Genomic DNA, 70292 nt, shown 5'->3' with positions numbered 1-70292 from the left:
TCAAAAATAGCAGCTGTAAAAAAGGGGGGGACTAGGATTTAAAAAATGGCCTTGGACTTTTGACTCAACCTATCCACAGATACTTCATCCCACTCCCTGCCCCTCACAAGTTGGACACATTAGAATAAAGTGTCACCAGAGATATAGCCCATTTTTTATAGAATCTGTGGAGTGGAAATTGGTATTTTACATCTATTGTGATACATTTTAATTATAAATTCAACAGTTGGAGCCTGGGGTAAAACAGAGATGGTATAATGCTGCCCTCAAGTGCTCCTAATAAGCTCCTACTTGCAAATTCAGAAGTGGTAAATATGGCTTGTTGCACTTTCTAATAATTTAAGTTGTGAATAATAATAAAATGGAGCCTGAAACAAAAGTAGCTCTTTGGTGGCTGTTGGTGTATTTTATCAAACAGTACAGAGATACTTTGTGCTGCAAAACATTGTTGAGCATACATGACAGCTAAAACTTAAACAAAGAGTCAAAACAGAAACCTATAAGATTAATTTACCCAAAATTCCACTCAATAACATATAATCGCTTTTACCATCAATTGTTGACACAGCTTCAATACTCAAAACCATTTTTCCCTCAAAACGTCACATCTTGGCAACTGGGGTTTCATGGAAAATCCCAGCTTTCCCAGTCCTTGTTGGGTCGCTCATGCACGCTGAACCCATAATTATATTTCCAACAGTGCTTACGGACAGCATAATAGCTAGAATACTGAATGGCGACGTTATACCACTGCATGTTAATGTTGCCGGAACTGACACGTTAGTTCTAATGCCAAATAAATCAATCTGACATTTTGCCAGATCTCTGTGTATCGGTCTCGCTCGGTCCACCACCGGCCCACAGAGCGACTGACTCACCAGGAAAACTCCCAGTACAGCGAAAGGCCAGCCTGCCTGTGCGTGTAAAGGCCATGGTTTCATGATCTGATTATAATATGAATGAGCTGAGAAACCATACATGATGAGGTACCCAGGTGGTTGATTGGTCTCGTATGCTTGTCAGGGAAAATGTCCATGTGCTGCGCTTGCATGGGTTTATATCTGGCACATGCTATGCTCTGATTCACATCGCTCCACATTTTCCAGTCCATTTTCACTGATAGCCAAAAATATTTAGCTTCAAGTAAATTAAACGCCATGAGAAGAAGTACTGTGACAGCTGCTGTGGCTACTTTCTCGCTCTGAGGGCTTGTGTGTATACAAAATACTTTTGCTGACTCATTTCAAATGCATGAAGTTCAGTCAGCTATGTCACCTTGTGGTTAGTGTATGCCCAGAGATTTCCGTATGAGTTGGGCTGTTCCTTGGCTCTCAGCTGTTGCTCTCCAAGGATAAACGATGGGAATCTATTACATTTGATATAAAAACAATTATTCCTCCTGTACTTCAGAGCAGTTGCCATTGATATCTGAAAAAGTTTCCTCTATATGTACAATATGAAGTGATTCACAGAGGGTCAGATTGAATGCAAGTACCTGTAGCTGTAGGTCTAAGAAATATTTTGGAGGATATGCACCTGGGAAGTAATGGTTTGGGCTGGGAGCAAGCTTTAAAGAGTGTCTTAACTGACCTGCTGTAATGCATTAAACAGATTTTTATTGGATATGCATTTACTGTATATAGGCTGTTTTACTAAAAGTAATATATTGTATGTCTCTATCTTTTTTTGCTCTTATTAAATATAGGTTGGTACATTTGTAAAAGAAAAAATAATAATGGAAGTCAAGGATACAGGATACATTCTTTATTCAGTGCAGATTTGGTAACACATTTGTCAAATCAGCACAGTTATGTGAAACTTAATGACAATAATGATACATCAGTAAGTTAGTCTGTCTAAAGTGCCGAAAAGCCGCAGACAATATTCCTCAATAACTACTGCAGAGCCTGAACTATGAACCAAAATATAATTTAAAAAAATACATCATAAAGTTGGATGTGCTTTAAATTAAAAAAGCAATTCCAGGAGTCATTAAAGTGAAATTCATTAGCTACAAGCTACAAGGTCCTAATACTGATATTGCTGTCATCTTAATTAGTACAATAATCAGGCTTTTGTATTTCAACTTGCAAGGATCAAACAAAATGTCCTGTGTCTTGTCTTGGTTCATCAATAGCTCATAGGTCACTTCCATGCCACTGGTTCCTTTCCACATGGGCCTGTGCAGTCTGCAAATGAAACTGGGAAGGGCAAATGGGCCTACCTAAGGTTTCTTACAATGCTATGCTCAGGGAATTAAACTACACTATCAAACAATGAATGGCATTTACATTTTGTACTGTTAGCCTAATGCATATAATTGCCATTTCATTTCATTGAACTTATGATCTAATCAGGGAGAATTTGCACTGAATGTAATTGTTACCAGGTAGTCTAAAGTTAGAATGATGCCATCGCAAGAAAATGCAAGCAGAACAATCCATTATCTATGCCCTTTTTAATGCAATGATGCCAACAATGCTTTTCAGCAACCTCATCTCCAGTAGTAATGCTGTAATGTGCTTCTAATGAAACCAGACTTGGCAGGACTTTGTCACAACATCTTAGATGAACATCTTTTTTTTCCTATAAAATTGGCCTGCTGAAGACTCTTTTTTGTACTGCATATCTTATATGTAGTAGAACTGTATATCTTCATACATGCATGGTAAAGCACACACATATCTAGACCAGTGGTATCCATAATAGCTATGAGTTCCAGCTACCATCTTTCTATGGCACTGTCAACACTAAAACTACTCTCTCTGTAGCCTTTTCTCTGTCCCCAGCAAAACAGCACATTTGTATTTTATATGGATTGATTAGGCTACCTCAGGAGCAAGGGACAGAGAGTAAAGAAGGTAATAAGAATAGATGACAGAAGAGAAGGGAAGCAGAGGAGAAAACAGGAGGTATGGATGCTTGTTGGGAGGATTAGGGATAATAGAGCCTTCGTTGCTGACGGTGTTTCCCGTGTTGCAGATCCACTACTGGGAGAGGGACAAACAGAACCAGAGTGAGAAGGTGAAGGTGATCTTTGTCCCGGACACGCGCGTGCACCTGGTCAACCTCACCAGCTACACACCTTATCTGGTCACACTGACTGCCTTCAACACAGCTGGAGACGGGCCGCCCAGCGAGCCCCGCGGGGCCAGGACCCTGCAGTCTGGTAGGTAGAGGGCCTGGTCTGATTCGGGCTATGTACGGTTCTGTAAAAGAAAAAAAAAACAAGCATCATATCATAGCCTGTTTTAATTCTTTCTTTGCTATATTCTCTCTTCTGCTTCTTGGATCATCCTCCATGTGTCCCCAGCTCCCAGCCAGCCCAGCTACCTGTCCTTCTCAGAGGTGACAGGGGGGAGCGTCAACGTGTCCTGGGGAGCTCCTCTCACTCCTAATGGACAGCTGGAGGGCTACAGGGTGGTCTACCAGCCCACTGCTCCTGTACAAGGTATGCACCCAAACACACACACACACGCACTCATACACACACACATTTCGAGGAGGACACTGACTTTTCCTTTTATTGTCTGTGTGAGAGCAGGAGTGAGTAAAGTGGTGACAGTGGATGTGAAGGGCAGCTGGCAGCGCTGGCTGAAGGCTCGAGACCTGACCAAAGGAGTGACCTACACTTTCAGCGTTCAGGCTCGCACAGTTAGCTATGGACCCCCCATACATGCCAACATGACTGCACAGCCCATGCAAGGTGAGCAAGGGGTGTGTGTGTGTGTGTGTGTGTGTGTGTGTGTGTGTGTGTGTGTGTGTGTGTGTCACTCATATGCAAGCATCCATGTGTATAGTTTGGGGTTGTGGGGGATCTCAACTATCTCTCTAACACTCCTGTTACATACTACAGGCACCCCTGGTTCACCTATGGAAATGTCCATTACCAAGTCGTCCTCTGCCCTCGCTATCCATTGGTCAGAGGGAGATACAGGGGCGGGACCTATAATTGGCTATGTTATTGAGGCGCGTCCCTCAGGTAAGCTGAAACACAAATGTCACATGTCAATCATAACTTTTATTTCACACCTTTTCCAACAATTCATCATTTGCACTAATTATTTTTCTCTCTTATTTACCAAGAGGCACGTTAACCTTAACAAGCACAGCTTTCTCCAGTTTAGCTTCTGATTTATTAAGACTATGTTATGCAAATCAAGTCAGTCTCAATTCTCCAATTAGAATACCTGAGGCGCAATATACGCACTAAATCCCAGGTGTCTACCACATTTCCAGGTGCAAAATGTTTGTGTATTTAGTAAATAACCCTCTTACTAACCCTCCCTTCTTCTCGCTCTCTCTCTCTCTCTCTCGCTCTCTCTCTCTCTCTCTCTCTCTCTCTCTCTCTCTCTCTCACTCTCTCTCTCTCTCTCTCTATCTCTACAGATGAAGGAGTGTGGGATTCTTTCATCAGACTCCTCCCTCCCAGCAGCAGGTCTGTTTCAGTGCCGCTGGAGCGACTGAGGTCAGGGATCAGTTATGAGTTCAGAGTCATTGCTGTGAATCGCCACGGTTACGGGCAGCCTAGTACACCCTCCGCTGCACTTGCTGGTAAATGGTAAACACACACACACACAAACATGCAAGCATGTGCACACCCAAACACATAAAAATGTGTGCACACACATATACATACACGCACATACAACACACACACCGGAGGAGATGATTCTCATTGAAAAAGGAGATGGCCAAACCTAGGACGATCCAACTTGTCTGATTGGGGTTTGACTGGATTTCTACTTCATTCCATACAATCTAGGAAGTTAATGCTATTGCTGCGATGTGTCTTAGTGTCTGCTGCCATCTAGAGGCAGAGTCAAGCTACTACAGCTGCACACACTGTAGAAGTACAAGGCATTACTTAAAACAAATCTATGCTATTGTTGCCATTCTATGGCATATCAGATAATAAAAACGATGGGGAAAACTACACATGTAGCACCCATGTGGGCTAAAGAAACCATATAAAGTATCTGAAACGCCTCCCTGATATATCTGCCCACCCCTCTCTTCCTCCCTTCCTCTGCCTGCAGCGCTGTCGGAGCGTCCTTTCTATGAGGAGTGGTGGTTCCTGCTGGTCATGGCTCTGGTGGGACTCATCCTCATCCTGGTCCTGGTCTTCACACTGCTGCTGCACGGACACAGCAACAAGTACAAGGCCTGTAGCACAGGTGTGTGGCTCTGCTGCTCTGTCTGATGTGATACTTTATTCATCATCATAGGGAAATTCTCTTGTCGCACTCGAACCCAGGTCCTCTGATTGAAGGGGCGGCCTCGCCATGCCAACCTACTGTGTGTTAGCTTGTCTGACATCTTGCCTGGTGCCTCGTCTAATCTTCTAAAGCTTTCATCCTTCATGTTGAGGGTTGCGGCTCTCACCCTGTTTACATCTAGGTTTCCTCTTCTTCTGGGCCCCCTGTGATGTTCACAGGTGCGGGTGCAGTGCAGTGTGTGTGTGTGTGTGTGTGTGTGTGTGTGTGTGTTTGCATCCATGCCAACATCTATAACACAAACCTAGCTCTGCCAAGCACAGGTTATATCAGGACACAGTTTTTAATCTGAGTTGCCACGGAAACCTTGGCACAACCTCTGGGCAGAAGAGCAATCAAACAGAGGGTTGGGGGGTGGGGTGAGGAGGAGGAGGGGGGGGGGGGGTAAAGGAGAGCAGTGGAGGGATTCAGACCACATAAACATCAGCAAAAACTAGCCACCACTAGTGATCAAAGAATGAATGGGAGTCATAGGGGCAACACCAAATGCTGTGTAGTTATTGGTCAAAATACCTTAAATCAACACCAGCACCTTGGTCTAAAAAAATAACATTTCTCCCAACTTGAAGCATGGCATGGTTTCCCCTACTGTTCCCATTTATGCAGGATCATTAGTGTATAAATTATGGAGACATCTGTTTGGGTGTTGCCAGAGAGCCAGATGATTCATTCTAGTAGATTCACTCTCGTTTCTTGGACTACTCTCAGGCCTAAGAAGCAGCTGAATATCCTATGAATAAAACAGGAGATTGAACCATAAACACAGTGTACCGCAAGAGAACCAATATCAAAAACGGTTATATGGAAAGAAAATCTCAGCCTCAGTCCCACATGAGTGACTGATATCTCTGCTTTATTTGATGTTACTTTCCCCAATTGATTTTACCTTCGCTGATTCCGTCTAATTCCATTTCCTTGTGCCTCTCTTCCCTCCAGGAAAGCATGTATCTACAGTGGAGGAGTCGGTAACCCTGGACAACGGAGGCTTCACTGCTCTGGAGCTCAACAGCAGGACACTCAACACCAAGAACTCCTTCCTGAAGAAGAACGGAACCAGGTACGCACACACACACACACACACACACACTTTCCTGACTTTCCTCAAAATTATCTCAGATTTACTGTCTGTGTGTGTGTGTGTCCAGGTCTCCTCCCAGGCCCAGTCCAGGCGGTCTCCACTACTCTGATGAAGACATCTGTAACAACTATAATGGTGCCGTTCTCACCGAGAGCACCACGCTCACAGAGAAACCTACTGAGGTCTCAGAGTCAGAGGTATGCTCTCTCTCTCTCTCTCTCTCTCTCTCTCTCTCTCTCTCTCTCTCTCTGAATCTCTCTCTCTCTCTTTCTGACTATCTTTCTCTCTCTCTCTCTCTCTCTCTGACTGTCTTTCTCTCTCTCTCTCTCTCTCTTTCTGACTGTCTTTCTCTCTCTCCCTTTCTCCATCTGTCTCTTTCTCCATCTGTCTCTCTCTCTCTCTCTCTCTCTCTCTTCAATTCAATTCAGTGAAGGTTTATTGGCATGATGTTTTGATAAAACATGTCGCCAAAGCAGAACGTTACTAATATAAACAATGAAATAATAGAACAATGAATAAAAACAACATTGAAAATGTAATGAATAATGTATATTGAGTAAAACTGACAAATACATAACACATAAAGGCAAATAAAAGGTAAGAAAATGCTCATTTCATATGTATATAGTTCTATAGATAGATACATAAGTCAAATAAATGGTGGTCATACATTGAAGCATATCTTGCTTTGTGACATGCAGTTACATATTTCCCTGTCTCTCTGTTTCTCTCTCATCAAATGTCAACGTCTAACCCCACTGGGTGTGTGTGTGTGTGTGTGTGTGTGTGTGTGTGTGTGTGTGTGAATGTCTGTGTTTGTGTCTGTGTGTGTGTGTGTGTGTGTGTGTGTGTGTGTGTGTGTGTGTCTAGTTAACGGACAGTGACTATGAGGACGAGCAGCCGAAGCACTCCTTCGTCAACCACTACATGAGCGACCCCACCTACTACAACTCCTGGAAGCGGCAGCCCAAAGGCCTGAAGGGGATCAGCGCTCCTTTCGGCTATGAGGAGTGCGCCACAGCGGACACGGAGCCCTACTACCAGACCGTGGTCACCCAGCACAGCACAGGCGGCGCGTACACACCCACGGGCCAGCCGGCGCACACGCACGTCAACCCTAACACTAACCCCCCGGGGTCGCGCACCCCCGTCACGGGATTCTCCTCCTTCGTGTGACTCTAGAGAGAGGAGCCCACGCAAATGATATACACACTTACACGACATGAAGGAGGGGGCCCGATGTGTGTTTGGACAAGAAGAAGGAGGGATGTAGGCGGAAGAGCGGGCGGCTTTTGGAGGAGAGGGGAGGATGGGATGAGGAGAGGCAGGATGGACTGGTGATGAAACACCCCTTCATGCCCCAAAGAACTGAACCTACACTCCTCACTCGCCTTCTCCCCTCGTTCACAAAGATCCTCACCGCGTCGACGAGTGTGTGTTCTGCTCCTAATCTTTTACGCCTCTATGTCACTGTGCTTACACACACAGTTACTTTTCTCTTTTGCGCACAAACATGCACACACACACACACACATTCACATCAACATATACTACTAGATATTCATGCCTATTCCAGAGACTCTCTAAAGAGAGCATGCTTTTGCGCTGTGAGATACTAGATGTGTCACTTTGTGTAACTGTAGGGGAGAGAATGGACCCAAAACAGTGGAACCTGGAACTATTGCACAATGCTATTTCATTTCTATTCTCCTTCTCCACACATACACACAAAAGTGCACAAATACACACACACACACACACTGTTACGCCTATTCTACATCTCCCTCTGGGAGAGAGAAACTTCTAGGAGGAGGAGAATTATTTAAAAAATGGCACACAAGGGAACGGCTTTTGTTGACGGACTGGTTCATGTACACAAACACCGAGCTGTCGGCTTTAAAAGACTACCACACAGCGGAAAAGAGAAAAAAAGAAAAAAAACAATCGATAATCACCGTTTTGAACTTGATGAGGGAGGGAGAGGGAGTGTGGGTGGGGGTTCTTCTGCAGCACTTAAGGCATTCTCAGTGTGAGTGTTGCGTGTTTTGTGGGAGCTACGTGTGATGGTTGGGTTTGGGTTGGAATATATGAAAAAATGTACCACCATGTTTTTTACTGTCTACTTCCTGTTGTCAACGCTCCCCGTCCCTCTGCCCCCCAAGCCATAATGCTTGCACTGAGCCGAGCCCCACACATTTTAATCTTATAGTTAATATTCTGCTGATCTTTGTTTTTATTTTAGTTGGGTTTTTTTTTTTACAAGTGTGTGTGTGTGTGTGCGAGTGCTTGTGTGTATGTGATGCGCACGCACACAAGCATGCGTGTATATGAATGGGTCTGTGCTTATTTCAGAAGCCTGTTCATCCGTCCCTGTTGTTCATCGCTAAGCAAAGTGTGCCATTGTATGTATGTCTGTCTGTGTATATTTTTAAGATGGATTTTGTACAGGGGAAACCTTTTTACTTGTGCTGTTGTGTGTAGTCTGGCCAAGTTTGTGTAGTTCAGAGTAAATAGTGAGCGCAGCACTGGAGCAAACTCACAGCTACCACTGACCTATTCACTGGAGAGAGGGAGCAGGAATAGGAGGACAGAGCGTCAAAAAGAGATTTTTACAAGAATCATAAAAACAAGGTGCAGTGAATGAGTGAGTGGAGGACAAAATTACAGCATATTTTGAATTAAGATGTATTTCTTGTTTAAACCGAGTGTGACTGAACTTTGAATCTCTCCATCTGCACCCTGGCCTCCCTCCGGAGGCCTTAACTCCGACAGCCAGGCGGACACGCACACACTTTGTACTTCTCTTCAAGTGCAAACAGACAGCGATTCAAATCATCTGTATGAGTTCTTGCTTATGTATTATTTAACCCCCCCCCCCCCTCCCCCCACTCCACCGCCCCAGCACCCCCCCCCCCCCCCCCCCTCTCTCACGCTTGTTTTAAGTCCCATACATTGTGTGAATAAATGGTCCTTGTTAAACAATATGGCTCCGTGTTCTGTGTTGAAGGAGAATTAACATCCCGGCATATGGTGTGTACATTATGTTAAATTAATTAAAGAGATGTCGTAACATTTGGGGATTTTAGTTGATTATTTTCCTACATTCCTACAAAGAAAGTCCTACATTTGACTTACAGTAACCCTAAACTGTTACTTAACATTACTAACTAGGCATGTGAGCATTTAGTGCCCTTCATTAAAATAGTAAAAGGAGGAAAGGACCAGGGTCTATCAGTTAATGTCTATCAATTATTATCTATCAGTGTTTCAGTACAGTGCTCTCCTCACGGTGTGAAGGGCCCATGCGCTGCATTTCCTTAAATGTCTAGGAAACTGAGTGCAGTCAATCAGTTGCATTCTCAATTTTCCCTAACAGGCTTATTGATGAAGATCATATTACTCCTGTTTCCATATACTGCTTGCCTGTTGGTTGTAGAACTGATTTTACAATTATTTTAATTCATTTTATTATGTGCCAGAGTGCAGCCTTTAATCTAAACAGCCTGCCCTGGGAGCTTATACAGGAAAATCTTTAAAATAGTTTTATTTTGAATTTTAAAATTAACTTTTATTGGCTTTGACTTATTAGTGTTTTATGTGTAAAGAACTTTGTAACACTAATTTCAAAGTGCTATATATGTGCGGAAATAAAAGTTTATATAGTTTGTATTCATCTTTTTAGGGGGAAATTGATAATAAAACTTTAATTGCACTATATTCCCAGAATGCATTATTGTATCCAAGGAAGTGCTTCGCACAGGAGGAAATCTTATTACTGAAATATTGGTGACCAATGTCACAAACTGGAGAGAGGAGTACACCATTACTCATCCATTTTACTTACTTGTTAAACAGTCTGCACCTTGCTAGATGTGCACATTTTCTAATATTCTCATTTATGAGCATTCTTCATTGAAAGCCATTGGTTTCAATGAAGAATGGGTTTGAGGTGATTTCTGATTAAAGTGCTAATAGAGACAAATTTCTTTCTATTGCGGCAAAGCCCTGATCAAGTAAAATAAAATTCTAAATGTAAAACCTCTTGTGCAGCAAAAACAGATTTCACTTTATTAAAAAGGATGACGTGCAGTTCCAGGTTTGTATTGTCTGTTTTGTTTTCATGTGATGCCTATTTGGCCTCACTCCCAAATCCAGGCGAATCACTCTTGACTTAGTGTTCTACATTTAGACTTGAGACTTGACGTTAATAACATGGACTGGACTTGAGACTTGTGCTTCAAGATTTGAGACTGACTTGGGACTCGAGCAAAGTTGACTTGGTCACAACTCTACTTAGTTACACCACAATAAATGTTAGTTGTGTCACTATAAAGGATCAGTGTGTGCCTCCCGGTCGGCAGGGGGCGGTGTGGGACTGCAGCGCCCCAGTCACCAGCAATGAAAGGTAACCACCACCACTGGGCTGCTGTTATGGTCTCCGGAAGAAGGAATGTCAGCATAGCGGTTGTATTTAGCCTGCTTTTATCTGTAAGCGTGTCCATGTACATCACTACACTAGTAAGTAAACATAAAAACATGGAAGTACCGCACTGCAGTCTGCCGTTAGTTTAAAAAATAGCGGTTGGAGTCTGGCTGCGGTGGCTTTGTGTTGATATCGTCGTTACAGCTTTCTGCAGTGTTTTTTCCTCAACACCATGACTTGTGACCCAGTTTGCTAGGTGAGTTTCCTCCCCCGAATCACTGCTTAATACTGCTTTTTTCGTAGGTATGTAGCTAGCCTACCCTTGACTAAAAATGTACTGAATCGACACGTTATCCAGTCGATCCCGATACGCCGCTGTCAGCAGGTTGACGGCTGATGGATGAATCACAACCGACTCTTTCCTTTTGAACGGCTCTTCAAACTGACCGATTTGATTAAATTGTCGAGAAACATCTTTTAAATATTCCCATAGGGGATTGTAGCGTGTCTGTGGTGCTCACTAGTGAATTTACTTGATCTTTAGTAGTAGTTTATGGTAGGCCTATTCTTTCCAAAATGTAGGCTATGGTATTTCTGTAGTTGTTTTTTCGTAAGAGAATCAACAGTAGGCTACTGCTGGACAGGCATGCATGCCTCTACAGGGTTAAACCGTAATCACCCACTAACTCACAAAGTCTGAGTTTTGGAGAATCAAAGTAGTGAATATCGTGGAAAAAAAGGTTTTATGCTTGTTTGAGGTGCAGATGTTTTTATTGATACAGAAATCATGTAATTAATGATTATTATAAAATATATAATGATATATAGTCCTAAAGACGCTTGCTTCAATCCAGTTGACGCAATCCCACCAAATGTACATGTTAGGCTAATTTTGTGACATTTCAGAAGTTTGCTTAAAATATGTTTTACATATATATGGAAACTGCTTGTCTTAAAGGAGAATGACACCCATTTTCAGTAGTAAAATATTTTTTTTCTATTCCTCAGAGAGTACTGTGAAAAAAAGTTTGACTCAGCCAGAGTTGCCCAGACCCAGTTGCCTCAGGTCACATGAGCAGCTCCTGAACCTCAGAGGCATATGCAGATACAGTGTAGCAGTGAAATACTTGCAAAAACAGAAAATAGTAGCGGATCTTTGTGAGATTTGTGTGTGCCTTTTTCTTAAAGACAACATACACAATGTGACATCACATCAAGATATTTCCAATGCAGCAACAACAGAGTTTGATAGGAGGTGATGTTTAAGATCTGCTGTCTTAAACATCATTGGTAAATGTCTGATTTTGGTGTCAGTCCCTCAGAATTGAAGATAAATGGCTTCTTTCTAGACTCACCTTTTCCCACCAACATTCAACAATGATACAGGGAGTAACCCATCATAGAAAGGCAGGTTTAGGGAAAGTGGATTGCAACACTTCATCACAAAGTAACTCTTGGAATGCACTGAACATCACAGATAGATGATATACAACAGTGTAGGAGTATCCGAGAGTGGATTTTTCCTTTTTAATATACTGTGTCTTTGTACAATGATGTCGTTAATATGATAATGACTAAATTTAACAAAGAGTTACCATCAAATAGCCTAAATCACTCTTTTGTAAAGACAGTACACTATGATGAAGTTGAGCATGCTCAAGGTGACTCATACTGAGGTCAAACAAAATTAGTCTTGCACCACTTGGGTGCTGGGTCATCACAGTAATTTCTTCCAGGGGTAAAGGTGATTACATTGGAGAGAAGAGGGGGCTGCAGGTGGTAAAGGGACTGTGGTCGACCTTTGGCTTTAATTATAATGAACCTTGGTTAGAGCTTTCTTTGATAACACAGGGCTAAAACAAAGAGTTTGGCTACACAAGACTAAGCTAATGTTAACAAAATTGGGGTTAGATGACAACACGGACATCATCTGTAGGCCTATAGCCTATATTTCAGTACAGCAGGAAGGCAGTTCATACACAGGAAATTTATTTTTGTTAGTCTGGTGATTGCAAACAGTTGACTGAGCCTGGAACTAAGCCATGTTTGTCTCTTCCACAGTTTTCCCATAGACTGTCCATGACTGACCAGAGAGTGGGACGAACCCTCGGGAGCCTAGGTGGTGCAGCTGGACAAATCCTGTTAATCAATATGATTCTAAGACAATGACAACTTCATTCAATGACTCTTACCTAAAATAAAATTAGCCCCTGTCTAATTGAGAGAAAACACACACAAAAAATTACAATGGATGAAGTGACTATAGAACTGGATGAAGAGGTGACGAAACACGACTCCTCCACAGAGCCACTACCAGAACCGCTATTGATAATATTATCCCCTCCCCCAACTTTCTTGCCTGTCCCCGGTGAACCGACTATGTCGTGGGATAGATGGCACAAGTCTTTTGAACACTATCTTGAAGCGCTTGGTGAAACCGAGTTGGTCGACTCTACTAAGTGTGTGCTCTTACAGAACTGTCTTGGCCAAGAAGGACAGCGTGTCTACACAACACTGATCCAGGGTGAAACCACATATGCGGCAGCTATCTCTGCACTCACAGTTCACTTCAGCTCTGGTCGCAACCCTCAAACTGGACGTAAATTCCAGCAGAGGGCGCAGAGGCTTGGGGAGACTGTAGAGCAGTTTGTCTGTGCATTAGAGGAACTGGTAAAGCCTTGCAACTTTGGAGACTTAGAAGAGAAACTGATTCTCGATCAGCTGATTGAGAAAACAAACTGTACACAACTCAGAGAGAGACTATTGGTAGAAAAGGAAACTTTGACACTGGCCGAGGCTTTGGTTATTGGTAAACAGGTGGAATCTGCCTCACTCAATGTAGACAGTGGAGACCATCCTGTTCGAAGAGTGGCCAAAAGGGGGAGGCCTGGACACTGGGAGAGACGAAAAAAACGAAAACCTCATGTGACTATAACCCCATCAAGCTCATCTGGGTGCAAAGATAATGATTATTATTACAGTAATGAGAAACAGTATTATAGTAGTAGTGATGAACATTATGGTGATAGTGGTGATGAGACTGATCCAGACTATGATGAAGCTGAAGATTATGATGGTGGTGGTAGTGATGCAGAAAAGGTTGTCATTTCTAAGACTAAAACAAAGGGGCAGTTCTGTCCCATCTGTACTGATAGGAGCTTCAGAAATGCAAACAAGCTAGCCAGACACATGAGGACGCACACAAAGGAGAAACCGTTCAGCTGCCCAGTCTGTGCTACGACCTTTAGCCAGTCGTACCACATGACCAGACACTTAAGGAACCAGCATAGTGCAGGCCAGCATGTCTGCTCTAAATGTGGGGAAAGTTTAGGAAGCTGGGCAGAGCTGAAAACTCACAAGAAGACCCATGCCCCAGAAGTACTGTCATGCCCTGATTGTGATAAAAAGTTCCTGAAGAGCAGTGTGTTATTAAATCACATCAAGTCACATAGCAAGGGCCACTGCAACCAGATAGAGACACGCAGATCCCCAAAGTGTGATGGACTTAAAAAGCAAGAGTCACACAACAAGGATAATTATAGTTATGAGAAATGTTGTTATGGTGGGGATGAAAATGAGACTGATAATTCCAATGATAATGAGTGTAATGGGGGTGAGCTGACTGATGCAGAGTTTGGTAATGATGATGCTAAGGATAAAGGGCCTGAAGTTGGTGGTGATAAGATGGAAGATGAGGACTGTGATGAAGCTAAATATTATGATGGAGGCGATGATAAAGAAAAGGTTATCTCTAAGACTAAAAGAAAGGGACATTTCTGTCCCATCTGTATTGACAGGTGCTTCAGAGGGGCAAACAAGCTAGCCAGACACATGAGGACGCACACAAAGGAGAAACCGTTCAGCTGCCCAGTCTGCGCTACGACCTTTAGCCAGTCGTACCACATGACCAGACACTTAAGAAACCAGCATGGCTTAGGCAAGCATATCTGCTCTAAATGTGGGGAAACTTTTGGTAGCTGGGTAGAGCTGAAAACTCACAAGAAGACCCATGGCCCAGAAGTACTGTCATGCCCCGTTTGTGAAAAAACATTCAAGGAGAAGAGTGCATTGGTAAATCATATCAAATCACATAGCAAGATCCAGTCCAACCCTCTGCACCTCATCTGCACTGAATGTGGTAAAATATTTGGTAGAATGTATCATTTGAAAAGGCACTTAGCAACCCATGGCAAATCAACAAAAAGCTTATGTTACAAGTGCCCCGATTGTCAGAGGAGCTATTCCCTCCTGAAAGACCTCAACAAACATCTGGAGATTCATCGGAAAGACAAGAATGGGACTTGTCTGAAGTGTGACCAAACCTTCAGCTGTCCAGAGGAACTGGAGACACACATGGAGATTCATGAAAAGTCTTATCTCTGCACCGTCTGTGGGAAAAAGTTTAAGGTTGAGTATGCATTGAAGAAACACGAACAAGGGCACAAAGAGGAACAATTTTATTGTACATTGTGTGACAAGCACTTCTCCAAACTTTCTCACTACAAGAGACACATAATGGTCCATGTCAGGCGGGAGTCCAAATGTCCACACTGTGAGAGTGTCTTTCTACAGTTAACGGCTTTAAAATACCACCTGAGGACTCACATTGAAGAAAGACCGTACCAGTGCCCTTGTTGTATTGAAACCTTTACAAGGAAGGAAGATCTAGAACAACACTGCCTGAAACATAGGAAATTCAAGAAAGAAAAACCCTACTCATGTACCCGGTGCGATTACGCTTTCTCTTCACTGCCGGAGTTGACCGAACACATGAGCTCACACAAGGGAGAGCAGCCACTGAACTGCCCCGATTGCGGTAAGACATTTTTGAACAAGAACAAGCTGGAGAAGCACTTGAGCATCCACACGGGGGAAAGACCTCACCTCTGTTCCGTCTGCGGCAACGGGTTCCCCTCCGCCGCCAGCCTGAAGTTACATGTGCACATCCACACCGGAGACAAACCGTTCAAGTGTTCCCAGTGCAGTAAGAGTTTCAGATCGTCTAGCGGGCTGCGGCTGCACAGCAGGCACCACATGGCAGTGCGGCCCAGCTACCCGTGCCCCGACTGTGGGAGGACTTACGGTCGCATGACAGAGTTGAAGATGCACCAGCGTTACCACACAGGAGATAAACCGTACTCATGCACCTGCTGCAACAAGCGTTTTGTCAGCAAGGACAAGCTGAACGTGCACATGAGGATACACACAGGGGAGAGGCCGTATTCCTGCTCCCACTGCGGACAGACGTTTACACAGACTGGGGACAGAAACAGACACATAAATAAATACCACTTGTGAAGAATTGTCTTAATAAAACAGGTTTTGTTTGTTGCTTTTGTAATTGTCTGCCATACAATTGGCAAAATCATTTCCCTTTGGATGATTCAAGCATTTATCACCAATGAAGCATTCACCGTTGCCATCCAAACAGTTCCTCTCTCCCATCGCTGTTCACCTCGCCCTACCCTCCCCACCAACTCCGTCCCCTGGCCTCCTCTTAGAGACCACCACGGCACCTCTTCATGTAAAAGTCCTGGATGAGGGTTTTGTCCGCTCAGCCCATTCCCTTTCACCCCATTTCCATCCGGTCCATGCACCAGAGCCCCGTTAACTACCAGTTTACCCAGCCTGTACCCCTCTGCTCCTCTCATCTTTCCCATACTGCACTTTCTCACAGACCCACTCCACAAGTCTCAACCACAAACTTGTGATTGACAATCGACATCCGCCATCTGGCCCTTCCAAGGTTCACTAAGTGTTCACTACCATCACACGTGGAGACCAAATGACACCAGAACATGCCAGTCAAGAGTTGGTGCAGTAGGAAATACACTACTTAACTGCTGTCCCCTAGTCATCATCAACCTAACACAGTTCTAATGAAGTTTAATTAGTTGGTCTTCACTTATATGTGTTGCTTTTATGTTCTTTTCATTTGTGTTTCTTTTTTTTGCTTACAGGATCACCCTTTATGTGGATAGTCCAATGCGTACTATTAAGTGACTATAACGTGTCACTAAAAAGTCCACTGACTTTCAGGTGATACTCACAGTAGTGTGAAAAGAAGTGTATAGATATTAAGTGTCCGGGTTAGAGTTAGAAATGGTGTCAGGGTTAGGTTTATATAGTCAGTAAAGATGCAGAAAATAGGCAAATGATTTCTTGTCGCTGTATAGTTAGTATATTAAGTATATCAGCATTGGACTATCCAGATAAGTGTTTGGCCTACTGCTTACGGTGCTCTTCACTTTGATTTTAACTTTTTGTTTTATTTACTCTGTAAACTAAGCGCTTTGTAACTGTGTTTGGAAAAGTGCCATACAAATAAAGATTAATATTATTATTCATTATTTTATTTTAGTCTGTACTTGTAAGAAGAAGAATTGTTTTGAACAATGTTGATAAAAGGTAAACATTTTTAGAAAGAAATGAATTATATCACATTTCTCCTCACAATTAGAAGCTATGATATACTCAATGCAAGCTGCCTCACAGGTTCTTTGTTCCCAGTTGATTTGACACAATACAAAGAGGAATCAGTCAAGTCACATATGAATCCATCATAACAGGTGTAAATGAAATCATCTACATGTAAAAGCCTCTGAAGCATTTTATCGTTAATTATACCCAAAACCATATCCTAAGTGCTTTGTCAGCACATCCTCAAAGCCAGGCATTTTGCTTGGCCGTTTTATGAAAAGGATCAAGTAACAAAGAAAGGCAAATAAATTAGGGCCTTTATGTTTTGCATTCTAGATTTATACAGAGGTTAATTGTGCAAAGAGCGAAAAAGCATGCATTTAGGGTGGGTTGCATCTATGAGGATATAATCTGGATTTAAATTGCTTATTACAATGGTATTAATCGGGTGGCATCAAAAATTCATGCCTGATATTATGATCGAGGATTAACCCTAAACTGTTACTAATCCAAACGGCCACACGATCTCACTGTTATTCATTATTTGCATTTACTTGCATCTTTAAAGTGGCAAAAATAGGCTCTGGTAGGCCTACATTGCCTTCATCTTGAGTTTATAAAAATTACAAAAATTAAAGAGGCTAATGTTTTTTGTTTTAAAATGTATTTATCCAAAATGTGGCTGGTGGATAGGTTTTGAGTTACAATCACAGGGGGCAGTGGAAAGAAAATACATTTCTCTATGGGGGTTAAAAGCTCAGAGATACAGTGAGGCACTAGTTCAAAATGTTAAAGGTGATCAATAAAATTGAATGGTAGCCAATGAAGTGAAGCTAATGGAGTAATATCCTCCTGCTTCAGGTCCTGTTGTCTATAAAAATCCAGGTTGGCAGAAAAACACCAAGTTCTAAGCCAACAATTGAGGGTGAACAGACAACATATGACTTTTATCCCTGATTGTAGAAGTGGGGGGTGGGTGGGGGAATAGATCAGATGAAGATCTTATGTTTGGATGAGGAATGCTTGTTTTGGAATGATATGAAGTTCTCTTTGTGAAGGCCAGATTGATGTAGTCTGATGTCATTTATATTAGCATGAATAATTACAATGTCAGGTTGACTTATGTCCATTGAGGGAAATGTCAGATAGTCTTAAACTAAAGATCTGTGAATGAATCATGAGTCCAGGTTGCACACAGTGGAGTTGTCCAGTTTATCCACGGAGACAGATGATGAAGGTGGTGAAGGGGATAGTGACAATGATGGTGAGCTCAGAGAATGAAACTGGTGTTGTGTAGAGATGGACTACGACTGGTGAATAGGGATTTAAAAAATTAAAGGTCTCTGCTTCTGCCCAGCTTCAGTGTCCATGAGCAGGACACTGACTCCCTGCCAGCTCCATGGGTGCTGTTCTCTAAATCACTGGCCTGTATATGTTTTACATTTATGGTGATGCTATATTTTTAATTCCCTGAAAATTAGACATGAGATCTTGAGATGGATAATCTGTAATAGTCTAAACTTTCATAGCAATATAGAAACGAAAGAGCAGTACATCTACCGGTACAGTAGGCGGCAGTACGCACTTTTCAGTCATGTAACGCTAGCTAGTGCTAGCTTTGTTTGTGACCAGAGGAAGAAAGAGATGTTGGACACAAGCTTAGAAAAATCAGGCAATAGACGCTGCTAGCTCGCTCGTCACTTGTGTAATTTTCTTAGTTCATGTTTATGTCCTAATCTCGAGTTTGGAAGCGAATTGGGTAATCACTGAAGTTATCGAATTAGCCTCAACTTTAAGGAACTAGCTAGCCTCTCAACTATCGATGAGCTAATGCTAACCTAGGTAACTAAACGATCGATAACGTTGTTAGCTGACAGATGCCTCCAATGCTGCAAAGCTAAATTATTAGCTGGTGTGATGTTATTTTAAATAGTTAAGTCGAGCCACGGTAACGTCATATTAGAGATAATAAAGGAAACGTCTGTTAGAGAATTATTTGAACGAAGCATAAGCCAGAAAGCCACCTAGCTAACGTTACACATAGCCTTACTACACTGAACAAGTGGCTTGCTAGCTACTCCACCAACCTTATAAGTCCTAAGGTTATAATATAAGCATAACATTTTCTGGCGTATAGAATATTTTCAGGGTGTAAATGCACATAGGAAACAATTCAATAGCTTTATCTACTCTAATCACTTATCACATGTTAAAATGAGCTGAGATGTCAGTTTTGTTTCTGCTTTAAACATTGTGATTTAACATTGTGATTATCTTGTGGGCAGGACGTTTGACCTCTCTTGTTATGACATGATCAGGTGTCTCAAAAACATTTTGAATCCTAGACTCCAGCAACAAGCATAGTTCATCAGCATTTTTAATCTAATAGAAAACTGCCTCTCTGTGGTCCAGGAGCAGTAACCACTCAGAAAGTGCTTCTAGTCTAGGGTACAAGAGCAGGGCAGTTGGCTCAGAAATACACCTGAATTTCAGCCTAAAGCAGTCCTGACAAAATGCTGTTAACAGCATTTCTGTTTTCATAATTCGTTAATCGGAGGTTGAGGTCTAGCAATCAGACCGATATTCCTTCCTACCATGTAGTGATTACATTTTTCACCTGCCAAACCTTTCTGGACCTGCAGAACTGAATGTTGTTGGTTATCAACCTGCTTCATATGCACACCCATTATGACGGCTCTAGGCTACTTCACTCCTGCCAGTGAGCAGGATATTTTCTGCAATAGTACAACACAAAAGTCCAGCCCTCAGCCAACCAGCATACTCAGTGGAGAAGAGGCTAGACAGTTCTATGAAAGTTTAACCAAAGACGGTGATGGACAGGGGGAATGGAGGAGTGCAGCAGGCGAGACACAAGACGGCAGAGTGTGTCAGAGTAGACCGAAGAGAAGAGAGGCCAATAGACGAACGAGGAGGAGAATTAGTGGTCGAGGGATACAGCAGGGGTCAGACAGATACTACAGTGGACAGAAGGGTTAGTAGTGAAGGTGAAGGCATCCAAAGCAGAATGGGAACAAGAGAGAGGAGTAACATCGAAAGGTCCATGGAGCTCCAGGGGCTCAAGCTGCTGCGCTGTGCCCAGGAGGGGGACCTCTCTGGCTGAGAGAGCTGATCTCAAGGGGGGTGGACATCAACTTCCAGGTAGAGCACTGCTTTGTGTGTTTGTGTGAGAGAGATGGGCACAGGGGTTAAACAATTCATTTTAAGTGACTTCCAGTGCCTTTGTTTTTTTAATTTGTATTTACATGTCTATGTGTGTTCTCCCCTCCAGGATAGTTACTTCTGGACAGCTGTGATGTGTGCGAGCTGGGCGGGCCAGAGGGCTTCAGTGAGGCTTCTGCTGCAGCGAGGGGCAGCCTGGGTTGGGGTGGTTGACACACAGGGCAGGGATGCCAGGGAATTGGCATTGGCAGGTACACCCACGCATTTGGACTCTTCATAACTTTGTGTGTGTGTACTGTGTAGTTGGAATCCTCTATTTATTTATTTATTTTTTCTCCAGCGGGCCACCAGGGGGTGTTGGAGGAGTTGGAAAGCTATGGAAGAAATGCACAGCAGACACACAACCTGACAGCAGGTTAGTACGCACACAGATGTAGGCTATACAGCCTAAGTCAAATATCAACCTCAAGTCAAATACAGACGACAATATTGTTCACTTTCACATACCCCGTCTCACCTATGTTGTCTCTTATGCTTTTTCTCCTCAGTGCCCCCCAGCCCCAGTGGTGCGATGTGTGTGGTAACCAGTACAGCAGCAGTCTGTCGTCGCATCTCTCCTCCACCCTGCACCAGTTCAGCCTGCGGCGTCCTCCACCCACCCCCCACTACTGTCTCCCCCTTCCAGCGCCAGCTACAAGATGATGGGTTCGCTGCGGCTGGGACCCGGAGAAAGGGCTGGGGCCAGAGGGGCTGGGCCTATGCAGCCTGTGCCAACTGTGCTGAAGAGAGACCAGAAAGGCCTGGGCTACGGACCGATGAAAAGAGCCAAAGTTACTCACTTCACTGCCAAGGATCATGAAGCGGTGAAACCATCCTCTAAAGAGAAAGAGGCGAGGGGAGGAAGGGGAAAGAGGAAGGAAGAAAGCAGGAGAAAGGAGGAAAAGGATAAGAACTGGGAAAGAGATTTTCGTGCCTCTTTTTATTTTTGACATCTGCTCCCAGAATGACTTTACCACACTTGTGTGTGTATCTGATTGAAAAACGGCCCATAGCTCTATTATGAGGATGAGTTGTAGCTGTGATCTAAGTATATTCTCTCCATGGTGGATATTTCTCACAGGGGTGGATCTTTCCTGTGCAGTAGACTGTTTTCTACTCCAATTTTTAGGTGTTTTTGAAGCAGCAGGGAGGTTTTTTGTTTTTTTTTAGCACAATTTGAATACTTGAATCTACCTGGTGGTGGATGAGTTGAGTCCCCCCCCCATTTTACATTTATATATATGATTATATGTAAATGTAATCAATTATTATTATTACCTCAAAGCAGATAATCGCTGTCCTTTTATGAGTGAATGAGTCACGCCATTGTGTACAGGTTATATAATGACCAAATAAAGTGGCATTGATTTATTTGATCTTAATCTTGGTTGTGTTTGCTGTGTTATAAAGCAACTAAGACTGCTATAAAAGGTTACAAAAATAGATTTTACACAAATTTCATCATCAGCCAAACATCTTTATTGTGATCATTGCCCCCTGTGTGTGATCCAGTCCCTCCATTTACAATCAGCATGGAAAGAAGCAGAGATTTATTTTTATGGCAAATTGCTTTGCGTACATACTTTGTGATTTATTACTACTGCATAGTAGTAATAAAACATATAATATGGAGACAATGCAGCCTTCATTTGTTACTGCAATTAGTTGATTACTAGGACTGAACAAAACAGTGTGGCTGAAGTAGTTAGTGGCCAAAGGTATCTTGTCTTTATTGACTGCAGTAATGGTATTAAAGGTTGACTTTTATAAGGCAGATTTTCTGAGAAGTGTTATGCAACCTGACAGCTCTACAGTGAAGGACTCTGAGAACCATGACAGCTTGACAAAGAGTAACCTCTCACCTAATGTTGCCCCAGCACAAACATGTGACAAGTTGAATGAATGAATGCTTGCTTTTATTTGATTAAAGGACTGCATAACCTCGGTTTCAAAGCGTGTTACACAAATTAAGTATATTATTACAGGTGTGACACAAACATCTACAGATCTGGCTATAAAGTTTTGAGAAGCAAAATGTATCAAAGACGTCTATTGGGTTTGAAAACGTATTAGCCTATTACTGCTGTTTGCAAATTAGGCAATGCTTATTTTATAGTTTAGACTAGAAATTGTTGTCAAATACAACAAAATGAAACATTTACAACCACCAATTTACAATATTTTTTGTCAGCATTTACTGATTATTACACATAATATTACCATAACATAAGCATTTAAACAATTTGGATGCAGCACAGGCATGACATGTGCATTGTGTCTTTGTATCTTTATCACTGGACATCTTGGCTGTGATTCTTGTCCACATTTGCTTAGGTGGTGGAACGTGTCACCAGCTTCAGTTTGATTGGCTCCAGCGGACCTACCAGGCCTGCAGGGTTCATCCGCAAAGGAATCTGTTTAGTAAAAAAAAAAAAAAAGTAGGTGTAGAATCTCTCTCTTTTACAAATATGTAACAGAAGTCCAGCAAATGTATCGCCCCTCTACTATTTACATTGCATATTCTTTGTAATATTATAGACATGAATACATAATTTGAGTGTGTCACCTCTGTCTCCTTGCAGACGGAGAAGCTGTAGTTCTGTAGAATTTCCACCAAGGCCAGTTTAACCATCACCAGAGCAAATCGCATCCCGATACAGTTCCTCGGCCCCACCCCAAATGGCAGGTAAGTGTATGGGTCGATGCTCTGCTTGTTCTCCTTACTAAATCTAGAAAAACATACAGTACATACAGCAAGAAAAGAGAGGATGAACACCATATTGTTTTCTTTATTTGTATAAATCAGAAAAATAGATAAAGCATACTTTTTTTTTTTGATCAATATGTTTATTGATTTTTCTTTTTTAACAGGAAATGTATAAGTAAATAGATTATATGAAAAACAACATCAGCATAAGACAAACGGCAATAACCACATAAAAAAAAAAAATTAACAGGAAAAAAATAATAATAGTCAACTAAAATAAATAGAATAAAAAAAATAAATAAATAAATAATAATAATAAAATAAAAATAATAAAAAAAATAAAAAACAAAAACAAAAATGAAACATCTCAAGTAAAACAGAAGTGGTACAGAAGCAAAAAACGAACAAAATGACCTTCTACAGTGGTCTCATCCAATAGTATAGAACATAATTGGGACATATTTCCAATGAAATACAGTGCCACAAGCCAGTTAGATAACTCTCTCCACCACCCCACATAAACACAAAGCATAACAAGTTACCCAGAATTCCCCTCATTAGCCAGTATTACACCCACATCACTTCGCCTAACAAAATCAAAAAATGGTCCCCAAACCTTTTTGAAAGTATTGTGTTTACCCTTCAGCATATGTTATCTTTTCCATTCCAGATAAAGCATACTTAGTTGCTGATCCACCTGTGTTCCCCCAAAACTTCATAATAAAATGTATTCATTATCTCTCATTATTATATGCTGCATATATTAATGGTATTTTCATAATGGTTTGACTATTTCATACAGTATACATTGTGACATTTTTATTAGATTAAGTTGGTGCCATATTTACTGTATATGTAACATGCCATCAACTTTTATTACTCTGTAAAGCACTTTGAATTGCCCCAGTGTATGTGTGTGTGCTATACAAATAAAGCTGCCTTGCCTTGCCTTGCCTATATACAGTATATAGCACTTATTTCAAAATCCATATTTAAGTAAGCAGTCCGTACTGCTAGATAAGCTAAGTTAAGACTTTATTGATCCCCTTGGGGAAATTCAGGCAACATCTGTATCCAAGCAAATGCAGTAACAATTGTAACTTTAATCCATACATACAAGTAATCAATTTTTCCTGCTAATAGTAATGTGTTTGAATTGACACCAGCATATATTTTCTATTTCTATTTTATAGCTTTGTTGGTTTTTAATTAAATGTCTTTTTTAGGGGTCCAAGCATGTAGTGCTGGGAACCCTATTGTAATTGTTTCCGATTATTATTATTCTTCTCGTGCCTTAAAAGTATCTGGATCTCAGAAACCATAAGCCCCACAGCAGCCAAACTTTCCACATAGGTTGGAAAACTCACCCACTACTCAGGGAAAAACAATGACACCAATCTACCTGATGGTGGCGCTATAACAGCCCACTTCCCCTGGATTCCTTGGATCATTATGCATCTATCCAAATAGACCACGCCCATTTCCGTCTGACTAGATTTTCCGCCATTTTGAATTTTCTCAAAAACCTATTTTTATGAACTCCTCCTAGACCGTTGATGCAATCATCTCCAAATTTGGTGTGCATCACCTCTGGAACCCCATGATTAAAAGTTATGAAAAGATTTTTGATATTCTGTACCGTTCTGAATTAATTAGCTTCCAAAGTTTAGTCAAAGGTTGTGGGCGGGGTCTATTTTACAAAAATTGCCGTAACTCATGAGTGCATTGTGCTACCTTCACCAAATTTGGTAGACATGTACAGATGTCTACTCTGAGATACAAGCCCGAATTTGCTGTCATTTCACCCATAGGAGGCGCTACAGCAATGTTTCAAATTTTAAATGGCCGTAACTCAGTAACTATACATCATAGAAACAAAATTTCCTGTATTCCTTGGGTAAAGCCGCATCATTTTGATAGGCCCCGCCCATTGGCGCCTTATTAGATTTTCCGCCATTTTGAATTTTCTCAAAAACCTATTTTTGCGAACTCCTCCTAGACCGTTGACGCAATCATCTCCAAATTTGGTATGCATGATCTCTGGCCTACCCTGATTAAAAGTTATGAAAAGATTTCTTGTACTCCATATCGTTTGGCCGCTATAGGCCAATCAATTGTAGGGCGTGGCACATATGTGACAAAATGAGCCATAACTCATGAACGCCTTGTGCTATCTTAACCAAAGTTGGTGCACTTGTGCAGGTATCAACTCTGAGGCCATGTGCAACATTTGGTGTCTACAGCACACATTTACCCTAGAGGTCACCAGATGCTTGGACCCCGTCATTGCCGCCTGCGGCTATATATATATATATTTTTTATTGATTATTTGTTTCTTGCTTATTATATATTTGTGCACTGATTGTCCACATGGGATGAAATGTGTGTGTGTGTGTGTGTGTGTGTGTGCGTGTGTGTGTTTTCACCTGACTGACCCGATATAGATATATCTATAATTAAATGTAACTTTGAAAGGCTACAAGGCAACTACTACATCACCAGTTCGATTCTGATGATGCATCTTGCCACTGACTGGGCCAAGGGGGGAGTGCATCATTTGTGGGGGACGACATGTTTCACTTGTATTCTGTGAAAAAAATGGTTTGAAAATGTTCTGTCAAAGCCAAAATTAAGGACATATGTGCATATCAAACAGAATTTTGTCCCTGAATTATATGTTACACCTCGTTTATCTAGAAGCCAAAGATCTTTGGTTGCACAGTTGAGAGCTGGTATTCTTCCTCTGGCCATTGAGGTTGGTCGATTCAAAAATACCCCGGAGGAAAACAGACTGTGTGAGCTGTGTGATTTGGGTGAAGTGGAAAGTGAGTCCCATTTTCTTTTGTACTGTACAAATTATGATGACTTAAGAGAGTTACTGTTCCATGAAATCGTTCGACAAAACCCTGAAATATTCTGGTGTTCAGATGAGCAAAAACTGGAATGGCTGTTTAATTTTGATGTGTTTAAGTTTGCTAACTTTATCTCAAAAGCCTGGAAAAGAAGGCAAGATAGATTGTTTAATTGATATTTATTTTGATTTTTCAGTAACACATGGCTGATTCTAGAATTGCGGGTACATTTCAAGTACAGAAAGAAAACAAAAAATAGGAATGTTTTTTCCATTCAACATGTTGTATTATCGTAGAGCACACTTTAAATTTAACATTGTCAGTATTTGCTGATCTTAAACCTGTAAGATTTTAAATATTGTTTCAGAAAATCAATGTACTAACAGAAAAATCGGTCAACTCTGTTATAGACAAATTGGGTTAAATATATATAGTCAACAAATGTTATACAATTTAAAACCATGCCTTCCTAAAAGAACTTATGTCTCTACATCCATTAATTCAACTTTAAATCTAATAAGATAAAGACTTTTTGTTTTGGAGTAAAAAAATAAAAAAAATTAACTGACAAGTTGCCAAGATAGTGTGCATTTTCTCTAAATATAGTTTTAATAATGAATGAAATGCTTTGAAATTTCATGTGGTAAGAATGTTAGTTATGAGACAGCTTCTGATCATTTTGTTAACAATAAAACATATCTAATGATCATTTTAAAGACAAAATCTTACAAAAACAGAGTTGACATTGATGATAACAGAGTTGATCTGAATAACAGAGTTGACCACCTGTAGTTAAAAGACCAAAAACAACAACATTTAGTACCTGACTCTGAACCTTTTAAAATGATTTTTAAATATAAAAACAATTATTTAATCCTACCAAGTATCTCTGAATTACAGATCTTTCATGAACTTGTATAATAACGGCATGTCTCCCGTTCATTATTGATCTAGAAAATAAAGTATTTTATTTTTCAAGAAATTGGTATTTATCATTAAAGGTACACTATGCAACTTTTTTACACACCTACAAAGAAAGAGACAGAGCTCTTGATACAAGGAATAGCAGTTTGCAAGAGCTAACATGAGTTTTAGATGTACTTTAATGTCATAAAAGGTTTGTTTATAATTGTATTGTTTGTAAACATTAGAGCAACACAAGCTTGTATTTTGAGTTATGGTGTGGTGAGAACAAAAGAGAACAATGTCCTATCTAGAAGTCATATAGTTAAGGAATATAAGACTATATAAACAAAATTATTACTCAAAAAGTTACATGGTGCACCTTTAATGTGTTAAATGTGTAAAGAAACTATAAAGAAATTAAGGAGTAGGCTATACCTTTAAGACAAAACATTTTACAAATATTCAGTTTATATACTATCATTTTGACTAATACTAACAATCAAATAACTACACTTTTCTCAATCTACCAATAACTTTGTGTACAGTTACTCTAATTTAATTACTCATGGACTCATGGACCTATGCACTCATCTAACCTGGATGTCTGTGGGTCAAGGTCAGAGGCCTGTCTCTCAACATAGGCAGTCTTAGCCAGCTTCACTAAACCTAACATTGGTGGTCCCTGATAACCGGTCTCACATAGCTGGTTATCAACTGGCTCTGTCAACCCAGGATTTACCTATCCAGCTATGAGCGCGTTCACATGAAAGAGGCGGGGTTTGTAACAAATAGCCAATCACATGCAACATGGACAGATCCAGATCAGACAATTTGGATAAGATAAGATGAAAGTATTGATCTCCGTGGGGAAATTAGATTGTTGCAACAGCAAAATTAATATGATTCAGCGGGGAAAAGGATATAGAATATAAGCGCAAAGCTATAAAAAGAAGTAATAGAAATAGGCAAAAATAATAAAATAATCAAACAATAAAAGCCATAGACAATAAATAGACCTAATTATAGGATTATATAGGCCTAAACCCTAATATATACTGCTGACATTTTCAACACATTGGTATCGGAAAACATAACCGCGAAAAAGTAAAGTTGTTTCTGCTTCTAAGGCTAGAGAGGATTACTGGAGGAACTGCCCCGTCATTAGGACACAGTGGGCATATTTTCCATTGATACAATAATTTGTGGACACATTGAGGCTGTAAAAATATTTTCTATTCATAAAGTTGGCCATAAAATTATAAAAATTAAATTAAAATCATAAAATTATTCAAATTTCATTAACCTGGAATGGTGTACCTAAAATGTACCCTTTACATTAGAATGACCCATTCATATTCAATTTATTTATTGTATTAATAATTTATTGTAAAATAATGTAAAATGCTTAAATGTGGTTGGGAACATTTGACTCTGTTACTCATCGTCAACTCTGTTATTGTTAAACTGAGTAAAACATTAACAGAGTTGACGGTAACAGAGTTGACATTTTTCACCATTTTGTGCCTTAACTCCATGTGCTAACCTCAAACCAGATCACAGTAACAGATTTGACAAATAATTAATCTACTGTTGGTGTATCTTCAACATTTTGTACAAAATCATGAGAGAAGAAGCATGACAAACCTCACTCTCCTCCAGATGTTTCCCGCCAGAGAAAGTGACATCACTGAGTGCAGGTCACATGCTTTATATATGAAGGCTTTGGAGATTTTTTTGCGGTTTTATAACAGAGGTAACAGAGTTGACCAGAACATAGGGACAGGCTCAAAATATACTTTTTTATTACTGAAATTACATACAATACAGAAAATAGATATTCTCAGCAATTGATTTTATAACTGTTAATAGACTAAGCACAAAAAAACTGAAAATTACACTTAATTCTTCTATGTTATTTCAAGTTGAATGTATAAATCAGGAGCTGAAGACAGCCAATAATAGGTGGGGTGGAAGTGATTTGGTTAATATTTTATGTATAAATTATGCTTAAAATATACATCAAGCATTATTATTAGTGAGTGTTTAATATAGTTACTATTATTATTTAAAATTGATTCACAAAAGAGCATTTTTGGGTTAAATAACAAAAGGTTAACCTGGCAGACGCGAAATGTACCCGCAATTCTATAACCACCCACATAGTAAGTATAGTAAGGAGTTCTGCCCTATAATGATGGTCTGAAGATCTGAAGGTGAAAGATGCTTTAGTTTCCTTATTTTCTGTCTCTGTTGTTTGACAATGTATACACTGTACTCTGGTCCTGGCTCGTTTGAATTTATGGTGTCTTGTAAGCCCATGCAGGCTGGGCATACAATTGTATGCACGACACAATAATAAAATTTCATTCATTCATTCATTCATTCATTCATTCTGTTTGCCATTTTCCCTGCTTAATCCTATTACTTTTTCTTACTTACTTACAAGCTGGTGACATGAAAGAGACTTTTGATTGATGCCACAATGAAGATAGTTACAATAGTCTAAATGTCAGGAGATAAAAGCATGAATGACATTCTCCAGATTACAAAATGATAAAATGGTTTGATTTTAGAAATGATTCCACCACTCTCTTGTTCAATGAAATAAAAAAATACTCCTGGAAGCTGTCTTTACTCTGACAGGCAGGCTTACGTCATCATCGTTTATTGGGGGACCCAATAATGGGACTCCTTAAAAATGGTTATAGAGTATTATTACAATATTATCATTATGTAAGTGCTCACAACACACACATACACACACTGGCAGCTACCTGTCAGGCTTGAATTCCTCTGGGTCTGGCCACAGGTCAGGGTCACGGTGCATAGCGTAGACTGGAATCATAACAACTGTATCCTTAGGGATAGTGATACCATTGATCTCAACAGTTGATTTAGCAACACGGTCCAGACGTGCAACTGGAGGGTAGAGCCTAAGGGCAAAACAAGAATGTTTTCAGTGAATCTTTATTTGACCTTACAAGTTATATTTTAGACTCGGAAAGTAATGATGCATATTCCATTATCTTCATCAAGGAGAAATCCACCCTGGGACACTCTTACACTGTTATATATCATCAATCTGTGATGTTTAAGGGGTTCCAGTTATTTTGCGATGAAGTGTTGTAATTAATTTTTTTGATGTCTCTACTTTCCCTCAATCTGCCTTGTCTACTTCTGCTTCAGTTAGTCATTTCATGTTTCCCAGAATGCCTTTCAACAACCCCCAGATAATGTGCCTGAACTTGTTCCATTCTGCACATGTCTATCGAGTCTACTGTGAAGATTGGTATCTCTTCCACTTCTATGAAGGATTTCTCCCTGTGTGATTGGTGAACATTGGTGCAAAATGTTGACTCAAGAAAGAAAGAAGGCCTTGTTCGTTGATTCTCAGGGACTGACCAAAACCTGATTACTGATGAAGTTTCAGATAGTTGGAAAATTTTCAGCTCTTAAACTCCATTATAACTGCTCCTGAAATATTTCAACATGACGTCATGTCATCTATATTTGACCAGTTATCCACAAGAATAAAAAAAAACAAAAAACAACAAAATGGACCCAGAAATGGAAGGAAAATCACCAATAGCTGTTTTTATAGGAGTGTTAAACGGTTTTAGGGTGGATTTTTCCTTTAAGTGTAATTGTTTGGCTAGTACAATTAAGTACAATTCAGTACAATTAAAAGACATAAAATGACGATGACCTCAGAGACTCATTGACCACGCAGTCTAGGTACTCCATCTGCATCAGAGCTTCATATTGGACTGGAGCCTACAGAGTTATCAATCACCATTCAGTTATATGAAAAAAACAATGTTGATAAATCAAAAATGTGGACAGTGTGATTCTGTTCTACCTTATTAGGGAAAGTAGAGTCTATCTCCTCCTGCAGGCGGCTCATGACTTCAGGATTTCTTGCCAGGTTGTAGGCCAAGAAAGTGAGTGTGCTTCCGCTTGTCTCGTAACCAGCAAAGACAAAGATTGTCGCTTGGGACAAGATCTCATGATCACTTAGACCTGACGACATGGGCAGAGGTGCTGGGAGGGAGACGAGAGGAGGTTTCAGGGAAGGAAACATTTTGTGTGTGTGTGTGTGTGATGTCTCAAAACAAGTAATTACCCTTATTCTGCTCTTCTCCATTGGAGTCACTGACTGTCTGGGAGTTGATCATCAACTGAAGGAAATCCACCCGAGTCTGAAACATGCAAAGCCATTAGAATGCATGTGTTCATGCTGTATGTGTGTATATGCGTGTATGTGTGTGTGTGTGTGTGTGTGTGTGTGTTTTGTCCAGACCTGGTGTAAGCCCCTACCACGTTCTGCTCTGATCTTCTCTAGGACCTTCTGAAAGAAGGCAGTAGCAGACTTAGGGATAAGGGAGAATCCCAACATCTCAAAGAGAGGAAGAAGGAACGGAAACATCCCTGATGGAAGAGAGGACGGGGTAAACAGTTAACACTCACTCAAATCATTATCCAAATCAATTTACTCTATTTTATCCCTCTGTGTAATTATCAAACTTACTTGATTATATCAGTACAAGGAAAGACAGGTAGACAAGACAAGCATTGGTGTACCTTGGATGATGAAGAGACTTATGGGAAATTTGAACAGGTTTTTGGCGTGGGTGATGAAGGGATCTGAAGGGTTGCTGAGTGAGTCAATATCCACACTGAATGCACAGCTCGCCATCACATCCATACTGTAGGAACCAAAGGAGCTGGGACACACACAGTGTATCAGTTAAGATGTTTGCAGCCAGCACTTCTTAACGTAAGAACAGCAACACAGCACCCATAGCAGAGGCCTTGCCAAACTCTTGGTTCTATCTATGACCCTGGTTTTCAGTTTTCACAATGAAAACCAGAACTATTAGAAGATAGAAGACAGATGGGTATTGAGGTCTGAATTACTGCAGATTGGTAGACATTATTATGTAATATGTCATAGTATACTTCTGTTTTCGATATTGTTGTATTTGCCAAATACATATGATATAGATTATAGGATAATACTGTATGTGAATCTTAAATATAGGGTTTAAAGAATATATTTGCCCTTGTAGAGCTATTTGAAGAGCTCTGTGCTGTGTTAGTATAGGCTGGTTAGACTAGTTAATAAAAACAAGCAACTGACCACATCAATACAACTACATTATCAGCTTCAAAGGGCATTGTTTCTGTTATCGGGATATCGTCTGCTCTCTTCTCTACATCCAATCCCAGGAGCTACATGCCTGATATTATAGGGTGACAGGTCTGCAACCAATCAAAAAACCTGTCAATGTGGTCATAGAGCCACCAAGATACCATACAAGATATGCATAAATGAGTAATAAGACAATGGACAGTTTATAAAGGACAGTTTATAAGACTTCCAGTTTTCTCTTCTGTCAACTGAGCCTTTAAATTAAGACTTGTGGCAGCGGGTTTTTGGTTGTGGATGTTTACAAATCACTGTTTAAAAGACACCATTATTTGTGTTTTATTTTGATAACTGTATTGAAGGTGTAATTTCTAACATCTCAGGGGGCTATAAATCCATCCACACATATTGCATGAGACATGTTTTATCATTTATCATGTTTTACCATTTATCATGTTTTATCATTTCTCAAAAGGAATAGGTTTAATTCATGTAACATTTGGTAACCATTCATTGTCGGAGATTACTCACTCTTTCACACTGATAACTTCATCATTGCGCACCTTGAGCCTCAGGCTGTCTCTCAGCTTGCGGGAGTGATGTCTCATAATGTCAAACATCTGAGACAGAAGAAAAGAGTGCAGAGTGAACAGAAGTACAGGAGACATGGAGAGGAATCTCTTAAATGTACCAAAGTATGAAGTGTGAAGAGTCAATAGGGAGGAAATGGACGACTCCTACCTCTTTTATACGGCCAGAGGTGAAGGCGGGAGAGAGGATATTACGAATTCGTCTCCACTGATCGTCCTCTGAAATAGACACTGCATCATAGAGATCCCCGTTGAGACGCAGGTTCTAAAGGAGAAGCTTGTCATCACAGGTGTGTTTGTGTGTGTGTGTGTTTACGTTTGTATTTGTGTAAAGTCAAAGTCATTTGAAATACCAAGGGTTTCCCACCACCAAAATTCATACATAATGGGTGTTAGGGTAGGGGGGTGGGGGGTTACATTACAGCAGAAGACACATGGCTATTTTCTTCTTTTTTTTTCCCTCTGTCAATTTGTGAACAAAGGCTGTCGTATAATTTTTTGTTTTTTTGCTCTACTCTCTTCTATCTCATTCCTTTTCATTCCACTCAGTCCTGATCTTATGTGTTCTTACCCGTCGGTTGGTAAAGTGGGAGAAGCACTCCTTCACCATGATGGCTTTCAGCATGCCAGGGTCTGTGACAGCCAACATGGGCTTCCTGAACTCATACATGCTAGACATACACACGCATGAAAGGTTATTACGATTACATTTTGGGCATTTGAGCTGAAATCCGTGTCCTCAGTGAATTACAATGAGCGCAGCAGGAGAACAAGCTTACATTCACACATTGCCAACATTCCAAGTAACCACGCAAGGGTCAAAGTCTCACACACACACAAAAACATAGTGGCCTCTTGCGTGGCACGCTACACACATAAATACACTTAAAAGGCTTTGTGGACTCACCCCCATACTTTGCCATACTGTTTATAATGCTTTTGGTCATCTATGTAGTAAACCTGCCAACACAGAGGACATTTTTATCACTAATGCTACTGTCATCGTTGTAACACGGGAAGGAAAGTTGGTATTTTAAGAGCTGGAAATAGGAATCCAAAAATGAAAGCGTAAGGATTCTACACACCTGGTCGAGTCTGCCAACTGTGCCCCAGTACATCCATGGCTTGGAACCAGGGATCCCCAACTTCTCAAATATTCCATAAGTCCGGTAGCCATACCTAAACATACAGGACGGAAAAGGTTGAATCATTTCTTCAAAGTCACATGTATCTTTCAGACAGGTCATCTACCACCCACCTTCTCTTGTTCTCTCAATTTAAGTCTGTAGTCCAAGAGAAATAGGCCAGAAATCTGAACAATTCATTATATATTTCACCTGACTACAAATACAATTCATGGTTAAAATCTGTAGCTGATCCTTACATAATAAATAGGCTGATGAATATGACCAGCAGAGTCCATGTTTCAAAAGAGATGAAAGAAAGAATGCCCATGGTGCTTGCCTGCTTGTCTCAGTACAAACAACACCCTGATCTCGGTTTCACAGTCTTACACTGTGAACTCTACTCTACTTTAACAGGAGGTGTGTTTTCTTGGGCTGAGTTCCATTTCAAAACATCATTCCCTTCTGTGGGCTGCGTCGTAAATCCGAGGCAAGCAGCACTGAGCAACAAGCTCCCTTGCTGCCACACACCCATCTGTATGTGTGTGTGTGTGTGTGTGTGTACAAACTCTTGCAACATTACAGTTAATGGAGATTGCTATCAACTACATCTGCTCAGTCACTCTCTGCCAATCATTCATCTGACCCTGCCTACCGTCATTGGCTCAACTCTCACACACTTACCTGTGACTCACTCGAAGAGATTGTGCAGCAGAGTTTAAAAGATTCTCATAGTATATTGTGGCATCTTAAGTGTGCAGAGAGAAAACCTACAGAGATGGGCTTCTTCCCCTATTTCTCTACTGAGACATGGACCCTCCTGGTTGCCGTCATCACACTGATCTTTGTGTAAGTCATTTTATAACACATCTCCAGAATTTTGTATTGTGCGTGTATGTATATGTATGCATGCGTTTGTGTGTTTATACCATAAAGTTATGTTAATGAAAATGAAAATATTCTCTCTTCTCTTCTCTTCTCTTCTCTTCTCTTCTCTTCTCTTCTCTTCTCTTCTCTTCTCTTCTCTTCTCTTCTCTTCTCTTCTCTTCTCTTCTCTTCTCCTCTGTTTCTGTTTGTTACACATAGGTATGCATATTGGCCGTATGGAATATTTCAGAAGCTAGGCATCCCTGGTCCCAAACCAGTCCCTTTTTTCGGCACCATGCTGGCTTATAGAAAGGTTTGAAACACAATCCATTGTGTGCCTCTGTCTTTGTGTGTGTGTGTGTGTTTGTGTGTGTGTATTATTAACCATTGTAACTGCTTTTTGATTTTGTGATACTAGCCATTCTGCACTTTTTCCTGATAATCTGTGTTATTCCTATACCTAGGGATTCATGAACTTTGACACAGAGTGCTTCCAGAAATATGGGAAAACATGGGGGTAAGTCCCATCAAGTTTCATCTGCCCTACCTTGTTTTTTTCCCTGAGCATCTGTGTGTCATCTTCCGGGTGTATATGCATACCTGATTGTTGTCTTACCGTAACAACTGCCTGTCTGTCTACCTGTGTGGACATGCACATGTCTATTTATACTGTTTGTGTACCTGTCGTGTCTAAATGGACTTGTCTGATTGAATGATCACTTGGTGTGTTATTCTTGGCATATTTAGTATCTTTGACGGCCGTCAGCCAGTGCTGTGTATCACAGACCCTGCCATGATAAAGACAGTCCTTATTAAGGAGTGCTACTCTTTGTTCACCAATCGCAGAGTAAGCTCCCTCACCACACGACTACAACAATCAGTCATTGCGGCTTTGTAGTTGAACTACGGCTCTTGTCAGCAGTGGATGGGATACTGACGCTCCGAATGTTTCTTAATACATTCTGCTCTAGAACTTCCGTTTGAACGGGCCGCTGTACGATGCAGTGTCCATCGCTGAGGACGACCAGTGGAGGAGGATCCGCAGCGTCCTCTCTCCCTCCTTCACCTCTGGAAGACTGAAGGAGGTGTGGCCCTCTCTTTGCCTTCCCTACCTCCTACTCGCTTAGCTTTTGTCTTCTTTGCTCCACGCTGAATAGAACTCACTGAACAGGCTCTGTGTTGTAAATAAACACCAGCTGAAATCAGATTCTATCTAGAGTAGGCTAAGCACACACAGATTTATACAGTAAGCCTGTCTTTATCTCTCTGTCTCTCTCTCTCTCTCTCTCTCTGTGCCTCAGATGTTTGACATAATGAAGCACCACTCTGCTAACCTGGTCAGCAGCATGAAAAAGAAGGCAGACAAGGATGAGGCCCTGGAGCTGAAGGAGTGAGAACACTTTTGTACTCCAATATACTCCACTTACCAACATCTGGATTAATAGTTTCCAAACAAACATACAATGGCAGATGTTTTCAAGCTGGATATATATAATGTGTGTGTGTCTGTGTGTGTGTGTGTGTGTGTGTGTGTGTGTGTGTGTGTGTGTGTGTGCGTGTGTGTGTGTGTGTGTGTGTGTGTGCTCTCCAGGTTCTTTGGACCCTACAGTATGGATGTAGTGACCAGCACAGCCTTCAGTGTAGACATAGACTCACTCAACAACCCCTCAGACCCCTTTGTTACTAACATCAAGAAGATGCTGAAGTTTGACCTTTTTAACCCTCTCTTCCTCCTTATTGGTATAGTATTCTTTTTATCTATGTAAAAGCATAGTAACTTCTCCAACTTTGTCCTCCACCCAATTGGTAAACCTACAATATCTATACTAGTAGGCAACTTACTGGAGATGTTTGATGGCAGTCAGCACTGTCCCTGTCTTTCCTGTGTCCTGAGTGAAAATGTTATTTCCTCTTCGATGCTTCAGCTTTCTTCCCCTTCTTGGGTCCTGTATTTGAGAAGATGGAGTTATCCTTTTTCCCTGCCTCTGTCACGGACTTCTTTTATGCTGCACTGCAGAAGATCAAGTCTAATCGTGAAGCCAGCAAGCAAAAGGTATGGCTGTGTGTGCGTGTGTGCGTGTGTGTGTGTGTGTGTGTGTGTGTTGGCGGGACATGGGATTAAATCAACATATCTAGAAGTGTAACCTAAAGTGATTGTGTATCTCTACTTTCAGAGTCGGGTGGATTTCCTTCAGCTGATGATTGACTCGCAGAAAGACAATGACTCCACTGAGGGGGAACAGAATCAAGGTGATGTCTTGCACAAACGCATACACACACACACACACACACACACACACACAATTCAAAGCTGTTCCCAATCATGTCTCCTTTCTTCCCCTCAGGTTTAAAAGGTTTAAGCGATCATGAGATCCTTTCTCAGGCTATGATTTTCCTCTTTGCTGGCTATGAAACCAGCAGCAGTTCTCTCACTTTCTTGGCCTACAACCTGGCAACAAACCCTCACATCATGAAACGACTGCAGGAGGAGATAGACTCCACCTTCCCTAACAAGGTACATAGGAAGTAGGGTAGGATCTCAAAAGTATCATCTAATTTTGCCAATTGTGCATTTACTACATTAAAAGGACCAGTTCAGTAGTCAGTTCACATTTGGTTCAAGGATATTATAATTTATCAGCGTATACCAATACCAGAGTTTGTACAACCTGTGCTAAAATTGTACAAAATTGTGTTTACACTCTCAGTGTATCCCTTCACCACTCTTGTTAGCTCTTAACTTAGCACAATCCTAATATATGTGAGTGGTGGGCTTCTCCTGAGAAGCATAAGAGTCACAAGAATTGGTCACAGTAATGTGTGGGAATATGTGTGCGTGCGTGTGTGTGTGTGTGTGTCTGTGTGCTCAGGCTGCTGTCCAGTACCAGCCTCTGATGCAGATGGAGTACCTAGACAGCGTCATCAATGAGTCTCTCCGGCTGTACCCCATCGCCCCACGTCTGGAACGTGTTGCCAAGGCAACCGTGGAGATCAATGGCTTAGTGATTCCAAAAGATATGGTTGTCATGGTATCCACATGGGTCCTGCACCGGGACCCTGATCTGTGGCCCAAGCCTGAGGAGTTCAAACCTGAGAGGTATGTGAATGATTTGTTTACATGCAAGGAACCCACACAGAGAGGGCCTGTACTGTAGTATTATTATTATTATTTATATGTGTGTGTGTGTCTGTGTGTCTGTGTGTGTGTGTACCCCCAGGTTCAGCAAGGAGAACAAGGAGACTGTCGACCCCTACACCTACATGCCTTTCGGGGCAGGGCCCAGGAACTGTATTGGAATGCGATTTGCTCTAGTGATGATGAAACTGGCCTTGGTGGAGATCCTGCAGAGCTTCAGCTTCTCTGTGTCTAAGGAGACAGAGGTGAGACCACAAATGTCCATCCTTCCACTGCTTATTATTGCTTTATTATTGGTGTGTGAGTACTCTGGTCCAAGATTATTCATTGCTAGTTGGACAATGATAGCAAAGATTACATAATGTCAAAGGTATCAGCAGTTATAACCGTCTGTTTGTCAGTCCAAAGATCACTTCCTGACACAGCACTTACAATACAACTTTAGCACATACAGTATACACTAAAATGTCAAATAATGCATCTCTAATGGCTATCCACTCTTTGATACCATTGCTACCTGCCAGGTTCCCTTGGAGATGGACATCCAGGGACTGCTAATGCCAAAACGACCAATCAAACTGAAGCTGGTGCCACGTTCTGACCCCTCAAGCTAGGAAACCAACAAGAGAAACACTGGCATCGGCCGGGGATACAGATGCATGCATGCACACACACACACACACTGTACATCTGTGTACTGATTTTTACCACAATATACTGTTCAGCTGAGTTGTGAAAATATAATGCATATGATGAAAAAATAATGGATATTATGGATAATAATTAGAATTACTTGTATATATGAGTGAATACAAATAAAAAATAACTGAAACAAACAAAACACCATTTCATTTATTACTTATTATTACGGTACCGTGTACCTCTGTCTATCAGTTGCTCACCTCTGTTCTTTGTTCCTCTTGTTGTAAAAACTTGTATTCATCCTAAACTGAGTGATTGATACATAACCTAGAGAGTAGGTTTGTAGGTGCAACAAATTACTATGAAAATGTTTATAAAAAAGCACTGGGCCAAAGATATTTATATGTTATAATTAATCCATAAATAATACTTTGAATTATCAAATCATTTGTGACTTTATGTGAAATATTTCTCATAAAGTCACAAAAATATTTCAAATGTTTCAGACAGGGTTAGCCTATTTTGTGTGTGTGTGTGTGTGTGTTAAACTAATAATAAAAATAAAACTTTTTTCCCCAAAAACATTCAAAAGTGGTCTAGACAATTACTGATACATATGTGGAAACTGCGCCCTCATACCTTCAATAAGGTTAAACTCAAGTATGAAGATTTGTTAAAAATGTGAGTGAACTTTATTTCCCATGGAAATCAAATATTCAAAAAACGTGGTCAGTTTGGGGTATTATATATTGATCAAGATTTGTACTCATATCAGTTGGGATTTAAATCTCTAGTCTGATTCCTGCTCCTCTGAGACTTCCATGGGACGCATGAACGAGTGAAAAGGTTAAACATGCCAGAAAACAATTCACTTTTGATATTTCAGAAATTCAGATTCAGATATTTCAGTGATATCAATCAGAAGAGTTCGTGGAAATATGATAAGCAGCCTACTATCTACTTCTACTAATACTATCTACTTCTACTAATGACTTTGTTATTAGCATTGCTCTTTGGAGTGTAATAGTGTGTGTGTGTGTGTGTGTGTGTGTGTGTGTGTGTGTGTGTGTGTGTGTGTGTGTGTGTGTGTGTGTGTGGCGGGCGGGCGGGGGGGGGTTAAACGTAATGTCGCTTCTGTCCCTTTGTATTTTATATGCCAACACCGCCCTCATGCGGACGGTGTGTTTTTCAGTGATGTCCCTTTATCGTCTATGCTCCTGTTCCTTATTGTTGATCCGTTATCCGAGTTTTCCCACCAGCTTGTTCTTTCCATGTTTATAAACAGAGAGAGGCCATAGAGATAAAAAAAAAAAAAAAAATCTGAGGTGGGCAACCCGTATCTATACAATAGACACCATATGTATTGGGATATGTTGGGATTTGGAAAATGCAGTCATTCAGGTTGTCGATTACTACCTGTTTAAAATTTAAATCAGTGATGCAGTCGGTAATTACACCAATCCAGTGCTGTAAAATGGATTACTTTTTCTTATTTTTGATTACTTTGCTTACAATTTATATGATGTGGGGTTAAACTATTTTTTTTTTTTATAAATACAATAGGTAGGCATAATCTTATGGATGTGTTTTTAGTAACTGTAACTAATTGCAGTTATCAATTTCGCATTTTTCAGATTACTGCCATCCTGTTCCATTTTCTTTTTTTAAATTCACAGCCCTGCCTGTTTTCATAAGGTACGCGCCATTAGGAGATTTAGAAAGCTCCTTCTGATGCGCTATCCACTATCCAGGAAGAAAAAAAGTGATAGTAATCCCACAAAAAAAAATCAGTTTCTGTACGAATGCCATAGAAATCATAAGTCTCCATTTGAATATTAGCCTACAGGAACATTATAGCCGAGCGCACATGAACAACTCAAAGTGCTGAACAAGACTGGGAAGGTCGGAATTGTAGAGTTGCCGAGATGTGACGTTCAGGGGGCGGAGAGCATGTAAGCCAGCATGTCAGTAATTTATAGTAACAATGATATAGGCCTGATTCATCACCATATGTTATTGCTTGGAGCCCCATGTAAATAACCAGTATTGCTGCATGTCTCTATTTTCACACTTTGCTTAACATTTTTAGCATCACAAATGTTTGTTTTACTGAATTCAGGCATCAATTACATGCCTGACACGGGCAAGTGAAACATCAGCCAGAAAAATAATTGTGTTATTGTGTCCAAGTTTTTATTATTTCCGACAAAAAACAATTGAATGCGCGACGACTCCGATTTACGACTTCCTATTTCGGAAGCAGCAGTTTACGAGACGCACCTGAAGGCAGCAAAAGTCCCGTTCCCAAAGAAAGTCCATCCCGGATCCTGTCACTTACCGGGAGTCCATGTTGTTCCGACAGCCACGGAGCGAGCAAGTGCCCTGGCCGAAAAACTCTCACGTTGCAACTCTGTGTGTGCGAGAAGTGTGTGTGTGCGAGAAGTGTGTGTGTGTTGACCCTCCGAAAGAAGATGGCAGACTACCGGGACGACACCGGAGCTCGTGCCCTCCTAGCTTTACAATCGGCACCATGCAGTCCCGTGCGCGTTGCGGTGACCTCGCACGCCTATCAGCCCGCCCTCGCCCTCTCAGGCCCCCCGATTATGGATGGCCGGGACGCCGGGATCCTTCCCGTGCGTCTAGCGTCCCATCCGCAGGCCTTGGCCAGGCTCGAGGGCCGGGACTTTGAGTTTCTCATGCGCCAGAGGACAGTCACCATAGGCCGGAACTCCTCTCACGGGTCCGTGGACATCAACATGGGCCATTCGAGCTTCATTTCGCGACGGCACCTGCAAATCACCTATGACGAGTCGAGTGGTTTCTCTCTCCGGTGTCTGGGCAAGAACGGCGTGTTCGTGGACGGGGTGTTTCAGCGGAGAGGAGCGCCGCCGCTGCTGCTGCCCCGAGAGTGAGTCCTGTCAGCTAGCATGGTCGCTACCAACAAGCTAATTATGGTAACCTAGTGGCTCACTACAGAGCCAGGTAGTTGCAGGCGAGTTAGCTCGGGGGTTCCCAAACTTTTTTTTCTCCATGTCAAGGCTCCATAGATAGACAGGCAAAAGGCCACGGACCGACATTTAAAAAGAGTTCGTCCCAGGGAGCCCCATCTGACAGGATAATTGTTGTTAGATGTGATTTGGTACAGAATCGGACAACTGTAACGTTACTGTAGTCTTCTAGGTGGGGACAGTAAGCCTCTAATCAGAAGCCATTCCTGTAACATAATACACTGACCTGTCTTCAAATGAAATAAAAGTGAAATTAAACTATTCCTCATTTTATGTGGCCCCTCTGGAACCCCCTCAAGGACACCCACTGGTCCCCGGACCCCACTTTGTCAACTAGTGAAGTAGCTAAATAGCTAGCTGCATTTGGCCTGCTAACACGCATAGCCAAAGAGCTAGTTAGCAAACTTGGAAAAAGAGCCGTTGGCCAGCTTGACATTTCGCAAGGAGACATGTAACAGTTAGTTAGTTACTACTATAAGTTAGATTTGGCTACCTAAAATTGCAAAACACGGAATTATTTTTATGTAATTATGTGTCTTGTGGTTAGTCAATATATGTTATAATATCTTAACACTAATAATATAATATCTTACTGAAAGTATGGTAGTGAGAAGGGGCCTGTTGGTCAACGTGTCGCCGTCACGTAAACAGTAAATGTAAACAAACGCACTCTTGACAGCTCATCTCACTAGTCCTGTGTATAGAGGTGTAGTAGGTTAGTATGAAAACTTGAAATGCACCTTATTTATCATCGGGAGTGGGATTTTGTTTTTACTCTTTAAATACAGTGTCGAAATGTTACAGCACCATTGTCTAGTTTTAATGTTTTGTGTTTGTTTGATTTCATTAACTATCAGACAAACTGGAATCTTACTGCATGAGCCTAGAGACTGTATGTGCGTGTGTGTGTGTGCGCGCGCGCGTGTGCATATAGTGGGGGGTGGGTGGGTGGCGCCGTGCTCTTGTGTCCTCTGATTGGCTGTCAAGACTGTTTGGGGGTGTGTCAGGTTTTGATCAGGAAGTATAGGCTGACATCCTCATACCAGGCGCACATGGAGTAAACACAAGACATAAAAGCCATGTTCACAGTCAGGTTCGCCTGTGCTGTTCTGGCCCTGGTCATTCCTGTTCACAATGCACAGTTGCAGCATTTGTGGCGAATGGGTAATGCGGATGACAGTTTTTGATTTGGTTTTGGGAAGGTTGTGTGATGATACATCTGGCACTGCAACCATACTCAAATACCAAGCTTACATACTATCACCATAGTCTCAGATCTTGCGCTGCAAGGAGTAGAATTTGAAGGACTTTTTGGGGTGAGAAGTCTGTTCATGGATCCAGCATTGGATTGGCAACAGCATTGTTTACATTTGCAGCAGACAACTGACAGGGAAAATAGAAGGAAGAGTCCAGTTTTACATTGATCTTTTCAAATTACCCCCCTGAATTTTAAAGCATTGGAAGCAAATGTTTTCAATATGCATTTGAGATTCTGTGATACACCAGTGTAACTGTCTCAGACTGCCGAGAGTGTTTTCATTTGCCCTACTCCACAGGGAGGTCAGAGTTCGAGGTCCGCTATAGAACAGCAGCCCTGGGGCTGGTAGGGATTCAGTGTCTTGCTCAAGGACACTTCAGCAGGGCGGATGCTTGAGCCATGCTTGCTGGGAGAAATGAAAACTTTTTGGAATTAGATTAGTCTTTACTCCTCCATTGTGCAATGTTTGCTCAATCCCTCACACATATAATTCTATTCAAGGGTTTTGTTTGGGCTTGTATTATCTTGGTCCTGACCTGATCCAAGCTTTTATTGTTTTGATAGTCCAGGCCTGCTAGAAGCAGGAGAGAGGAGGAACTGCTATCTAGCCAGTGAGCTGTTAAATATAGACCAGTCTATTTTTCTGTCCACAAAAGGTGTTGACTATAGAAAATTATAGTTATTAAAGTTATATTGCAAGAGTTTATTTATAAATCCCTATGTATTCCAACCAGAGGAAAATGTCATTACTTGAAGTTAATCATTTAATATTTTTAATTTTAGAGGATCAGTGTGGGAAAGTCAAGTGTCATCATTGTGCCCCCCAAGGACTTGTGTTACCCACTGTGCTTTAAAAAGTACTATAATCTGTTTTCATTTTTTTGCTGTCAGTCATTTTGTAAGAGAAGATGGTTTTTTTTTTTCAAAATGGTTATATCTCTTTTTGAAATGAAGCTCGTTTGTTATTCATGAAAACACTGCATGCTACCAAACACGTATGGCTAACATCTCTCCCTCATCTATCTCTCATCTTCTCCCTGCTTCCCCTCTCTCCTCTCCACTGTCTGTCTGTGCATCACATCTCTTTCTCCTCTGACTCTGTTGTCTTGGGTTCTATCTCTTTCCCTTATTGTCCCCATTCCTCTGCTGACTCCCATTTTCTCCCATCTTTCTCTTGCCCTCTCTCTTGCTGCCTCTGCCATCTCTCCCTCCTGCTGTTCTTCCCTCTAGGTGTGTGTTTCGTTTTCCCAGCACGGTTATAAAGATCCAGTTTCTGTCGCTCCTGGAGGGTGAGGAGCAGAGAGAGAAGGAGCATCCCTCTCCTCCCCCTCGCCCGCTTCTGCCCCACATCTCGCCCCTCAAAATCAGCATTCCCACAATGCAACAGCATGAAGAGCACATCAGGGCCTTCGGCTCCCCGCTGCCCTCACCCACAGGCACCATCAGGTAAGGATGGACACACAGACACACACACATGTAGATATGAGCACCCACAGGTGCACATGGATGCATGCAAACACAATACTTCACATACACACATCGCATATGCATAGGCACCTATCTCCAGATTGAGCAGAAATAGTAAATGTTTTAACATTTAAAGCATATGGAGGCAACTTCATAACGATAACAGCTCTTCAGTTTGATTCAGATTCATTGTAACAACCTTTTACCTGTGCTAGTCCAAGCTGGTAGGTAGATGTTGCTATTCTTAGTGTATGTTCAGTCTCCAGCTGTGAGGTCAAGACCGTAAATAATATTAATTGTGCAGTATTAGCTGTACATAGGCCTGCTCCATGAATAAAATGTTGTTTATTGACCTAGTTTTGTCTTTGTCAGTCGGGGGCTAGCATTAGTATTTTAGACTGCACTGCCATGTCAATGCTTGTCCTTTTTTGTTGGCAAGGCAGGAGGTAACTTGTGTGTCAAAACAGGTATCACTGAGGCAGGGACATAACCACAAAAACAAGAGAGAAATGGCTGAGACTCCACTATAAGAACTTTTGTTAACTGATCAATAGAGGCAACACAAATACTTTTAAAGACTAGATACAGAATTATGTAACAGCACTTAATACCTCTTAATTGTTTCTTTGCGTGTTTAACCGTCTTACCTTGTCTTGGGTCTGTGCACGTGTGTGTACATATTTGTGTTGTCGTCTGTGTGTACTTCCACAGATGTGATGATTTATATCAGTGGTTTTAAATCATGTGCCATCGTCACCCAAGAGTCTGCAGGTTTTCATTCCAACCAAACACTACAGCAGCTCATTTCACTAATTAGTTACTGGTTAAAGGCGTTCTTATCAGTGCAATCAGCTGCTACAGTGTCTGGTTAGAATGAAAACCTGCAGACTCTTTGGTCCCGATGGCACATGGTTGAAAATCACTGCTCCATAACTGTACAGTGTGTGTGACTGCCAAATGTGTTGGTGTGTGTGCCCTCTGGTGGTCTGTGTTTGTTTTTGCACCATGCATACCCACCAATGCGAGCTTGTGTATACATGCCTTATATGGAATGGCTGCAGCTTCCAGGCATGTGATTGGCTATCAGGCAGATTGTTTTGCCTGTAGGCCGTTTTTCCGTCCATTCGTGGTTTCCTTTTCAGAGTCCCCTACCCCTACCCCTCCCACTCATCCCTCAACCCCTGTTCTCTCACACGTGGACACACACTCACACATAAAGTTAGACACTCATACATCTCTCCGCCACTTTCCCTGTGGCCTTTTTCGGGCAGATTGTTGTGGCTCCTTCTTTAGCAGTACCCACATACATACAAGGGAGGAGTATTATGTAAACATGCTCACACTTAAAGCGGCAACAGTGTCTCTTCACATAGTGCTGAGAGTCACTTGACTTGTTAGACAACTTAGTGCATGTAAACAACGCTTTCCCCCTAGCATTTTTCTCTCCCTACCAGCATTCACATTCATACTTCTGGCCCACGTGCGTGAAGTGTAGGGGGTCAAAGGGAGTGACAGAGGAAACGGAGACAACCCTAGCTCCCTCATGGAGGCAGACATTACTTGTGTTGATGTTTGTGTGTGTTGAGCCACTCATTCAAAGTTTTTAACACTTTGAATGCCCCTCTTAAGGATAAGACCTCCCTATCCATCTCTGTTTGTCTGAACTCTCCTCCATTCTTCTACTCTGCTTCTACCACTTGCAAAATGGAGCCTGCAGCCTAGCTTCCCCAGCCAAGACATACACACACATTCTCTTTCTTTCTTCTTTCTCTCTCACGCGCTCTCTCTCTCTCTCTCTGTCTTTCTCTTTCTTTCTCTCTCTCACTCTCACACTCTTGTAACTACAGTTCTCTGCTGCCAAAGGCAAATCAAAACACTCACACACTGACTCTCCCAGAAACCAGTGTTTATTTTACTAACAGAAGCAGGTGTGTGTTGTATAATAAGTTACTGGATTTTCCCTGTGTTCTCACTCAACAGCAACAGATAAAACCTAGTTAATAATTAACCTACTTTGGGTGTTTTTGTACACTGTGTGTGTGCGCGCTTGTGTGTGTTTTGTGATCGCTTTATATACATAAAGCTCTAGTGACCTGAGCTATAGTCATCTTTCCAAACTAAACTAGTGGTTATATTCAAAATATCATTTTTACACAAAGTTTTTTAAGTGCATGGGATTTGTCAGATTGAAATAAAATATAGCATCAGAAAGGTAAACGGCTGGGAATTAATTTGGATTTTATCACTTCATTTTTTGCAGTCCTAATGAAAAAGATTTCCTGAAAATGAAGAATACATAGTCATGTGTTTTCAGCATGGATTCTGACAATTTTTGGAATATTTATTTGTCCATTTAATATTGAAATTAAATTGTGGAATGGGAATTGTGGAGGAACGTAGGGAAACCCTGGAAAAGCCTATACTTGCTCCATTATGTCAGCAGTTGTGACTGTCTCATGGTGTCCCAAGAGATTTTCTCTACCCTCATTAGGCCTTCTTGTAGTAGTAGGTGGATTAATATGTGCCCAATTACAATCATGTAATGTTGATTTTTTTCTCCATAATTGCAGTACTAGCTTTACTTTTTTACAATTTCTGGGTTTGTTTGTGTAGTGATTTATTTGTGATTGAAAACAAGTTTTGGTGGTGATACTTGGACTGACAGTTAGTGACAGCTTAGAATGGGTTTTTTATGCATTTAGAGTCTGTAAAAGTCTTGATTACACTTGTCATGCATGTAAACACTGTAATAAAACAGACCTGTATTTTGATGGTTCATGGGTTGACAAAGTTTGAAAAAACAAATTTTCAACTGGCAATTCAAACTCTCCAAGAACATATGTTTAAATACCCCAAATTAAGATTGTCAAATAAATTCTAGATTCTAAATAATTCAAAAATAATGCTAGATTGTATTTTTAAGAACCATTTCCCCAGTGGGAATTGGTAGAGGTAACATTGTTTTGATTTTCAAGTAAAATTAAGCTGCTAAATGATATTATGGAGCTGTGCATCGGCAGTTCAAGCTATGACCTGTATTGTTATTGATGGCTCATTCATTCAGAGGGGGATAAAATTCAACTTCTTGCTTCGGTTATTTTGACACTGACAACTGTAGTGCTTCCAGAAGTGGTCATTAGTGGTTAATACAGACTCTCTTCTCAACCTCTCCAGTGTTCCCAACTCCTGTCCGGCCAGTCCACGAGGGGCAGGGTCATCGGGGTATCGCTATGGACGCAATGTGACCTCTGACCTGCAGTTAGCAGCTGAGTATGCTGCCAAGGCTGTTTCTGAGCAGAGACGAGGCATCGCCGAGCAGCGGGGTGGGGGAGCTGAGCAGCGAGGGGAGTCGGCTGGCGGCGGCGACAGCCCCAAGGTGAAGACCCTGTAACATCAAAAGTTAACTGATTCCCCCGAGAACACAAATTGCTACTTAATTTTCAGTTTTCAAACAAGTTCGTTGTATGTGCTTGGGCACGTGTGCATGTGTGTTTGCATTTGTATGTGTGTGTGTGTGTAAACGCTGGTGTCTCGTTTGTCCAGGACGAGTCCAAGCCTCCTTATTCCTATGCCCAGTTGATAGTCCAGGCCATCTCTTCAGCCCCGGACAGACAGCTGACTCTCAGTGGCATCTACTCGCACATCACCAAACACTACCCCTACTACCGCACTGCAGACAAGGGTTGGCAGGTAAGGCTCCTCCAGGCAGGCATGTGTGGGTATCTTGATTAAAATTATGACGTATTTATTCGTGCCCAGAATACAATGATATGATGATGACAGTGATTCACTTTGCCTCCCTCTGTCTGTCCAGAACTCAATCAGACACAACCTGTCTCTGAACCGCTACTTTCTGAAAGTGGCCCGCTCTCAGGATGAGCCTGGGAAAGGGAGTTTTTGGCGTGTGGACTCCGCCTCTGAGAGCAAGCTGGTGGAGCAGGCCTTCAGGAAAAGACGGCAAAGAGGGGTGGCTTGCTTCAGGACGCCCTTCGGACCCCTCTCTTCCAGGTAGGAGCTTCAGCATGTCACTGCTGATACACGCAGTGTTTCTGCTGTTTTGACTCACTTAACCCCTTTCCCTTCTCTCTGCTTCTCCTCCTGGCTTTCATTTTATTGGATAGAACAAAGTAAGTCTGATTTCTAGATTATTATACTCAGCAGGAGGTACTGGCAGTGGAGGGGTTCTACATGTTACTAGCTGTCTCCTGGTATGATAATAGCTGTTTTGTATGTTAAGTTTGTAGATTCTGTGTACAAGTATGTTATGTTGTCAAAGTTTTGTCTTAGATATAATATCCACTGAAGAGCTCACTCTTTCCATTGGTCTTTCTCTCTCCCTCTGCCTCCATCTCTTTCCCTTCACCCCCTCTTTTCCAGGAGTGCCCCAGCGTCCCCCACCCACCAGGGCCTCCTCTCTCCTCCCTCCAGTGGGCTGCAGACCCCCGAGTGTCTGAGCAGAGAGGGCTCTCCTATCCCCCACGACCACCATGAGCAGCTCGCTAACAAACTGGCATCTGTACCCGAGTATAGGTACTCTCAGAGTGCCCCAGGTGAGCATGCATGCAGGCACGCATAAATACACACGAATCACACACAAAAATACACGCGAAAGGCCTTCATATGTATTATCAAAGAGGTGAAATTGTTGTTTGTATGTGTCTCTCTGGCCAGGTTCTCCGGTCAGTGCTCAGCCTGTTATCATGGCAGCGCCCCCCCACCCGACGGCCCTGCCCCCAGGCCTGGGGAAAGCCCTCGCCTTTGTTCCTGGTGGCGGAGGCCAAGTCCAGCCCCTCCATGTGCTCCAGAACCCCCCACAGTCCTCTATCACCATGCTGCGGGTGGTGACCAGCGCCCCTCCGCCTTCCAACCCTCCGAATGGGTACAGCGCCTCCTCTGCTTGCACTACCACGCCGGGGCAGCAGGGAGGAGCAGAGGGCAACAGTGAGCTCAGAGGTATAGCCGCTGGAATGCCTTTTAGGAGTGCTTTTTCTGTATTACATGGTAAATTATTACATGATTCTAACATTATTACATTAGTTAGTCCAGTTTTCAACTTAATAACAATATCAACAATGTCAATATCCTCCTCATCAACAGTAACAGATGAGGAGGACAAAGTTTCGCTACATTCATATCAAATTCATTCAGTTAATTTTGAATGTACCTGCTAATGCCGTCACCTTGCTGTTTCTCTGATATTTATACAATGAAACATCTCCACGTTTGTCAGTTTAGTATGACAGTAGTGGTGACACTGAATCATCACATAGTTATCTTGCGCATTAATTGATCACTTGGATCACTTGATTAATTGTAGTCCAGTTTTTCTGATCTGTATTATTGTATGTCTGTCTATATTGGGGAGGGGATAGTACAATGTGTGTGCACTTGCATAAGCATGTGAGAAGTTCTGTGTTTACATGTTTGGATTGTATGTATGTGTGCATTTCCATCAGAGGTCCAGCAGAACCGGGAGCGAGTGATCCAGACAGTGGACGGTGCAGGACAGGGTGTGGAGGGGCGGAGCCTGGCCCTGGGTTTACATCAACTTCCCGTTCGTCCTGTTACCCAGAATGGCAAACACACCACTGCTGCTGTTGCCACAGCAACCGGCCTTGCTAATGCCTATGGTAATTGTTACTTTGCAATCACTGCCACACACACTGCCCCAATCATATTGATGACTGTAGATTGATTACAGATTGTGTCAATAAAGATGGGGCTAAAGTTTACATCCCACCATCCCCACCATCATACTGGGGTTGCATGCAATTGTGCTTGTTTACATAGGTTACATACTAAGGTGTTTTTGATGCTCCAGTTGATTTTACATTGATTCAATATGACTTATCCTTCCTTTTTCCCTCCTTGTTTCCTTTCCAGGCCTCAGCAGTCCTCTCCAGATCCTGGCTGCCCAGGCCTCCAGCTCCCCTCCAGTGCTGGTGAGCAGACAGTCCAGTGCAGGAGCTGAAAGCCTCGCTGAGCAGCCAGGTGAGCCCCAGGCCAAGAGGTCTAAGATGGAGGATGAGGAGGGGACTGACTCTGCTCAGCCTCAAGTCACACCCGCCCAGCAGCCTGTCATCGTTGCCATGACATCACAAACCCACGACCCTAGGAAGTAAAACCCAGGGCCCCTGACCAGGTGCCTAAAGGACAGCCTCCTTATCAACCCCTAACTGCTTCGCCTTCTATACAGATTTGATATGGCTGCAGCCGACATGGCCAAAAACAGTCTAGGCAGCCTGTCTCAAACAGAAGGGAATTTTAATAGAAATATCATGTTTGGTCAAAAATAGATTAAAATGTTCAAATACACTCTGCATTGAAAAGCAAAAAGTAAATCTTTCAGGATTTTGCAGCTGTCTTTTTAATGTTATCTGTCATTCACAGACAACACAAACAGGTAAGAACATTGAGCTTAATAGAGCATTTTACACACTCTGGTCCCTTCAGAGCTACTTAATCTCTGTGAATGGTGGAGGATATTTCTTGAATACAACCTCTCCTCCCTTCCTCTATTTGTTGAATCAAATGCATCAGTTACTATCACTTGTTGGCCAAAGAAATCGCCTGTCCTGCACCTCTTATTTGAGTCACTGCCTGAATTAAAAGTGGGGAAGGTGTGTTCAGAGAGGTGAAACGTTATACTTCTACAGATAAAACGGTGGTGATCAGAGCTATTGTGCAGCTTCGCACAGTTCTGGACAGAAGAGTAGGAAGGACTTGGTTGAATAGCCTCATGCAAGGTTGATGGGGCTTGGGAGAAGGGAGAGTATTTAGGAGGTGATTGAACACATTATTATGCAGTCCTTAACAGCTGAATAGAACGGAGTAGAGAGACAGAAGACAGCAGACAGGTTGTTGTATATCTTAGCAAAAAAAGGAAAGGTGTTTGCCTTAAGGCCAAGACCAGAATCTTTTTCTTGCCTTCTCTTTAAAGAACAAGAGAGAGAAGGGCATTGTGTTTGGAGAAGAGATTGGAGAAAATCAGGAGAGAAATCCAGGAATAACAAAATCCAAACCAGCAGTTTCCAGTTCTCACTTCAGCTCAGCTCGGTTTGGTTTGTCAGTGTGAAGCCCCTCAGATTAAAGATATCCTTGGTGAAGGGGGAGAGGAGGTTGCAGCGAGGGAAGAAAACGGGGCGACTAGTGGGAGTTGATTGAAGTGGAGCTAACCTAATGTAGACAAACTGATTGTTGTTTTCGTTCTTGTTTCAGTAGTAGTAAAAGGAGAGATGGAACAGCCTGTGTGTACAGTTTTGTTTGTCTTAGCTCAGAAAAGCATTATTGTAATAATCCTTAAAGCCTTAAATGTTTCTACATTTTTTGTCATTTTATTTTAACCTTTAGACAGCTTTACCTTTTTAGAATGTTAACACAGCGCTTCTTTAACAGTACATGATCTGCTACACTACAATGGTGATGATGATGATGACGATGTTGCGTTAGTAGACTTCTGTCAGTTTTATCAGGGGAAGGGCGGGACCAACACATGACCACACAAATCTCACTCGGTTTCTTTTGTCTTTATTCATCCTTTCTTTATGCTACTTTCAACATCTTTTTCCTCTGTTCTTGGCTCTTCATTCTTTCTTTCTCTTTTTATTTCTCCCTTTCTCTCATTCCCCCTATCTACCTCTCTCCCTTTCTTCAGCTGGCAGTCTTTTCTCCATCTTTGCAGTCTGAGGCATCAAGCTGTTGGCAATTCCTGTCACAGACACTGCCTTAATTAGATATTCTTCAGCACTTTCTCTCCCTTCTCTGTTCTTTTCACTTTCTCTCATTCTCACTCTGCCTTTAGCTTGTCCAAATGTCCTTCATACAGGCCTCATTTTTGCTGGCAATCAGGCACAATTTGCGCAAGATTCAGTGATTGTTGTTGCACATTAGAAAAATGAAACAAAAAAGATGCGTAATGATTGTATGCTGCTCTTTCTATCTGCTAAATGACAAAGCTATTAGAAGATATTTTTTTCCTATTTTGAAAAAAGAAAAAATATTTTGCTATCTAAGAACAGCTGTCATCAAACGTAAACATTCTGGAAATAGAGGAGTATATATGTATTTTTAAATGTTCCTGTTTTTGTGATTTGTTAAAAAATGTGTAGCACAAATTAAAATTTCTCATTGACTTGAATGTCCCCCCCCCCGTGTCTTCTTTTATGTGACCGTGTTGGGATAAGACTAAGCATCAAAACTTAAGTATTCACCAATTCTTTATTCTTAAGTGCCGTCATTCTAAACAGTATAAATATTCAACAGAGAAGAACAGACATGCATGAAAGAAAAGCATTGATTGCATACAAATCATGGAACGCACAAAATAAAACAAATATTACTGCTGGAGTGATGGAACAGAGTAAAACTAGATTTCAGTGTTAAACTGACAAGATATAAAAAAAAAAAGATCTCCAGTAGTTCCCTATATGCATGTTTTCTTTTGAATGTCCAAAGAATACGTGACCAAGTGTTAAATATTTACAAACAAGTATTTACACCTTTTAACCAGATACATACAGAATATATTCACAACAAAAGCATGGTTTATACACATTGGATTGTGCATCTGAGTTCATGAGAGAAACCTTTTTGATTAAAGCATGTTTTCTTGACGGCTGTATATGTTAGGTGATTAATAAACAATGTCCCACAACAGCTGCACAAGCCTTGACAGTTCATCTTTTTTTCCAGTGGAGGTAATGTAAAATGGTGAGGTTACATGTGAAATGCGAGAGCTGGGCTGCATCTTGACATTCTTGCGTTCGCTTCCTCTCCTCAGCCTCTATCACCCACTCTCGAGTACAAAAGTCAACATTCATACACAATGGTTTAGTCCATTCAGCATACAGTGATAGTGCTTTGGGAGTTACTAACAACTGTAAAACGAGTTTATAAAAACATTCCATTCCAAAAGCACTATGTAAAACATCCAGGTCTCATCGAGGCTGTGTTTTCACTTTTCACTGTTTTTATCTCTGCAAACGGTTTTAGAGTTGTGATTAGGAAAAGTACATAATATCTTCAAGTTGCATCCAACAGTTTCAGAGTGCTGTGCCTTTGTCTATGAGAGTCGGGTAGCTAATTTACCATGCTACGTCTGGAGTTACTACTGCAAATTGTTCCAAAACTGTTGGATTAAAATATATTGTTAGCTGGGTTGAAAACGTAGCCCAGGGAGTCCAGTGTGTGCACATGCTCCAAGGGCTAACTGGTAAGAAATGAAGACCCTACAATCTACTGTGCTTTAAACCACATCAGACTGCATACTGGCTGATTACACCTAGCCCACCTCAACTGCTGATTGGTTAGGCAAATCCCTCTCATGTGGTAGGTTGGGAGTTCTGTCTGTCACACGAACCCAGTAGGAGTAGATGTTAGGGAGGCAGGTCCTGCTGGAGTGGATCTCCAATTTGATTGCTTGGCTTTGTGCTGATGCTAGGGTTCACATTCATATTTCATGACTAGTGTGTGTGTGTGTGTGTGCATGAGTATGTATACATGTGTGTTTGTGTGGCTGTGCCTGTGTATATCCTTTTCATCACTGCAGATACCCCTCTCTCCCATCACCTTGCTCTCCTTCATTGCCTATCCTGTGTAGTGTGTGTGTGTGTGTGTGTGTGTGTGTGGAGGGCAGGAGCGCTGGGAGGCGGTCAGCAGGAAGAGGCACTGATCTTCTCTGAGACCTCCAGGTCAGATTTGGCTACCAGGAAACGCAGCCGCCCCCCTCCCAGCCGAATCAGATCCACCGCACTGTACAGAGCATCAAGGAGAAGGAGAAAGAGAGAGAGAGAGAGAGAATCCAGTTACATGAAGCTCAGCAGAGACAGAGAACGGATGAAGGAGCATCACTGTCTGGGCTGGGACCAATCAATCACAGTAATCAATTGTCTCAAGAGGTTGACAGCCCTGGGTGTGGTTAACGCTGTGGGGAGACTGCTGACTGCACCATCAATATCAATATCAATATCAATAACACCCCTCAGTCCCCCATCACCAGCACCCTCATTATAATCATCATATTTACATGCATTATCACTGTCTCTGCTCTGCCACCATCTTCATCCTCCACCCTCCTCACCTCTGGTAGTCTGCTCCTATCAGGCTGGTGCCGTTGACAGCCAGGATGCGGTCTCCGATCCTCAGTCTGCCGTCGGAGGCAGCAGGCCCATCAGGGATCAGAGTCCGGATGTAAATACCTGGAGCGTTGAGAGGAGTGTGCTGCAGGGAGGACATGTGTTAGTGTACGTGTGTGTGTGTCCATTCTTTTGTTATATACAGTATGTGGCCTCACTGTCAGCGGGGATTAAACATGGCTTTTAATGTCTTTTATTGACTTATTTTAGCACCAGGGGCCGGTTGTATAAACTTAGTCTAAGCCTTAGACTGGTCTTAGGTTCTCAGGTTAGACTAGTCTGCTTAAGACCGTCTGTTGCATAAATATTAAGACTGACTTATTTTGAGGTTTTTGGACAGTCCCGAAATTGGAACGTTTGTCCCGCATCCCGCACGTCATAAGCAGTGTCCCTCATGTCAATGATTAGGCCTATATATATATTTTTTTTTAGTAAACAACATACTTGTATATTTATCCGCGCATTTTCTAGTCGCTACTTAAGGAAACTGGTCTGTTAATCCCTCCTATTCTTGCATAAAATGTGATTTTCAACCAAACTATTAGCCTATTATATTTATTGGATTGAATAGGTTCTCGTGTCGTTAAAATAAACATTTCATAAAGCCTAACGATAAGCAGGTTAATATCCAACGCCACTGCAAATAGGCATTCCGTCTAATATTAAATCAATATTTACATAGCCTAATAATAGTAATTTCTCTCTCTCCCACGTGTCCCGCATTGTCCCGCAAAATCACGTCTGCTGTCCTGCAACGGAACAATTAAAAGGTGGTCACCCTAGGCCCAAAGTAGTGAACTGCCTGATACTCAAAGGCAAAAACACACTAATGAGACTGTTGGATGGACAGGTGAGATGAAGTGTTTTGCTAAACTTATTCCTAAAATCTGTTTTAAAACATTTACAAACAAGAAAGAGAAAACTGTTTTGCAAAGTGTGTTTTCAAACTGTGTGTGTTCATGTTCATCTGCATGAGTGTGTGAGTCTACTTACCAGGCCATCTATGAGTCCCATGCCCAGTCCGTAGGGTCCCTTGTCCAGTTCCACTACAAACACCACACACAAGTCATCAGGAAGGGGAGGGGCGCCAGGGGAGGGTACAGGGAAAGGAAAGTCACACCCACTAATACACCCTGCAGAGGAACACACACACCCAAACACGCACACACACAAACACACAGGGTCTCGCTATGGGGTTGGACAAACACACAAGAGCTACAGTATCTTGCTGTGCAGAAGACACACACAGATGCTACAGTTTACACACACTACCACACACACAGCTATTAAATCACTGGGATGCATGCAAAGGTACAGCGGCACTTCTTACAAAAGCCTGCAGGTGTCACACTCACTACATATCAAAGGAAGCACAGTAAAGATACTGTACTGTCACACACTGTCACATGAAACACAGATATGACTACTCAGGCTCAAGCATTTTAACTGCAGTAGAACTGCTTTGAGACTTCTACACTGATCTGTTATCCAAAGAAGCAGAATGAACTAAATGTGGCAATGCACAATAAAATCATTTAGAGCTCCATTCATTTTATGAAATTGTTAATAACGTCATATTTCTATGTTCTATTGTTCTACTTTTAAAATGATAGAGTGAAGGAGCACAACAAGAGAGAGATGCAGAGAGGACAACCCATTAAATATATGTACTGATGGTATTGTAAGGTGCTTTGGATAAAAGCATCCACCAAATGGCATCTGTCCAGTGTTGGATCATTTTATTTGCCATTTATCACAACATATGCCAACTGTTGGGTGCTTTTATCCAAAGTGTCTTACAGTACCATGAGTGTGTATATTTTTAGTAAGAGTGGAAGAAGAATTTCATTCTGACACTATGACCTTTGTCTATGTCTCAGCATGTATATATATTTAATATTGATTTATATCATTGCATAATGTAGTTTCTTTACAATATCCAGTCTAAATGACTGATATAATGTTGTATTGCATGTGTATATGTTGTGTATATTGTGTGTACTAATACATAATCAGTGTTAGGGTTAATGCGTTACAAAGTAATACATTACTGTAATCACATTACTTTTTCCTGTAACAGAATAAAGTAAGCCATTACTGTTCCAATTTCAGTAATCATGTTACAGTTACTGATCTAACAGATTATTACTTGCATTACATTATTTAGCCTCTTTAACCTATTTATTATTTATTTATTTATTATTATTTAGTTTAATATCTATCAAAAGTTTCCCCTCATCTTATCCTGACTTCAAGTCGTGTCGGACATATTGGAATTATGAGTAGAGCGCACATGAAGCCGACTGCTGTAGGCTCTCTCTTCATTAAAAACCTTAAAATAAAGATTTTGTGTCTGTCATTATTTAGACTACTTCTACTGGTAATATTGGCCCAATGAACACAAGTAAGCCTAGCACAATTGTTTTAGGGTGTAACGCAAAAGTAACAAGTAGTGTAACTAATTACTTTTCTCAGGGAGTAATAAGTAAAGTAATTCATTACTTTTAGAAAGGTAGAAAAGTAACGTGTCATTTATTACTTTTTTTCCAGTAATGACCCAACACTGTATAATACACTGCATGGGTATACAAGGATCTATATAACACAGCCTACCCTCCAGTCCATTAGTGATGAGTCCGTTGGTCTTCTTACACTCTGCCACAGTCCTGCTGCTGCAGCCGTTTGTCTGGGTGGTGTGGCCTATGATTGGCCCAGGCCCGCCCCCTTCTGGGTACAACGGGGTATTGGGAGGGGTCAAGAGGCAGGAAGGGTCTGGATTTGCTGGTCGAGGGTGGTGGATAGTGCCATTCCTTCTGAGGCTGCAGTGTGATTGGCCAGAAGGTCTGTCTCTTCCTCTCTCCTCCCCCGTCTCCCCCACCACTTCATCCCCAGGACCCCCAGAACGGGGGCTGCTGTGGGTTGGAGGCAGCAACTCCCTCTGTGGTGGGACGGGACAGAATGAGGACATTACAACTCACTCCAAGGTTTATAATGAGGGCGCACATGGATAGCAAACAGCATATTCCTATTATTTTTAATCTCTCTTAGAGTATTGTTGTTTCAATACACATTTTTTCCCCCCAAAAAAGCCTTGTGTCTGGATACAATGTTCCAAATAAAGAGTATGAATGCAAGATCATTGTATACCCCATCTTACCATCAGACATACCACATAGATAGACATTATTGGTGTATTTGTGCATGTGTGTATGAGCGTGTAGTGTGTGTGTGTGTGTGTGTGTGTGTGTGTGTGTATATGAGGGTGCAGTAACACTAGGGATTATGGTCCAGTCAGCCGTTCCCACTAATTAGACAGCCTAAAGACTAATCAGATTAACCATGATTTAACCATGTCTAGGTTTCTATCTGTGTGTGTGTGTGTGTGTGTGTGTGTGTGTGTGCTGGCTGGAGTAGAGTTTTTTTGTCTTTCATCTGTGGGATTATGAGGAACTCCTCAAGAACCACAGCTGCTGAGGCACATGGCCTGGATTACTGCTAGGTGTGTGTGTGTATATGTGTGTATCTGAGTGTATGTGTGTGTGCGTGCGTGCGTGCGCATATCTATCGTCTTTTGCAGTGAGGAGCTGACCTGAACGTCCGGCCAGTCGGCTGTGTTGGTTCCGTTGGAGTGTGTGTGCACGGTGGGAGTGGCGGTGTGTGTTTGTGTCTTGGTGCGCAGCCCCCAGAGGTAGTGGCGTATGTAGAGCAGCTGCCGGTAGATGCTGTCTTCCACACACTCGCTGTCTAGATCCACTCTGAAGCCCGCACTGGGCAGCACTATGGGAGGGTGGTTCTCAAAGCTCTCCAGGAGGTCCACTAAACACACACACACACAAACGCATGTTAATACACATTGACAAAATGCTCAAGGTTTATGCAACAACATCATTTTGATAATGCGCTCTATTGAAAACAGAAAAGAAAATCTGGTCGTTCTGTCTTAAGGCATGCCTAGTGCAGCAGGCTGAATTGAAAGACATGCCAATGCTCTCTCTCACACACACACACACACACACATACACACACACAAACATCAGCTTGGAGCCAGACCTCATAGTCTCTCAATTATCCCCTTTGCCCATATTTGAAGTGTCAAGTCATTAATAATTACTAGGTAAGATACGATTTTCTGCTTTGACAGTGATGTTCTTTGTTTCCCCCAGACAGTGAACTAGGTTGAAGGGGTAAATTAATGCAAATCTACATCGATTGGAGCACAGAGACATGAATGCACTTGTTCATTTGCGCTCTATAGCTTACAGGAAGAAGATGCCCTCCAGCCCCTGTAGCTATCAGACAGCTGACCTTTAGCTTAAATATGCTTTTTCCAGCTGCCATAATCATCCAATGATGAGTTTAAATCAATTGAGATACGGTGCTGTATAGAATTACAGGCTAAACATGACTTTCTGACAGACAATGCGAGGGCTTTAAATTGCCACAACTTTGTCAGTTTTACTGGCCAAAAAAAATCAGAAGCCACACTCACACACTCACTTGCATGCACACACACACTCACGCACCTACCTGTTCTGTATATATAAGCCTCATCCTCACTGCTGGGCTGCCAAACTGGGACAGGGCCTATCTCTGCTGTGAGCTGGTACTGGGTGAGAAGCCTGTGCAGCTGGACTGGCTTCAGAGTGGAGTGCTCACTGGACAACACCCTCCAACTCAACTGCACACACAGAAGAGAGAAAAGTAGCAGTGGAGGGGAGAGGGAGGAGGGTGGGAAACAAAGTGTGACCGTGCGTTGACACAGCGAGCAACACAATCCAGTCTCCGGAAGCCCATTCATTTGTTATACAGCTGAACGACCAGGGAAACTCGTCTTATATGTGGACAAGCTGAGAAAAGTCAGTCACAGCTGAACTTTTCACAGTCATCGGCCATCAGATGTCCGTGCTTCCTTGTTTCCCTTCCCATGTGATTTGGTTTCATGAACAATAGTTCCGCCTGGCAAGTGCAAAATGTCTGAGAGGTAACTGCCATTCAAAGCTTCCCAGTTCCTTACAATTTTTATTTGAAAGACTACATGAATAAACGTCTCAAAAACCATGCTTAGAGAACGGTTGCATCCATCATTGGGGTCTGAGGTATTGTTATTGATGTTATTGTTATTGTTATTTTCGATTAATGCTACCTTGTAAACACTAGCTAACTATGTTAACTCATCAACGATACAAAGATATGAAAGGCAATACCAAAACAGTGAAAAATACAAAATTTGTGTAATGTGTGTGTGTGTGTTTGCTACCTGTGTGAGCTGTTGGGGGGGCGTGGCCAATATGGACACAGAGCTGTTGAGTTTGGTGAAGAATTTGTCAGCCAGGTGTCCCAGACCGGACCTGCTGGACCACTCCATAACCATCCTCACACACGCCTGAATCTGCAACACCTTGGAGCGCTGGAACCAACCCCGGGACAGACCTACACACACACACACACACACACACACACACACACACACACACACATAGATGATGTACAGAATGGTAATGGGAGCAAATGATCAGGGTTGGCTTGAAGTCTTACGGAGTGTTTGGATATTTCATCAGACACTGCAGTAGAATTCTGCTTTATGGTGTTTTAGGGTGTGTGCATGTGTGTGAGAGAGAGAGAGAGACAGAGACAGAGACAGAGACAGTGGTAGAGGAAAGGAGAGACAGTGTGTATGCATGTGTTTCTGTATGTGTGTGTGTATATTCTATAGCAATAGAGACATTAATTTTTAATTAAGTTGATATTGAAGTCAATGAAACAATGGCAACACCCACCAGTCGCCTGCTCCTCACAGAATACAAATAGACCACTGCAGAGAGGCACAGCCGAGTGGGTTTGTGTTTTACTGCACAACACACCAGCATACTGAATGCATTCATCACCATGTCGATCCCTTTCTGTCTCTGTATCACATCAAAGGCCTGAGAGGAAGTTTCATGGTAAGCTGAGCGGGTGGTTACTCTAAATCTTGCACCTGTCAAGTTTAGCGTTCCGTAGTTTATCAATCTGTTTTTCCATTACCTCTCTGCATTCATAATTCCTCCTTAAGCTTTGTCAAATGCCCCCAACTTGAGCGCTTGCCTCTGTAGGGTTTAGTAGAAATAAATACAAACAACTGCACACGTCCTGCAAAATGTCTTTCTCCTCAAGTTCCACTTGACAGAAAGCTTCAGCCAGACAATGAACTAGCAGTGTTACATTGCTGGACAAATAGTGAGACTACTAGGTGAACACATCAGATATTCAGCCATATGTCTTGGATGTACACACACATACATACACACACACACATACACACGCACGCACGCACACACACACACACACACACACACACACACACACACACACACACACACACACACACACACACACCCCTCTGTAATAGGCTTATGTCTAGGCATACAGTAATCTATCTGAGGCACAGACAAACAGACAAGGCATCTCTTAACCTCTTAGCAAAGGTGACATAATGCTTCATAGTGGCTAATTCACCCACACACACACACACACACACACAAACACACACACACACACACCTACAACACGTACAAAGACTGTCTTACACTCTCAAACAAACAAAATCCTCAGTCCAAACAACAAAGAGCTATCCATTATAATCTGTTTACAGGTTGCAAGATGTCACAGCAAACAGTTGCGAACACACACACACACACACACACACACACACACACACACACCAAACACAAAGCAAAGTAGAGCGGCTGCACCAAATCACATCTCGTATTCTTCAATACACCTATCAGTCTCTCTTTCTGCCTTAGTTGCCATGGTATCAGGCTGATAGTGTGTATAAGTGTGTGTGGTGTTTTTAGAATGGTTAAGTGTGTGTGTGTGTGTGTGCGCGCGCATGTGTGTGTAGGCCTATGTGCAAGTGTGCGTGTGTGTGCAGACGTGTGAGTTGCAGAAAGCCCAATGCAAACGTCAGCGTTACCTGCTACAAACTCACTTCACTGTTACCATGGACACCATCACCAGAGAAATATCAATGAGCGACAAAGGGGAGAGAGGGAGAGAGAGAGAGAGAGAGCCAGAGAGAGAGACAGAGGGGGAGTGAGGGGGGGAGACAGGATAGCCTCTGCATGAATATAAAGGTATTTCTCCCTCCCTCTTTGCCAGACATGTGATCTCTCCTGTCTCACCGGCTAATGAAGACATATGGCATGTGTGTGTGTATGTGTGTGTGTGTGTGTGTGTGGGGCTGAAGATACAAAGAAAGGGTGGGGAGAGGGTAGAAGTGATAGCTAGGTAGATAGACAGAAATGGCTGCTGGTAAATGACTGTATTCTGTATTTAGAGCAGGTAACAGTCTATTAGCAAGGTCATCATAGCAACCGAACAGTTTTCAGCCCTCCATCCCTTCAGCCAGCCGTCTCTTTGCCCATTCTTTTCCCCTCCCCTCCCCTCCTTCTCCTCTCTCTCGTCTCCATCCATTCCCATCTCTACTCTCCTTTGTCTCACCTCCTGATGACCAGATGGAAGGAAGGAGAGAGAAGAAGGAGGAGGAGGAGGAGGAGGAGGAGAGAGAAACAGAATGCAGATAGGAGAAGGACATTGAGGACAAATCTGGGTTACTCTCTGTCAAAATGCTGACAAGGACACAAGGACATACTCTCTCTCTCTCTCTCTCTCTCACACACATACACACACACGAACGCACACACTAACAAGCGCATAAATCCTGAGGGAGCTCTAATGGAAGAGGGCATGTGAGTGTGAGTGTGTGTGTATTTTGTCCTACCTTTGTCCATCAGCTGGTTAAACAACGACACGTTGGAGAAGAAGAAGAGGTAGGCAAACATCTGAGCCTGAATCTCCGGGTGAACCTGGTAGCCCTGCAAAAGCTCCTGGGCACTCTGAAACACCTGGACACACACACACACACACACACGCACACACATAAACATAGTAAACATAGTGAAACAAGTATAGCAAGGAAAAACCATGTCTATGTGTGCGTCTGTATCTACTTTTGCAACCTTGCTTGTGTGTGTGTATGTGTGTGTGTGTGTGTGTGTGTGTGTGTGTGTGTGTAATACTGTACCACAGCACAATACATGTGCATACCTGCAGGACCCTGCGCACAGGTTCAGGAAACCCCACGCCTCCTTTCCAGCAGGGCTCAGAGCTGTCGACTGGGAATGGATTACAGTCTAACAGACCTGGTAGCACTACATAAAGAGACTGGACACACACACACACACACAGACACACACACACACACACACACACACACACATAGATGCACATACCCACATACACAGCGTGATGATGGAGGTGAGCAAAAATTAGAGAATAACTTCATTCATATTCTTCCCTCATCTACTCATACAGTGTGTGTGTGCGTGTGTGTGTGTGTGTGTGTGTGTATGTGTACGTAAGTGTGTACCACTCCCTCCCCCTGGAACTACTCAATCAGGTCATTTCTGTGAGTAAGAGTGTGTTATTATTCACCCTGCCTGGTTAAAAACAAAGATGAAAAATGTCTTGCTCATTAAGACGACAGTAGTGTTGCTACGGTGATTGATTACCTTGGTGATGTAGTAGACACACTGCTGAAAAGTGTACATGATCACTTCCTCTAAGATAGTCATTGCCTCCTCATTGGCTGATATCGTCGCCGATAGCAACGACTCCTTTGACCCTAGACACAGATGACAAAGATAGAGGCGTACTTAAGAGATATATACTGTAAGATACAGAGAGAGAGAGAGAGAGAGAGAGAGAGAGGGAGAGAGAGTAAGGGAGAGAGCGTTCTAGCTGTATCAGTATCTGTGTCACTGTGAGTAATGACTCTTCAGCCAAGATGTCTCCACACTCATCATTAAGACTGTGTATGTGTGTGTGTGTGTGTGTGTGTGTGTGTGTGTGTGTGTGTGTGTGTGTGTGTGTGTACCTTGCAGTGTCTCTATGCTGTGTGTGTAAGCGGGTGCTCTCTGCTGTATAAAGTAGAGGATCTCTATGGAGTTGGACATCCAGAAGAAGATGGTCTGCAGGTCTGGGACCAGATCTGAGATACTGAGCAGAGACAAGGATGCTGGGTCCTGGCTACATGGATACACACACACACACACACACACACACACACACACACACACACACACGCACACACACACACACACACATACACACGGAGGAGGTTTAAACACAGTTAGGCAGACATAGAGTCACACAAATATGGGCAAGCGGCATGTGAACACACACACATTCTCTCTTTCTCTCTAATACAAGCTGGAATGCGATACTCACTGCTGAGCTTGCTTCTGTGCCAATTCCTTTGTCTTCTCCTGCAAGCCACACACACACACACACACACACACACAGGCACACAGGCACACACACACTGTAATTAGGAGCTCATCAAACTTTTAGGATGTGTGTAGGAGAACCACACTTCTTGAAGCTCTCACTAACCTGCAGAAAATAATACTGCTACTATCTTTGCACAACCTAGAACACTCACACACACACACATGCAGTGCTTAATTTGTGCCGGATCCTGCCGGAACAAGATCCGGCACCTTGCGTTTTTGGACAACCCTCATTCCCGTACTTATTTGCGTGAACCCGGCACCTCTGAAGGTTTTTTTTTTTTTTTTTTTTTTGTCTTGTCTGCCATGTAATAATCCCAATAGTTGACTCTTCCTTTCCCCTCCCTTCCAAAAACCGAATTGGCTCATTTCCATAAGACGACAGGTGATTACCCTTTTAGAAAGTAGCAACAAGCGTGTAATCACGTCACGCTGCTCTGCAGAGTGTGTTATGGTCAACTTCAGACATCGTCATGGCTAAAAGACAGTTGAATTTACTGTCCATATGTCCGCTGTGTGGACTATTTTTGGAAAATTAGACAAGGTAAGCATGATTTTTTTTTTTTGGTAAACGTGTTACAGTTCTCTGCTGGGACAATAACATCTAAATTCATATTTGCATAGATGAAAACAGAACTTATTTGGAGTGCGGACCTGTACGTACCACAGTTAAATATGTGGGCAATTGCGCATGTTATGCTGAGTGTCCAGAAATAATTGGTAATATAATTGGTTGAGTGAAGGGCTGTAAGCCTCACATCAATGTGGGCATTTCAAAACCAGCGCGGTCCAGCTGAGTGTGCGCATATAGGCCGACTTCTAGCTGCATGGCACTACCATGACACGTTTTATTTCTGTCATTTAATTATTCGCTGACATTGTTTCCTACGTTCAAAATAGATATCCTATGAAAGTATATGTGTTGAATATTAATGTGTAACTACTCAAGCCAGAATTTGTCTGGTAAATGGTTGAAGCCATTGCAGTTTCTTTGATGTGTTTATATATGATTAGGATGTCTCACAGCCAAGTATGGGCATTTTTATGTTGTGCACAGTGCAGTTATATCTTTAGTCCACTTCTTGAAGGGCAGGTTTGTAAAAACCCATCGGTTTGGACAAAATGAGCATTATGTAGCCTATGCAATAATCAAATATTGTTATAGGTCCCCAGTAGTCGGAGCTCTAAGGTCATATAGTCGGTCATTTAGTAATGTTTAGGCTGTTAGGTCTACAGTAAGCTATATGGCTGTACTGAGCACCACCGTGCCTCCAATGTGCTTGTTGTCTTATGTTCTGGAACCTTTTCCCTCCAGACTGACTCGCAGGAACACCGACCACTTGGTGGACCGGGACCTCATCATTTACAAAATAAGCATTGCACACATGTTAACATTTACCATGTACATCAGATAATTATTTGTTGTCTAAACCCCTACACTGTCTCTGTGGTGGCAGAGGTTGCTATGGAGACAGACAACTGGTAGTATATCTTGTGCCAACAGAATAGAACATTGTGTGTGTGTGTGTGTGTGTGTGTGTGTGTGTGTGTGTGTGTGTGTGTGTGTGTGTGTGAGTGTGTGTGCATGTGTCTGTGTGTGTAATGCAGTACATGTGATATGCGACCCTGTTTAACTATTCACCTGACCTGACATGGCTGACCTGTTTCTCTCCACATGAGGTCATCTTAAGTAGACAACAGAGAAACAGACAGACACGAGGTGGTGGGAGAGCAGCGAGACAGACAGGCCAAGACACACACACAGACAGTGAGCAAGACAGCCAGTAACTGACCCACGCAATGGTCTGGATGCGGCGGACGATCTTGAGCAGCAGCTTTCCAAAGCTCCCTGGCGGGAAGGTTGAGGCAGAGTGTTGTATGCACAGACACAGCAGGTAGGCCGGCGTCAGCTTGTGGTCGTCCCCTGAGAGAGACACAAGTTTAGCTGCAATACAGTACATCCTGTATTTGCATGCGCATGGTACAAGTCGACCTGACTCCCCTTTAATCTATAGAGGGTTCTATTCTATTCCCTGCTATATTCTGAATCACAGCACAGACCTCCAGGTTCTATGAGCGACATGATCCTGTTCAACAGCTGGTCCTCGTGGGCTTGGTCAAAATCCAGCTGCAGCCTCCTCTTCTGTCCTCCCCCTCCTCCTCCTCCTCCTCCTCCTCCTCCTCCTCCGCCTCCTCCTCCTACTCCCTCCCCTCCTGCCAAACCATGCGGCCCTCCGGCTGTGGTCCCCACACTGCGGGGCTTCACCAGGTGGGGTTTGAAGCTGCGTCTGACAGCCGGAGCGCTCGACACCTGCGCCGATCTGTCCTTCAGCACCGAGCCGCACATCTTACAGGTGGGAGCCCCTCCCTCTCCCTCCTCCACCCCCACGTCGTACAGCTGTCCCAGGGTGCGGAGGCGTGCCAGGGTCTGAGCAGGCAGCGGCTTGGCGCCCGTGGGGTCCTTGTACAGGAAGATGTAGTGCGCTCCAAAGGAGAGCAGGTCCCCGTGTCGCAGCGTGGTGGAGCGCTCGCAGCGGGAAAAGTTCACCAGAACGGTGGCGTGGAGCACGGGCTCGACGGCCACACAGAACCGCTGGCTCTCCGCCAGGTCTTCTCCCTTGTTGTTGTTGTTGGCATGGCGACGGGGTGCGGGAACGCGGCGTAGGCGGCAGTGGAGGGGCAGGATGTCAGGAGAGGACAGGCAGATGTTGGGGCGAGCTGAGGGAGTTTCCTGACCGACCGTATGCTGCTCCCTGTTCAGCAGGTACACCAGGCAGTCCTGCAACACACAATATATAGAGCAATGCCTGTATGAGCGCAGGACACTTACACTACCAGTCAAATGTTTGGACACACATTTGTCTTTATTTTTTCTATTTTTCACATTTTAGAATAATAGTAAAGACATCAAAACTATGACATAACACAAATGGAATTATGCACTGACCAAAAAAGTGTTAAACAAATCAAAACTATCTTATATTTTAGATTCTTTAAAGTAGCCGCCCTTTGCCTTGATGGAAAGGAAAAGGCTTTGGAAAGAAATTCATACATAGGCATCAACTTCAATATCTATATTTGTCTAAAAAAAATTTTTCAAGCATTTAAGCATAAGCCTTTACATCAAAATGGCTTTAAGATAATGAAAAACATAGTACATTCAATCAGGTGTGTCCAAACTTTTAACTCGTAGTATAGCAGACATACAGCCAGTCTCTGACAGTACATAAAGAGAACCTCTTCACTACACAGTCCACCCTCCACCCTTGTATCCTCACCTGTCTGTTGTATCCCTGTAGCAGCAGCAGGTGTGGTGACTGGTAGAGAGAGTGCCGCACCCCTCCTCCCCCCTGACTCCCCTCCTCTTTCCTCCGGCCGCTGGAGGCCCCCTCGCGGTCCCGGCCCCCCCGGGTCCTCAGGGGTCCTGGCAGGGTGGAGTAATAACGCTTGGGCTCCTCTCCCACTCCCAGCTACAGACACACACACATAAACACAAACACACACGCATTCAGGTTTTAGGTCAGGGCAATAAGAATTCCATGAATAATAATGATCAATCATTGTGACTGGGCTTCAGTGTGAAGCCCCACCTGGTTGAGGCTGGTCTCGCTGAGGCTGCGGCAGAAGGATGAGTTGCTGGGCCGGGGCAGGGTCAGCGTCCCCTTCGCCCTGTTCCTCTGGAGCTTACGGGCCTGGGCATTAATGTCTGGGGGGAGGACAAGCAGAGGAGGAGGGAGAGAGAATAGGTGGAGAATAATAAAGAGGAGGAAGGGGACAAAGAGGAGGAGCAGGAGGAGAGAGAGAAGTCAGGGTCAGAGGGAGAAGACAGCAGTAGAAATTGAAGAGAGGAAAGGCAAGGAGTTGAAAAAGAGAGGAAAGTATACAAGACTTTGCTGTTAAATGTGCTACTTGTAATTGTGTAGCAGGTGAGTCATGAGTGAACTGACTAGGTCTGGGTAAAGCAACTCGCCAAGCTGTAGTGAATCAGGTGCATTACAGTCATGTGTGAGCTGAGTAGCTTTGATAAACTTTGAAACTGAACAACAGGCTGGAGTGAATCAGGTGAGTCGGAGTCAAATGAGCTGAATGACACTGGAATGAGCAGCACAGGCTGTCAACAGTGAATCTGATGAGATGCGAATTGAGCAACTCCTCATGACTGAATTGGAGGATTTGGAGACCATGCGATGGCTCACACACATCCACACATGCACACTCACGCTGGTAGGATCACTGGCAATGGGGGTGGCACTGGTGACAAGGCAGGTACAGGCGGTCTCCATGGCAATGACTGACAGCCACCCTACCTGAGGCCAGTCCCCACCTTTAGAGCTGGACTGTACCACTCGACCAGACCGCAGGGGGGAGCTCCTGTGTTTGCCCAGCCCAGACCGACCCATTAGAGCCGCCAGGAATTGGGGGGTTTTGGTCCCTACAGCAAGGTGGGAGGGGTTAAGAGGGGGGGAGGCTGAGAGAACACCCCCCACCAAAACACCCAGCACAGAATAACCCCGAAACACACACACCACCCACACACCACAAGACGAACATGCACAGAGGGGCAAAACGGGTCTGTGGTGTTTCATATGAGTCACATCACCAGATATTGAGGAGAGATACACAGTTAAAGGTGTGAGGTACAGGATTTCCCCCCCTAATATATCACCGTCAAATTAGTTAGAATGATACATCGATCTAACAAAGGCAAAAAACACGACTATTGTCATTACAAACAGTAGCCCCTATGATCTCCTTTGTGTTTTCAACTGGGTCAATTTAGGTGTTTTCTACTTTGATTTGTAACAAAATCACCATGAATTTCTTACCAATGGGCTGGTAAATCAGGCATAAACCTGCAGAACAAGCCAATAAGGAAATCTATCAATAGAAAAAAGCTGACAGGGCATATAGAATATAATATAAAGGCTGATATTACAATTAATTTGACTGTGATGTATTTATGTATTTAATGGAAATCCTACTCATATTGTAGTACCTTTAAAGTGTTATCTCATTGTTTAAAAAGAGTGTGTGAGAATACACACAATACACACACATGCACATGCACGCACGCACACACACACACACACACACACACACACACAACAGGAGGAGAAAATACAGCAAGAGGAAGAAAAAAGAGACAGGCAGAGAGAGAGCAAAAGAGACTCCAGGGTACAGTATTTTTGTAACCACTATAACACAATAGAGAAAGGGTTAATGTGAATATGAAAACATGTGTGTTAATATGTATTAGTTAATACAGCAATAACATCCCAGAGGGCATTCTTTCCTGTGATTATATTGTATGTTCAACAGCTAGACAGAAGGGTATGAGATGGGATCATGTAAAACTGCAAAACTGAAGTGCCAATAATCACAATAAAGAAAGCTCTCAAGGGTTTTATGGCTTTTATACAATGGTTACCAATGCCTGTGCACTGTCAGAAAGGTGTACTCCAAAGCAGTATACATAACAATAAACAAAACAGGAGAAAACAGGAGAAAATTGCTGACTGGCTCTCTGGTTACCACAACAGTTGACATAGTAACCAATAAAGCACAGCATGCTTTATGACAAATTTCAGCATGGTTGTAATGTGTCTGACCAGTCACATTGTATGGCTGACATTCCTTATAATACATATAATGATGAGCTACATTGTCCATTAATGAGGTATTTATAACTGCTGATATGAATTTCTTCAATAGTATGTATACGGGTGTGAGTGTGCTCACATTTGTGTAAGTGGCACAGTTTTGATCAATCAGCATACTAATTTCTTGCAAAGGTCACTCCATAGTTCCTACACACACACACACACACACACACAGACATACACTCACACTGCTGCATTGCAGATGTGAAGCCACAACAGCTATTGTATTCCAGATATCAGAGTTTCTGTAATTTAGTTAAACATTAACAATTTAGATCTATCTCAACTTCACAGTGAATCTCCACAGAGAACTGGTGACACCACTTGAGTGCAGCACAGTCCAGGTGTGAGTAATGCTGCACAGGCACTATAGTGGGAAGATGATATCACATCATTCTAGTAGAAATCTGTCATTCATAAAAACACTAGAGCGCCTACACCCATCCACACCTCCGGATGCAAAGGATTCAGCTTTCACTCAATCAATCGACCGGTACTTCCACTGCTGTTTGTCAGTGTGTGTGTGTGTGTGTGTGTGTGTGTGTGTGTGTGTGTGTGTGTGTGTGTGTGTGTGTGCGTGTGTGTGAGTACTTCTGTGCGTGCTCAATTTCACATGCAAGTGTGTCTTTTCCTTAGGTAGTAGAAAGGCGAATGAAACCCTGCATGTCTTCACAGTGAAGCCGTCTACTGCAGATCACCACCTCCGCAGAAACAGAGGGGCAATCACACAGGTACAATGTCTTCTCCACAGGATAATAACTATGAAGAAAGCCTGGTTCTGTCTTTTGCAGACTACCTATAGAGTGGAGAATATGCTTTCTCTCTCTCTCTCTCGCTCTACCTCTCTATCCATCTCTACACACACGCACGTCCATGCGCGCACACACACACACACATACACACACACTGTAAAAAGAACTAACGAGCTGTGCTTTTCTGCTGAGTTTCACTTGTTAAGAAAGAAAGGGAATTAGGACCAGCTGCTGTGTGTGAGATCTCTGTGTGTGTGTGTGTCCATCTTTGTGTCTGTCTGTGTTTTTATGCC

The 70292-nt window shown here is 42.4% G+C and overlaps 7 protein-coding genes across 10 annotated transcripts in view; 5 read left to right on the top strand and 2 right to left on the bottom strand.

Annotated features, from left to right (window-relative positions):
- The window catches only part of sdk1a (sidekick cell adhesion molecule 1a), a 76877-nt gene extending 67634 nt beyond the window's left edge, over positions 1-9243 (top strand). The window contains exons 31-39 of the mRNA XM_071522766.1: positions 2983-3169; positions 3314-3451; positions 3545-3706; positions 3857-3982; positions 4390-4554; positions 5040-5177; positions 6213-6333; positions 6422-6551; positions 7225-9243. Coding sequence (XP_071378867.1) covers positions 2983-3169; positions 3314-3451; positions 3545-3706; positions 3857-3982; positions 4390-4554; positions 5040-5177; positions 6213-6333; positions 6422-6551; positions 7225-7530 — 1473 coding nt within the window. The 3' untranslated portion in view covers positions 7531-9243. The remainder of the gene's footprint in view (positions 1-2982; positions 3170-3313; positions 3452-3544; positions 3707-3856; positions 3983-4389; positions 4555-5039; positions 5178-6212; positions 6334-6421; positions 6552-7224) is intronic.
- A 3624-nt stretch (positions 9244-12867) lies between these two features.
- Positions 12868-17089, top strand: LOC139647200 (zinc finger protein 420-like). The gene has a single exon (XM_071523069.1). The coding sequence runs from the start codon at positions 13025-13027 to the stop codon at positions 16073-16075; it is 3051 nt and encodes a 1016-aa protein (XP_071379170.1). The 5' UTR covers positions 12868-13024; the 3' UTR covers positions 16076-17089.
- A 2803-nt stretch (positions 17090-19892) lies between these two features.
- gpank1 (G patch domain and ankyrin repeats 1) lies at positions 19893-21770 on the top strand. The gene is given in 5 exon segments (XM_071523089.1): positions 19893-20310; positions 20313-20356; positions 20487-20628; positions 20718-20792; positions 20926-21770. Coding segments are annotated over 5 exon segments (852 nt in total). The 5' UTR covers positions 19893-20030; the 3' UTR covers positions 21237-21770.
- Positions 21771-21879: 109 nt separating this feature from the next.
- Positions 21880-34157, bottom strand: LOC139647210 (cytochrome P450 3A30-like). The gene is made up of 14 exons (XM_071523079.1): positions 34005-34157; positions 33706-33799; positions 33528-33580; positions 33192-33291; positions 32772-32885; positions 32562-32650; positions 31463-31605; positions 31182-31309; positions 31005-31080; positions 30741-30922; positions 30588-30655; positions 29656-29814; positions 22983-23145; positions 21880-22830 (listed from the first exon to the last, which is right to left on the bottom strand). Exons 1-14 carry the CDS (start codon positions 34073-34075, stop codon positions 22747-22749), a joined length of 1524 nt encoding a protein of 507 aa, XP_071379180.1. The 5' UTR covers positions 34076-34157; the 3' UTR covers positions 21880-22746.
- Positions 34158-34408: 251 nt separating this feature from the next.
- On the top strand, positions 34409-38926 carry LOC139646967 (cytochrome P450 3A40-like). Of its 3 annotated transcripts, none has more exons than XM_071522784.1 (13): positions 34409-34593; positions 34831-34924; positions 35076-35128; positions 35359-35491; positions 35583-35696; positions 35913-36001; positions 36203-36351; positions 36537-36664; positions 36786-36861; positions 36966-37126; positions 37482-37708; positions 37830-37992; positions 38272-38926. In XM_071522784.1, exons 1-13 carry the CDS (start codon positions 34523-34525, stop codon positions 38359-38361), a joined length of 1548 nt encoding a protein of 515 aa, XP_071378885.1. In that variant the 5' UTR covers positions 34409-34522; the 3' UTR covers positions 38362-38926. The 3 variants fall into 3 exon arrangements, with proteins under 3 accessions (XP_071378885.1, XP_071378893.1, XP_071378877.1); XM_071522792.1 differs by having other exon boundaries at positions 34410-34593; positions 35359-35458; XM_071522776.1 differs by having other exon boundaries at positions 34412-34593; positions 35359-35458; positions 36957-37126; positions 38272-38925.
- A 1769-nt stretch (positions 38927-40695) lies between these two features.
- Positions 40696-52246, top strand: foxk1 (forkhead box K1). Of its 2 annotated transcripts, none has more exons than XM_071522853.1 (9): positions 40696-41297; positions 43886-44101; positions 47297-47498; positions 47666-47812; positions 47937-48130; positions 48500-48672; positions 48794-49075; positions 49579-49752; positions 50006-52246. In XM_071522853.1, the coding sequence occupies exons 1-9, from the start codon at positions 40861-40863 to the stop codon at positions 50242-50244; spliced, it is 2064 nt and encodes a 687-aa protein (XP_071378954.1). In that variant the 5' UTR covers positions 40696-40860; the 3' UTR covers positions 50245-52246. The 2 variants fall into 2 exon arrangements, with proteins under 2 accessions (XP_071378954.1, XP_071378946.1); XM_071522845.1 differs by having other exon boundaries at positions 48794-49123.
- Positions 52247-53772: 1526 nt separating this feature from the next.
- The window catches only part of radil (Ras association and DIL domains), a 17343-nt gene continuing 823 nt past the window's right edge, over positions 53773-70292 (bottom strand). Inside the window, exons 4-21 of the mRNA XM_071523286.1 lie at positions 67912-68019; positions 67178-67293; positions 66866-67057; positions 65844-66366; positions 65649-65786; positions 65381-65511; positions 63526-63563; positions 63173-63324; positions 62808-62920; positions 62344-62460; positions 62018-62141; positions 59513-59685; positions 58783-58933; positions 57845-58071; positions 56869-57193; positions 55249-55388; positions 54201-54340; positions 53773-53872 (exon numbers count right to left, since the gene is read on the bottom strand). Coding sequence (XP_071379387.1) covers positions 53773-53872; positions 54201-54340; positions 55249-55388; positions 56869-57193; positions 57845-58071; positions 58783-58933; positions 59513-59685; positions 62018-62141; positions 62344-62460; positions 62808-62920; positions 63173-63324; positions 63526-63563; positions 65381-65511; positions 65649-65786; positions 65844-66366; positions 66866-67057; positions 67178-67293; positions 67912-68019 — 3008 coding nt within the window. The remainder of the gene's footprint in view (positions 53873-54200; positions 54341-55248; positions 55389-56868; positions 57194-57844; positions 58072-58782; positions 58934-59512; positions 59686-62017; positions 62142-62343; positions 62461-62807; positions 62921-63172; positions 63325-63525; positions 63564-65380; positions 65512-65648; positions 65787-65843; positions 66367-66865; positions 67058-67177; positions 67294-67911; positions 68020-70292) is intronic.

This window comes from Centroberyx affinis, unplaced genomic scaffold (assembly GCF_046629955.1).
Source record: "Centroberyx affinis isolate AG114_WGS23_722 - 3 ecotype Tasmania unplaced genomic scaffold, CSIRO-AGI_Caff_v1 ptg000100l_1, whole genome shotgun sequence".
NCBI lineage: Eukaryota > Metazoa > Chordata > Actinopteri > Beryciformes > Berycidae > Centroberyx > Centroberyx affinis.
Note: the sequence above shows the minus strand (reverse complement) of the source record. Positions and strands in the feature narration are given on the sequence as shown.

Excerpts from the sequence above, each read along its gene's own strand:
- LOC139646967 (XM_071522784.1), top strand. The coding sequence starts at position 34,523 with ATGGGCTTCTTCCCCTATTTCTCTACTGAGACATGGACCCTCCTGGTT. Across the intron at positions 34,594-34,830 it reads GTCATCACACTGATCTTTGT|GTATGCATATTGGCCGTATG; the intron begins GTAAGTCATTTT and ends TGTTACACATAG. Across the intron at positions 36,352-36,536 it reads CCCTCTCTTCCTCCTTATTG|CTTTCTTCCCCTTCTTGGGT; the intron begins GTATAGTATTCT and ends TCGATGCTTCAG.
- foxk1 (XM_071522845.1), top strand. The coding sequence starts at position 40,861 with ATGGCAGACTACCGGGACGACACCGGAGCTCGTGCCCTCCTAGCTTTA. Across the intron at positions 48,673-48,793 it reads GTACTCTCAGAGTGCCCCAG|GTTCTCCGGTCAGTGCTCAG; the intron begins GTGAGCATGCAT and ends CTCTCTGGCCAG. Across the intron at positions 49,753-50,005 it reads CGGCCTTGCTAATGCCTATG|GCCTCAGCAGTCCTCTCCAG; the intron begins GTAATTGTTACT and ends TTTCCTTTCCAG.
- LOC139647210 (XM_071523079.1), bottom strand. The coding sequence starts at position 34,075 with ATGGGCATTCTTTCTTTCATCTCTTTTGAAACATGGACTCTGCTGGTC. Across the intron at positions 33,581-33,705 it reads CAGTTGGCAGACTCGACCAG|GTTTACTACATAGATGACCA; the intron begins GTGTGTAGAATC and ends CTGTGTTGGCAG. Across the intron at positions 32,886-33,191 it reads CCCACTTTACCAACCGACGG|AACCTGCGTCTCAACGGGGA; the intron begins GTAAGAACACAT and ends CTTCTCCTTTAG.
- LOC139647200 (XM_071523069.1), top strand. The coding sequence starts at position 13,025 with ATGGATGAAGTGACTATAGAACTGGATGAAGAGGTGACGAAACACGAC.